Source organism: Megalops cyprinoides, chromosome 11, assembly GCF_013368585.1.
Source record: "Megalops cyprinoides isolate fMegCyp1 chromosome 11, fMegCyp1.pri, whole genome shotgun sequence".
Classification (NCBI taxonomy): domain Eukaryota; kingdom Metazoa; phylum Chordata; class Actinopteri; order Elopiformes; family Megalopidae; genus Megalops; species Megalops cyprinoides.
The window spans coordinates 33,330,406-33,402,494 of NC_050593.1; the positions used below are offsets into that span (position 1 = coordinate 33,330,406).

The window sequence follows — 72,089 nt, forward strand, 5'->3', positions numbered from 1 at the left end:
CCAAAGAAAAATGGGAAAATTATTGCCTGACTCCAGTAACAGGTGGTCAAGGGAATTCTATAAGATGGATTTATCTTCATACTCTATATCTAATTTTCCAAAATCTTTCACAAAATCTTGAACTTCTCAATTATTGTATTGACATTGATGATTTGCTGGCAGAGTCAATTTTACACAGCCAAATTCAGCAGAAATGAAAACCATGTGACTTGACATGATGGACGTCTGATGTAAATATGTGTCACCTGTTGCTTGAAAAGTAGCACATCAGACACATCACTCACTTTCTCCTAACTTAAAATGGGCGTGGCTATCCAGAGTTACAGTGCACAGAAAGACCCAAGTTCATTACTGTGGGATTCAGCCCCTAATACCCATATTCCTGCATCAGACATAATTCAGATTATTCACAAATAGCACCAGATGGGAAAAGGAGGTTTTTTTTATCACTATTTATTTGAACACAGTGGCATTTCATACTTTAAGATTGTCAGCCTGGGTCATGGAAATCAGACTGTTGAATAAATTACTACTGTTCTTCTCAGTGTAATAAGTGATGCACAGGACTGGAAATCCTACGATTAACATAAATCGTGACAAAGACTATGACTTAAATGTAATGATAACTAAAATCTAATGCAACTGCGAAAGACTAAAAGAAACATAATGACATTATCGGGCACAATCTGAATAAAAGTGCTCTCATCAAATACCAGGACAGTCTTAATATGTAGATTCCCTTGAATGCAGAAAGCTTAAATACAGACTGGGCAAGATGAAGGGCGGGAATTCTTATTCTGTGTGTTCTATCGAAACAGAAAAAAAAGTGCATGTGATTTAACAATGGTATGATTTACTAGGACAAACCGAAACATGAAGCACTGAACAGCGGTCTTGTGTGCAATGAATGGACAAGTTTAGAAAATGCCCTTGCCTTTTTTTCACGGTTTAATTGCTTTTGTCGAAGGCTTACTTTATTTTTCATGGAAAAAAAAAGAAGAGAGGGGTCATGAATAAGAACAAGAAGTGCTGATTCCAATAATGCACACAGCTTCAGATAAGAGAAGCTAATGGATGTACAGACATACAAAGTATGTATACTCTGTGTAAATGGGAGAGCCTGTAGTCTATACTTGTGGTTCCATGCTGCAGTGAGAAGACATCGAAAAATCATAAATCCCAAACAGCCCCTCTGTCAGTTTCATTAACTCTGCTTGCATTTTTTCCAGCACTCTGCAGAGATGTAGGTATAATCAAGGGTGTTATGTTAAGACCATCTGATAATGGAACACCGTGGCTATTACCCAACTCATACAGGAACATTAATAAATAGGTTTGCCGGACACACAGAGCCAACCACACATTTCAATTAATGAAGATGAAATTTTGTCCCATGTCCCACAGGATATGGACTGAATGTGTCTAGAGGGCCTGTTTTTATACACACACACACACACACACACACACACACACACACACACACACACACACACGCACACACACACACACACACACGCACCGTGGACTGTTTTCCTATTCCAGACATGTTTTTCCCCCCTTGCCTGCCATGCCATTACGCATGCAGCCGTTTGTCAGCACGGAACATTATTAGCGCTTGAGAGATAAAACTTTAAGTGTTGCACCCAATTAGCACAACAGTGACCATGCGCTGTATTCTCTGTTTAATGCCTGCTCTTGGAGTGGAGCTAGTTATGGAGGTCTGAGAGAGAGAAAGAGAGACAGAGAGAGAGAGAGAGAGAGGGAGAGGGAGAGGGAGAGGCAGAGAGAGGGGGGGGGGAGAGAGAGAGAGAGAGAGAGAGAGAGAGAGAGAGAGAGAGAGAGAGAGAGCATGCGAAATGGCTTAAGCATTCATTTTGAGTAGAGAGACAGGTCCTATTAACATTTAACAGCATTTGTGCAACTTGGTGCGGAGGTTATGATGCAAATGAGGAAGAATTAAAAGTGGCCAGGGGTTTGTCATTGATGGATTGCAGTCTGGCAGTGCTCACACTTTCCAGTGCCCATCAGAGGCGATTACTGTGTAATTAAACCTTATTTCTGGACTCTCCAGCGCATAATTACTTTGTGAATGTAACCATCATCTAAAAGCTACCAAAATGCTTTAGCATTTAGTCTAGCAGTTATTTCCCGGGCTTTGTGTCAGATATAGCCATCAGCCAGTGCAAAAGAACTGTCACTTTTAATAAGAGGCGAAAAAAAAATTAAATGAAACAGTATGCTTATTACAGAAAAATTAGGCTTTCAAGTGGTAGTCTTTTCTGTTATTTGCATAATTTATTCTTTTTTTCCTGCCGCCGCAAGCTTTAGGCAATTTCCCCTCGCATTTAAATAGATCGCACATTTAAGGCTACTTAAGGAAAATTATCACTTTGCATATTTTAATTGTTGTGAAGAAAGTGGATTGAGAGAGGTCTGCGGCTCATCCTCTTGAGCGGCGCGGGCGCGGAGCCGTCTGATTCGGCCGCCGCACGCTGCTCCGCCGCAGATAACCCCCGAGTTCACGCACATCCACTCCAATTTCATCAGAATGCAAATGGAGCTCAGAGCGCCGGAACAAGTGGATCTTTGATATTTACAAAATAGCCACTAATGACGTGAATGTAATTTGTTTGACATAACTTTAGTTTCCCCTTATCTACGTTGTTTTTTTTTTTTTTTTTGAAGCCAAATGTTCCACAGACAGAGCCAAAACAAATTGTAAAAGGAATGGACAGAAAATAAAAGAAGCCAAACATCTTCAGGTTAGTGCCCATACAGACAGATGCTTACACATTCTTACACTCCCCATGTTCACGATCTGAATCTGATTTGAAGGAAAACCATGGGAAATGGTTTAGAACATTAGAAACCCATCAGAACATATGCTTGGTTTTGTGTCATGCGATATGCACTTCTTTACAACTTTGTAAACAATTAAATCTACATCACACCGTCGTAGGAAAATAACACACCTTATTAATCCAGTTGTAACTGACTGCAATTTAATGAAAAAAAGCATAAAAGTTTATGTGTGATTACATAATGTGCCACTGTGTAGTCTCTTGCCTTTTCTCTCTCTCTTTCCAGTCTCTCTCTCTCTCACACACACACAAACACACAAACACACACACACAAACACACAAACACATACACACACAAACACACACACACAGGGGCATGCTTATGCCATGAAATCTGTGACTTCTGCCAGATATCGCAGAAGATTGGTGTGGATGACCTGGAGAAAAAGCATTCCTAAGCACACAGTCCATAGGGTAATACTTCCCAGTGAAGGTTTGCCTTTACAGTTGGGTGATTACTCATGCTCAAACCAATTTGTACTACAGTAAACACAGAGAGACAGTGTTTACGTGCTGGAAAAAAAAATCTAAATATGAATGATTCACCGCCACCCCCCACTCGAAAAAAAATGAAATCATTAATATTGGAGCTATCACCTGAAAAATCCCTCATGAGTCATATTTTTACATATATACTGAGAAGCACACTTTCCAAAATAACAACCTCTCTCTCTGCCACAGAGGCTTGTTTATGTTCATCCTTACAGCTCTGTAAAAAATAATGTCATCTTACATTACTGAAAATACAATATTGGCCTTTCATACTATAAAACCTTTGTAAGCTTGTGACATGTTTGGGAACGTTTAATCCAAGCTTGAGATAGGCATTCAGCCAGGGACAAACTGCTACCAAGCCACATTGATACACAATGAACAGAGAAACCAAACCATTCATTTTCCACCATTACCACTTGTTTTCCCCAGATATATGTATATGTTGTACATAACACAGATGCTTTTGAGTAGTTATTTAGAAGTGTGATTAGGCCGTTTTGTTAATACACGCAGACAGAAACATCGTTAATAAGCAAACCTCTGTGCAATACCAATGACAACAGCGAAATGTGGATGAATGTTTCTGGTTTGTGCTTTCTACAATGTTCTGTTAATGGAGTACAACACAACACTTGCTTAAATTCCTCATGCAGTTGTGAGGACATAGTGAATTATGGGTACCCCGAATCCAACCCTGTGGTATTTAGTAAGCAGAGAACAAAATAAATAACATTTCAGTCATGAAATGAATCAGATTTTTTTCAGTTTGAATATGTTGACATCCTCAGTCTCATCACTTGATGAACTACAGAAGAGAAATGACCAACCACTTAAAAAATTTCTTTAATTCTGCTGAAAAGAAACTAGAAACCCATCAAGGGAAACAAGAGACTGCAAAATATTTTAGTGTTGGCGTGGCAACCGTGAGTCATGCGGTCTACAAGGGGAAGAGGCCTTAAAGACAACAGCTACTCAGCAGCTAATCATTAGTTAATTGCATTCTAATAAATCCTTGAGGAGATGTGCTAAAGACAGCAAGGTAGATATAATAAACAAATTTCCTGTGCAATGACAGAAAATACATACTACGCATGTACACGTATTTACTGCACAATGCATTTAATTTTGCTATTAACAGTTATGTATGCACAAAAAAACAAAGCAAACACATTCGCTTTAGGCAACTTCTGTGTCAGGGTGAGATGTAATAATACAAAATCTAGATTTGATTTTTTTTTATTCAGAATGTTTATTTGAGGTATGCTTGTTTTCTATCCCCTCCATTCTTTAACATAACCATAGATAACAAATATTAACAGGAGAAAATTGTTCATAAAAATAATTTTCACAATCTTCTTCAATGGTTACTGATTTTTTATTTCTGTATTTTCACCCAAGCCAGTTCCCTGTGACAAGTTCTCATGGAAAGAAAAAAAAAAGTATCCCTACAAATACGTACATTGGGACAGATTCTTTTAAACATTACAGTGCACACACCCAAGATAAGATGCAACAAATTACAATTGAAACGGCAATGAGGACAAAAATGCACTGCAACTTTTTTTCAGATCTGAAAGTTAATTGTACAGCAGCTTCCTACGCACATACCATCAACCATATAATGATACCGTCAAAAAGTCCAAAGCAGTAATGTCTAATTTACATTAATAATGCTCACAAATTATGTGAATTCATTATGCCTGTGATGGGTAATTTAAGCTTCCATTACTTGATTCTAGTCATTTTTTTCAGAGAGAAATGGATTGTTACATTTTAATGAGTGCAATAATAACACATTTGGTTTCTGCTGAAGCAAAATCATGTACAACAAAAATGATTTTGTAATTGTAGATACACAGCATAAAAGATAAAGAGAAATCAGCAAAGAGGGTAAGAGGCTCATATCATATTGTGCATTGTATAGGTCTTTCAAAATACACACTTCCTTCCCTATAAAGTCATAGATTTATGCTAAAAAAAATAACATAAACTCAACATTTGTTCTGGGGTCTCAACACATTCAGCTGAAGAAACACTTTAGTGGAAAAACATGTGCCCACATTTTAAATGCTGTACATAAACAAAACCATAATGAAGTGTCTGAGCAGAGATACAAGAAATGCACAAAATGAGATTTCAAGAAAACATCTTTAATGAGTTACTAGATGTATTAGCTGTACCTCAGAATACAAGAAATTACATTTGACTGTAGGTGGCAATATACACACACACACACAAACATGTATGTGGTGCATTTTTATATGTATATATCAATAAATTTAGACTAATAAGCTTGTGCAAGTGCAGGTGTATGTGTATATTATATAATATAATATCCACACAGACACACTGAATAATGTGTGCACACACATACACGTTCACATGCGCATTACAACAATTCACAAAAAGTTAAAGCAGCTATATGTATATTTATATATTTATTTGATTTAAATTTGCATTGAGTGACCTTGGAAAAGACCTATACAGTCCACAATTTCCTAGCAGAAATTTAGCATTGTGAGTACATTTCGAAGTCAGTCAATATCCAAAGTAAGTATGCACTATCTTCCGAGGCACACTCACTAATGTCTTATCAGTTCTGTTGTTACCTTTCAGTGTATAGACAGCCTTTCTGAGGTAGACTGCTCAAGTTCAAGGACAAGGACATTTTTTTTGTATTTTTTTAATACATCTTATGAATTTTTTTCATTCTTTTTTTTTTTTTTTTTTTTTAGAAATGCATGACATTCAAGACAAAATAAATACTACATGTACAATATGTAGCAATGAGGTAGAAATGGTTATAAAGAACAATGCTTGAATATAAAACAAATAAGATATTTATATATATTTATATAGACATGAAAACAACATCCTCAGCTGTTTTTGTACAAAACCTAGCCAAAAAAGGACAAAAAACATTGGTTGGAAAATAAAATTCAAGTGATTTGGTTGTGTCTACAATATGAAAAGGAATGGATGTGCTTATAACCTTGGTGTACTTCTGACGGATTTTTTTTTTTCCTGGTTCATTTTAAAAATAAATATGTACCATTGTACAGGCTGCACTGGCTCTGCCCCCCAACACTGCAGCCAGACTGACCCCACGCTGTCTACATCACGCATATCAGAGTGATGCAGTCTCATGCTCCAATACTTTATCTCCACTGACAATGGAAGTATGAGGTGACATACTGCGTTGCATCCAAAAAAAAAAAAAAAGTATGAATGCAAAGGCTTACTATCAAAGCATAAAAATCACTCTATGAAATTTAGTCTACCTTTTGTCCCATGTAGAGCAATTCCTACCTTCAGTTGTTGATGTAGGATTTATGAAGGGGTTTGTTCATAAAAAAAAAGCCTCTTAACCCCATTCTCCAAACACTGGGGAGTCTGCAGCAGCAAACAGTTAAACAGACAGAGGGCCAGCTAAATAGCCTTTATGTAAACTGCTGTCACACTCCAGTGAACACTTCACTCCGTCTGATTTCCCTTAACGCTCAATGATTCAAACATACAGACAAATCATCCATAAATACCTGTATTTTTTATATTTATAAACGACATCATGGGCTCATCTTTTTTTTCCCCTATTTGAGACCAAAACCAATCTAGTTTGAGTCCTGCAGACACAGAAATGTTACTGAATTTGCTGATTTTGGAAATGATTGTTAACATAAATTTAAAGCGATGATTTAAAAGAATACTTTATCAGTTTTATACTTTACTATCCCAAGCAGAATTTCTAGGCAACCAGCATAAAAGACAGCCTTGATCTCCATGATAACCATGAGTATGTTTCTGCATGTTTTACTATGTCCCCCCCCCCCCTTACTAGTCAGGCAAACCTAAATGAGAAGCATCACGGAAATATAGCCTTCCATGGCAATTCTAAGAGCTGAGTATCAGTTTGTGGGTCAGTACAGGGCAACAGCTATCTGAGACACGCTGGACTTCAGATAAGAGAAGTGTCAAAATATTTAGTTCAGGGGGAGTAAAATCAAAACATTTCTTCCACACCTCAATTAGTGCTGCCACTGAAAGTCTATGAAACGAAAAAAAAAAAAAAAACATGACTAGCAGTAGTAAGTGATCATTTAATGAAAAGTAAATGCAGCCGTAATAACAACGAAGCAAAGTTCAATGACAGATATATAGGAAAAGACCCAGCCATAAGGCCCTCTCTGTGCACCTGTACACTGCTCTAACAACTTTTCAGTGGTATTGAGTGGGCCTACTCAGCCCACTCTCTTAGTGCTTAGCATCAATTTTCATCCTACTTCAAGGAAATTAAACGAGAAAACAAAAATACATTCAAACACAAGGCTTTCTTTTCTCATGCATTTAACAGACTTCGCGACCTCCCCCTTTACCTCTCAGACTGCACAAGCACGTTAGCCATCACCGACAAGACAAAAAGGACAACAACGGCACATAAAGCATGATGTGTTCAAAAAGGAGGAAGGGAACGGCATGCCCCACAATCCAACAGATGGTCCTTCTAAAGAGACCGTGTGTTTTTTGGGGGAAACGTATGTACAGTTATGGAAGGAGACTTCATGGGGCTGGTGACTAACGTTTTTTTTTTTTTTTTTTTTTTTTGATAAAAAGGAAGCTTTTTTGCTCTTTCAAAAAAAAAAAAAAGGACAGAGTTAGCCTCCCAAAGCCCTCCTGACTTCCAGCCATCCTAACCTGTTCTGCTTTCAGAGAGAACTGTAGTAAACGGAGGTAGAACAGAAAGCAGGCCAAACGTGATCCTTATATATCATTGTACATAAGGCCGACAGTAGCAGCAGAAGGGAATCTCATACCTCAAAAACGTGATTGAGTTGTTTTGGGTAAACACTTTCACCTCTTTATCCCCCAGTGGGCTTGTGAATGATCTAATGGACATGTGAATGATAACTTCGATCTTCCAGGCTCTACTGCTAGTCCTCCGGCCGTTCTCGTTGTAAAAAAAGGGGGGACACGCAGCGATTCACATTTTTGTGTGGACTGGCTTTATGGCATTAACTCTTTGTCTGTGCTCTTCACTTTAAAATGTACACTTTCCATGTACTGTGAGTGAAAGCAGTTTTGTATTGAGTTCTGATAGACAATGCTGAATTCAAGAAAGCCTGGGCCTCAATTCTCAGCCCGAATCAAATAAAAGAACAAGTCACAATAAAATTCTTCACTTTAACACTTGGTAAAACACCTCTCTTCCCCTTGACTTCCTCCTCTCAATCCAGAGTACATCTGGTACATTCATTGTCATCTCCTTGCCTTTTTGTCAGACTGTTGAGGTAAACCTAATTTTATTTTTTAGATAATATGAAGTAGATACCTAATACTCTCAGCAGTACATAGTGCTTTTGACACAACCTTTTGAGGTACTGTACAAATCACAATCACTTTCCTGAGTTTTTTTGCCAACAGAACATCAAAAGAAAAAAGTACATAAATTAGGGTCAACGTCACAATTATCCTATGCGCTTTCTTCTGTTCCCACATGACGCTACAGAACAGACACAATGGAGGAATACTGTTGCTTTTACGATGGCCAACATCAGACTCTCCGATAACAACAGTAAATCACTAATTTTAGTCTCACGTTTGAAGTTAAAGCTCTTTATATTAGCACATGCCACCAATGTAGATTGTGAGGCAAACAAATAATACAAAATGATAAAGCACCACTTTAGGCACTTGTTAGCAACTAAATCTTAAGCAGAATGATATATATATATATATATATATACACACACACACACACACACACACACATACACGCGCACACACATACACACACAAACACACAGAGGGTTTCCATCCTCTTGAAGTCACCCCACTTGCACCTTTGTAAGCGATACCACCTCCTGCAGTATCAAGTGTCAAAATAAGATTTCTCTATTTGTCGTTTGCTGATTACCATCTCTCCTTTAAAGCATGCTCCTTTCAAGTCTGTACTGATGCCTTTAGGTGCCGATATCAGTGCGGTCTGTACTTTCTCCTTTCAATCTGCACTGTAATTAAACAAGGGACTCTTAATTTATCCCTCTTCCCCAGGCTGTCCCTGCCCATACTTCCTTCTCTAAAGTCTCTTTTCATTGGCTGCCCCCGTACATTTTGTTCCATTCTGTGTAAGTGTCAAGCTCTTTCTGCGATATACTGGGCTGGACTTTACAGAGAACATTCTCAAAATCCTGGTAAGTGACCGGTCTCAGCTGGCCGGGCAGCATGGCCGACAGGTCAGCACCTGGCATGCCGTGCAGGGGGCCGACCACCGCCTCCTGGCACAGCCGAGCCACGTCCAGCCCCGAGAAGCCCTCCGTCCTCTGGACCACCAGCGCCACCTCTTTGTCACTGAGGCAGTAGTTGTGCTGTGAGAGGAACTGGCTGATTATCTGGTGCCTCGCCCCGCTGTCCGGTAGGGGGACGAGGAGCCGCTTGGGGAAGTACCTCCTGAGCGACTCGTCCATCTCCTCGGGCTTGCTGGTGGAGCAGACCACCAGCACATGATCCTCAGCCGAGGAGAGGACGGCGTCCAGCTGGGCCAGCAGCTCTCCCCTGATCCGGTTCACCGGGCTCTCCTCGCTCAGTTGGGCCGACAGCAGCATGTCCACCTCGCTGACAAACACCACCGCCGGCTGCCGGCACCGCGCCACCAGGAAGGAGGCGTGGACGATCTTCTCGCCCTCGCCCAGCCACTTGGTGACGAGGGCGGAGCCGCTGAGCCGGAGGAAGGCGGCCCCCAGCTGGCTGGCGATGCAGCGGGCCAGCAGCGTCCTGCCGGTTCCCTGAGGTCCGAAGAGGAGAACGCTCCGGGGCAGAGCGGACAGCCCGCTGAACACGTCTGGCCGCAGTATGGGCCACAGCACCTCGTCCTTGATGGCGGCCTTGGCCAGGTCCAGGCCCGCGATGTCGCTCCAGTCCACCGGGGGGCCCTGTTGGAGGATCTCTGTGGTGACCATCTCCAGCAGCCGCGGGTCACTGCTCTTCAGCTGCTCCTCGGCGGGGTGGGAGGATGAGGTAGGTCCCGGCATGGGGTGGGATAGGTGCTGCCGGTGATCGTCACCGTGCTCGCCCATGACGCCTGGAGCGAACTTCCCGAAGGACTCGCCCGGCTTGGAGCCACCCGAGGAGCCCTTGGCCGAGCCGAAGGAGGGAGGGGTGAGCGCCCTGCCGGACTGGCCGCTGAACTTCCTCTGCTGATCTGACGGCATCAGCTGCTTGGTGGGCTTAAACGGCAAAGATAACACCTCAGCACTTCTGTCAAACCCATTCCCCCGGCTCGCGTCTGAAATGTTGTTGTCCGGCATTCTGTACATGGGGCTCTGAGTCGAGCGCTGTTGGCTGTAGGTGAAATTTCCATAACTGGAGTCCATTTCTCCTTGCTCTGCCATATAGAAAGCTTTTCTCTTCAGAGAGCTGGCTGAACTGCTGCTCAGAGGTGTTGGTGCAATCGGCGTGAGGTTATGGGACTGGTAGGTATAGCTGGGGAGGGTGGAGGGGGGCAGAGGTGTGGGGGCCGCGATTCCCGACGGCAGGTAGGCAGAAGGAGGGGGTGCCCCTCCCGGGCTGTACACGGGGGCGACGGCGGTCTGCGGGGGGTACCCCGCCGGAGGGTAATTATAACCGGAAAGGTTGGGGGACCCGGCGTTGTAGCTGGGCACCAGGGAGGGGGGAGGGGGCGGGGGAGGGGGCTGCAGGAGCCCGGCGCTGTGCAAAGGCGAGGGGTGGGGAGAGGGCAGTGCCGAGGCAGGCTGCCCTCCATAGCTTGAATGCAGGTAGGAGCCGTTGTAGCCCGCGGTGTATTCCTGAGACGACAGCTCCGCATGTAGGGCGGAGGCCGTGTGACTCCGGCAGTTGCTGCTGGAGTAGCTGGGCTCTGTCAGGTTTCCTGCCACGCCTGGCGAGCTCCCGATGCTGGCCGACACGTCCGCCGGCGGCAGGCCGGTGCTCGCCCCGCTCTTACTCACCGAAATGACATCCGGGACGCAGTTCACAGGGTACACCCCCTCCAGCCAGGGCTCGCCCTCCGACTTCCTCCCGTTCAGAAGCCCCGGAGCAGCGTCCGAGTAGGAGCTAAGCAGGGCCCTCTCGCCCGGACCCTCCAAAATCCCCGAGTACTTCTCGGCGTACTTCTTCAGGAGGTTGGAGGCAGTCAGTGCGGAGATGTCGTCGTTGGCCCAGGCGTACTGGTAGGTCGGCTGCAGGTGTCCCCTGTAGGACTCCGCCTTGTGTGCTGGGGAGCGTGTGGTGGAGCTGATGTCAAAGTGCTGTTCTGCCCACTGTGCATGCTCTGGGGTCCACTGCATCTTTATGCCTGAAATGCCAACAACAAACAGCAAAAACCACATTACATGCGAATTAAGCATTTCAGAATGAGGCCAGCCAAAGGCACACTCAGATACCACAACACCTAATGCACACACAGACTACAAGTGGAGACTGTACTGTGTATGACAGGTCTCTCTTTAAAAAAAAAAAAAAAAACTGTAACCTTCAAGACTTGACTGTTTTAGCTCTACCAACCTTGTCAGATTTTCCCGCACACCATCCCCTATATGTGTGTGTATATATATATATATATATATATATAAAAATATGAGGCCCTGCTGACAGATAGCATCAAGGATACTGCTCTGATTTGGGACCCAGCACCTAGTTAGCACAGTATAATGTGTGCTGCACAGAACAATATGACACAGACATTGCAGGTCACTCTATAATCCAACTCTCATCTAAAGCGATCCAAGACAGTTTGAAATCTGCTTCGCGGAGTGCAGCAAAGCAATCTCCCAGGCAGCGCTCCGCTGCCTTCATCACACAAAGCCCAGGCGCTCGGCGTGAATTACAACGGCCTCCTCTCTGCCTCCCGTTTCCTGACGTATTTAAACAAGCCGGCGCTCTTGTGTCTGTCCTGCTCTCCCTTTAGTTTCTTTCAGGGGCTCAGAAGGCTTTGCCCCCTTTAATCCCAAACTCCATCTGCAAATACCACTGTGTACACACGCTGTCATCTCTGACTCAGCATGTGATTTTCAAAGATGTCTTCTAAAGTGCAATAGGTTGGACAGTAATGACTATCTTGTTTCTTCTTCTCGGATTGTTTCCTTTAAGCCATTGACACACACACAGGTGCCCCAGCAGGCTTTGGGGCTGTCTCTCCTCTTCTCGGGGAGCGGCATCTGTACCCCGATGGTGGCGACGCAGCTGTATCAACAGGCGAACACCTCCTCTCTGTCACGCAGACTAAAGTGTGACACATAAGGACAATGCAGCAACAGGGGTGTAAGGCGACTGCCTTTTTTTTTTTTTAAATGTCCCTCCTCTCAATCTCGGCACACCTTTCCCGATACCCAAATTTACACAACTCTGGGACTTAAATGATCAGTCCAATGAATTTGGTGTGGCTATCCACGTGGATTTATTCAGCTTCAACTCATACATAAATGAATGTTCATCCATGAACACACACACAATCGTATGCACACACACATACCACAAATGTAAACACATATGCACTCATACCATGACTCCATGCATGTACACATAGACAGACATACACTCACACACCTACACACACCCACACCTACACACACACACACACACACACACACACACACACAACCTGCAGCAGCCCTCTCTGTAGAGAGAGAGGCAGCAGCGGTGGTGGCGACTGGCTCGGCTGCAGCGCTGTGTTTGTTTGGTAACAGAGCGGTGTACCGATTCCCACATGACTTCCCTCCAGCCGCTCGCCGAGCCGCTACACCAGACACTGGGAGCTAATTAGCGGGATGATGCTGTGCTAATTGTGTTAATTTACAAGGTTTTAGTCAGAGAATCGTGTGAGGGCTGGCACGGCTGTCAGGCTCCAAAGCAGATGATTAAGAAAGGACAAAGAGGGAGAGAGGGAGAGAGAGGAAGAGAGAGAGAGAGAGAGACAGCAGGAGACAGACAGAGACGGTGTGCACTCAGACATTTAACTGCTGGGATGTTGATATTACGACCGTTTCATCTGACCACTCACATGCATTAATACTGCTGATAGTGGATATGATGCAACACCATAGCAGGAGCTTTAAACTAGGTGAGGAAGAATCTGCTGGGCATACAAATATATGCAGAACTGGGATAAGGAGGCTGATTATATATATACTATATACTATACTATATATAATGCTAATTTCATAAACGAAAAACATTCATAGAATAGACTATACATTTTGCACTTAAGATGTTGTCATATGCTAATTTCTGTATTTGGCTGTGCATTACTAACCAAATTCAAAATCACAATTATGATCAACAGGTGAATTTCAATTTCAGCATTCAGAGCACTTACTAGGTAGCCTTCAAAGAATTTCTTTGTGTTGTGCAATTTTAGTTTTGTAATGTTTGTTAAATCCCATAAATTCTTTGCACCACATCAATTCTTTCTGATGGGCGTGAGCGGGTCCTTGTAGTGAAATACAGATTAAGTAATTTCAAGGGGATGAAATCCCAGACAGCCGCAGTGTACATGTAAGGGCTTCAAATGAAGTTCCTTCCCCTCGCTCATTTAAATAGATTTTTTTTTGACACATTTAGAAGCGAAATATTTAACCCGAGCCATTTCACAGCTTTATTCATAAAGGGCTTAGCAACAGGAATGAGGTTTTCCCTTCTCATTCAATACAAAAATAATGACTTTCTGTACACCTAGGAAAGGAATCAAAATGGATTTGGTTAAAGGTGACTCAAAGAGACATGCCCGTTTGGCACTAAAACATCCTAGTCATTTGAGTTAAACCACGCCAAATGATTCTTCCTTTTGGATAATACTTTCACATCTCACGTCTGCAAATTACAATACGTTTGCAGCCGATACCTTTCTGTTACATCTCATCTGTATAAAGGGGCAATTGGGAAAACGGCAGAGGTGCTTCTAGTTGAGGGCACTTTACCTAGGTTGGTGTAGATCCCTGAGCATCAAAACCATAATGAAATGGATATACACCAATGCGAAGAAAAAATGTAACTACAGCTTGAATGACTGTGAGATCAAGGAGAGATGGAAAAGGGTTGCAGCAGGAGTTGCTTTATTCTGCCAGAGAATAAAAAGAAACAGGTTATTCTTAATTCTTCACACTGCTGTAAAAACATGGAGACAAATTTATCCAACCCTCTGACCCACTTTAAATCACATGGTACACTCAATGCAACGGTCACAGTTGTTGCAAACTTTCACAGCTGAGCTTTGGTTTGGGAGCTATGTCACATGCTGGTAAAGTAGTTATGTTGCCACCTTGGTCTGTGAGACTATATATATATATATATATATATACTAGTAGGGTAGAAATCACAAGGGGACATGGCAAAGGCTGCACCAAGTTCCAACAAAAAGAAAAAAAAAGTCATAAGGGCTCAGCACCAATGATAATGGAAAGCTAATGTATTTATACTCTTATTGTTATTCACCCAATGGTGTGGGAGGCACGCAATGTTCAAGACAACCCCAGGCCTTCAAAATATACAGTTAGCAGCAAGAGGTATGATGGGATTTCTGTGGCTGCAGGACCACAGGTGCTAGGTTAAATAAATACTGATCGACAGGTTTGGGAAGTTATTAATTTAATTAGGTGACATGCCTGGAACACTTCTCAATCCTTTACTCCCATTCTATTGGCAAAAAGCTAACCAAAAGCTGTTCAAATTCCGAACACATTAACACTATTCTTCACAAATGAAGAATGTTGTACAATGTTGACAATCATAAATTTAAAATCACTCTTTAGAAAATAGAGGATATTGTACGCAAATTAGCATAATTCAATGCCTTCATTTAAAATACAGACAGCTGTATTTCTAAATGTATTCAAATTGTGCATTTAGAAAATGCAAATATGGTATAAATAAAATAGTAAATATAATTCACTTATAGTACACATCCTTTCTTTTCTTGTTTCCATACACATTTAACCCCATTTAGCAACACGGTAAAGACAGTCCATGGCTCAGTTTTAAAAGAGACTGCGAACACACACACAATCAAGTGTAACAGTTGTTCAGAATTTTTCTTCAGCCTATTCATCCAAGCAGCCTTAAGGACAGAGGTCACAAACACTATTACCGAGAGCATTAGATGGCACCACTGGGGTCTCTCCAAAAACACAAAATCCAACGAGGGACAGGGATATAAGAGTGTATTGCTGAAGCTTCCCCATCAAAACTCTCCTCTGATCCACCACTGAGTTGCACATCATGCAGTCCTTGTCATATCCAAACCAAGGGGCAGCTTTGTTGCCTACCAAAAATCATCCCAAGATAAAAATTCTCACCTCAGTGTTAAGACCAGAATCAGACCACAACCACAGCTTTTGTTATGTGAACCCAACCCAGAGCAAACAAATCATTGTTGTTCATAGTAGCAATTTTCCAGTTTGTGTTCAAGCAATTTAGGCATGTATTTTGCAAAGTCAAGGCAGCCAAAGAATACCAATTAGGACCAGTCACTACCATTGTACAATATTGTGCACCCACTTAAAGTTGCTATTGAGTGAGAGTTGAGAGTTGCTTCATACACTATGGACCACCAACTGACAGACTATTTGATGTTCAGAAAGAGTGCAATACAAACAGTTTTTTGTTTGGGGGTGGCAGGAGGTTGGGTTATACATGTTCGTGGATACACTTATGTTCTATTGTGCCGGAAGAAACTCTGGCTAACAGCATCTGCTAAATGAATGTCATGTAATTCTTGGCTCTATGATGATTTCTTTTCTAACTAGCAACAACTTCAACAAAGAAAAAAAATAAGATTAAATAATCACTCGTTCTCTTGAACACTGCGCCTGATTGGCTAATGCTTCAAGCTGGAACACATGAGGACATGTGGGGGTGAACAGCTCTGGGGGCCAAAAATCCCTCCTGAAATGTGATTACAAACATACTGGAGACAATTAGCGAGGACTTGGGTTGCTGGCAAAAAATCTATTCCACCTTCTCTCCTCAGCTCAGCGTAGTCCATCAGCTGCTTAGAACGGCTCCCTGCTTGTGTCTCCACAAACTAACCCCTCATGTTGTGTTGGTTGTGCTCAAGGGAGCAAGGTTCACTTTCAGCAGGAAAAAAAAAAACCTTAGACATGTCAGCAGTGTGTGTGTGTGTGTGTGTGTGTGTGGGGGGGGGGGGGGGGGGTGAGAGTGAGGGAGTTGGGGGGGGGGGGGGGGGAGAAAGAAACCAGGATACGTGTGGGGGTTGGGGAGGGAGGGGAAAAAAACACATTCAGAGAAGCAGTCACTCCTTTCTGTGCCAGTCAGGCCTCAAGAAACACACACATACACACACAAGCAGGCAAAACGTCCCACATCAGCTTGCACAAACCATCCAATGGAGTACAGAAAGCCAAAAGCCTCTTGCATGTGTACGTGCACAAAGAGGGGATGAAATATGTTTGTCAGTATATTTGAACTCCCCGGGTTGCATATGCATTTAAAATCCCTGGTTTTACACCGCGTGCATGACCAAACAATATCTTATAAGCATTTATCAACAAATACAGCTGCCTTTGTCTGTGTTTCAAGTGGGGTAATTAGAGAATGTACCATGAGCAGAATACATTCTCATTGGCTCCAGGGCTTAAGCTCAAATTGCACTGATTAGCAGCTCTCAGGTCACTGAAAAGGTCTTTGTATAATACCGCAATGTGCACTGGTCAAGCTGTTTCTCCCTCCAAACCCCGGAACACCAAGAGCAATGCATCCATCACCTACACTCATCTAAAAAAAAAAAAAAATTAAAAAACATTCTCAAGCTATTTAGAGCTTATTGTCCTTTACTTTGTCATTCACACATGTATTAACATCCCTGCTCTTTTGCTCTTTCAGAGTGAATTATACAAGTATCTTTCAAAAAAAAAAAAAAGGGAAATGTTAAACACAAAAGATCACTAACGCTATTGCGAGGAATGCGGTCTCCTCAACCTCAAAGCCCTGGACCTAATCGATTGAGCGCCACGCTGCTTAAGGTGTCGAGATGCGGTTCAAGCTCTGAAATTCTGAATCCGAACTTCAGCAATTTTGAATAATGCTATATCTCCCCGTAAGTTAGTGCATTATTTTTAAAGAATGGAACACTACAGTGGTGGCCATGACGTGTGAGAAGGCACAGGGCACCCGCTCAGAAGGCACAGGGCACCCGCTCAGAAGGCACAGGGCACCCGCTCAGAAGGCACAGGGCACCCTTGGCAGACAGCAGACGGATAGACAGGGAGACATCAGACACCCCGGCTCACTTCAGCTCTGCAGTATTTACACCATGTTTGCCCTGTTATTGGATCACTGCTATTGGGAAGAACGATCTCACAAGAACAAGGCTGCAGCAGTGTTTTTGCAAATGATCTTGAATGACCTATTGAAAGGACAGACATAAGTCAGGTGCTTTATATTTAGAATAATTAGTGATGATTCAGGGCATTCTGCAATATGGAATTATAGAGAACAAAAGGATGAAGTTCAGTAAGACAGCCACACCATTTTTAGTGGAATGCCTTATATCAAAATATTCTAAATATATACTGATTTAATGCATTAAATAAAATGGATGACAAAGTATTAATTAAATGTGACTATATTTATGTATATAAGTATGTGAATATGTATTTGTTATACTTGTCATTGTGAAATAACATACAGAATGTTTTGCATGTGTGTTTAGATTTCGGTGCACTGAACGGAATTAAAAGCTTTATTCCTTCCAGGTTTCAAAAGGGGAAAAATATGACTATGTCTTTTCGCGCGCTACATTTGGAGACAGTGAACCATAACTCAAAAGAATATCAAACTACCATCTCACCAATGCCACCATAAAAAAAAAATACTTGCACTGCATTCAATTTGTAGTGCATTTAATTTCTGTTAGTGCCATCATTACCAAAGAAACTAGAGAAACAGAGAAGCCGACCTTTTCGGGAACTATTAATCTGGGTAGCCTTTGCTGTTTTTAAGCAAACATGTCTGTGGCTCTGCTCTGTCTACCCAATTTCCCAGTGCGCAAATTGGTCTGCCGCTTGCACAATTCTCTATTCATTACTGGGCTGCTGAAAGGAAGCATGGAGGTGGTGGAGCTTTTCTGTGTGTGCAATGCCTTCTAGCACATTTTCACAGCATCAAGGCAAAGACTTCTCATACTGGTTTTTATTTACGGATCCCCCCCCCATCTTAATTTATTTATATGTTTCAATATGCATTTTTATGTGTGTGGTGAAGGGGGGGGGGGTGTTGAAATGAAACCTAATCAGGCTATTACTGTTTTCACCAATTTGCAACCTCGAAAGATGCTTATTATTTAAGTGTTTCATAAGGAGCTCTAGAATAAAAACATGCATGTGGTGAGCGCAGTCAGTCTTAAGCCCCAGGAGCTGATGAACAGACTGCTACACTGCCACTGTTGAACTGCACAAACTTGAGCTTTTCTAAAACACAAACAGTAAAGAGACAAAAAGCCCATCTTCAGAACACATCATGAGAATACTTCCATTTATATTTTGCACACATATATGGAAGAACCTTTATTCTGATGGTACAGTGGCTACTGAGATATATTACAAAATATAAAAACAGTTACAATATTTACAAATATACATCATTAAAAAAATATTCATATTGTAATTAACTTGGTAAGGGGGGAAAAAGGGGGGAAAAACTAATTCAATCAGCTGTGCTAATCCATAGGCAACTGGACCAATTCATCTTATATATCACGTTAAGACCATGTAAAGTCAATTTGGCAATCCATGCTGCAGTCATTCAAATGAATCTTAAAGACCAGGGGCACCGTTTAACCCCTAATTTAGTCAGATATGGGAGTTAGTGTCACTGTCTTTTTCCTTTGGATTTGCTCTTTAGCGTGACAAGCTGAACGTGTGGCCCGACTGACTGTTATGCTGAAGATTGATGCATCATGTGTTTAACTCTGTCAGGCATTCAGAGGAATAACCCACAAATGCAGATGACATCCCTCAGGCCCTCACCTTAAGTGATGCAACAGACCTGACACAGTCACACAGCCGCAGACAAACATATTGGCACACAGTAAGCTAATTTAATTAAGTACTTGAAATACTACTAATTTGCTAATTAGCCCTTAATGAGTGTCACAGAGACCACAATCCATATCATTTCACTGTGGTGGGTAATTGACTCAACTTTCAAATATTTCCATAAAAAAAGAATATGTAGCAAAAACAGCACCCATACATGACAACAAAGGCGTAATAAAATAATGGTTAGTGTATCTAGGCAGTTTAATACACAAGCCAGACTGGAATCACTGCCAAATTATGACGACACCAAATTCCAAATGATGCCAAGTGAAATCCTATGGAATAGATAAAAACATTTTAAGAGTTAGTTTAAAACATAGTCATGCATATATGTGACCAGAAAACAATATTACTGTTGAAACTCCAAGACTACAGACTGGAAAGGCATGGTATATTGCCAGCATTCATGTGTTCACACGCCCTCCTGGGGCACCTTCAGGATTTTATCAACATAAAAATGTTTAAGATGTCATGTTGCTGACGTGTCCTAAAAAAGACCAGATAAAAAAGAACAGGAAAAAATCCTTTAACAACATTCTGACAAATTAATATTTATCCCTACTGACAGCTGTTTTTTTTTTAATTGCAGACAGCCGCTGTTTTTCTTCTGAAACTCAGAATAGTACATACAGTACTCCCTATGATGTGGGTCATTTCAATCTAGCCACTGTCCACTGGTCTACCAAGAGCACAAACTCCATATGAAATGACTAAAAAGTGTGAAGCATTAACTTTCTGTCGACAGATGTTCAAAGGCATTAGAAAAAAATATTTAATCTGGGGGATACACTGGAGAACTCAGTGGGGGGAAAAAAGACATGCGGAGTGGTTAGTAATCTTAGGAGGCCATAAACTCGTACCAATCACATGATTCTGACAAACCAGGGGAAAATAATTCAACAGGAAGATTGTAAAAAGTAGCAAGACACATGGACCCCAACTCCCCTATTAATCCCAGTGTATCCCACTGCACTGTGTTCCAACAGATGAAAAAAATCTAAATCAAATCTTATTTTATATCCCAATGTGAAAAGTGATTCTGTGGAATTTAACTGAAGGATGCATGCATAAATCATCATCAAATATAATCAAAAAGTGCATTAAGGTTATGCACAAAATTATTGCAGAAGGCCCAGGAGGAACAAAAGACTATTGATCCAAACACATACCTACATATAATACACTGAGGGTTAGCCACTGAAGGCTACACCTGTTCCAGATTGTGTTGACTGTAGGTATACACTGATCAGTGCTGTCCAGTTTAAGGAACTATGTCTGAATCCATAGTAACGCCTCTTCAGACAGCCTGTCTCTGATTAAAATTAAGTGACCCAGTCAATGAAATGTGCACGAGTCATTTTCACCTATGGATTCCTCCACAACACCCTAGGGCTGAGCGATTCCCCTTGGTCTGCAGTGGAAGAGTAGGCCACAGGCCTTTAGTCTTTTTTAAATCATTTGAAGGATTAGACACATTACTGATAAAAAAAGAATACAAACTGGAAAAAATAAAACGGTGAAAAACCTGTGATTTCTCAGTAATTCAACTTTACCGGTTGAATAGTTCTGCAGTTGCACTTTTAAATCACAGAGAGACATACGGAGAGAGAGAGAGAGAGACAGACATACAGAGAGACAGAGAGGGACAGAGACATACAGAGAGAGAGAGAGAGAGAGAGAGAAAGACAGACATGCATAGAGAGAGAGGGAAAGAGAGAGACAGAGAGAGGGACAGAGAGAAGAGAGAGAGAGTGAGAGAGAGAGAGAGAGAGCGAAAGCAGAGGAGAGAGAGAGAGAGGGGGAGAGAGGGAGAGAGAGAGACAGAGAGAGAGAGAGAGAGAGAGAGAGAGAGGGAGAGAGCGAGGGAGAGCAAGTGAGAGAGAGAGAGAGAGAGAGGGACAGAGAGGAGAGAGGGAAAGAGAGAGACAGAGAGAGGGACAGAGAGAAGAGAGAGACAGAGAGAGGGACAGAGAGAAGAGAGAGACAGAGAGAGTGACAGAGAGGTGGAGAGAGTACTTGCCACACAGTGCAAACCCAAGGGCCGGAAGTGGAAATGTATACACTGCCGTTATCATTAAAGTAGTCCGAGCATCAGTCAGACAGTCAATTTCCTGTGACAAGACCCCTCTTTGTAATCACAGTAATATTCATGATGCTATTCTCAGGGAAGACACTGTGCACACGTCGCCCGCTATGACAGAGCTGTAATCATTTCAATCTAGTAAACACCTATTATATGTTTCAAAGCAGCTGCTGCCTGGACTGATACAATGTTCATTTTCCCTTCCCACGGAACCCCCTGCCCCTCCTCTCCTGCAGAATCCCCCCGAGAAAGCAGGAAAAGAATACACAAGTGCCTCACGGTGACATTTACCTCAAACATCTGTATTACATTATTATACATGTATACAAGTGAACAATTGTTCACTTGTATACAGAGGTGTTTATTCCAGTACAATTTTCATTTCGATACAGTGTTTTAAAGAAGATTAAGTACTTTTTAAAAAAGCCATTCCAACATGGTGTCTGTTTGCATGAGTGAGTGCATTCACAGCTCTGAGAGATGTTAAATCCCTGTTTAGGGATGAGCCGCAGAATATTCGATCTCTCGAATATTCAATCATGAGTTCAGTAATCGAGTACTCAGAGCTGTAATCGAAGATATGTCAAATAAGGAAAAAAGGAGGAAAAATCCGATTTTACTCTCTCATTAATATTCATGGAGGCAGCCAAAGAACCACACAAGGCAATTCACCGACACAAATTCTCCTGCCTGAGAATGTGAGTGAATACAGGATCTCTAAGAAGTTAGTCATCATTTCACAGAAAGGGCTGGAGCTTCCAACAAGCACTTTGAGAAGAAAAAAAAAAGCCACATTCGATTATTCGAACATCCAGTCTTGGGGCCAAAGAATATGCAAATATCAAATTAACACAGATGCAAATCTAACCTTGGGTTCATTGACATGTCAGTCACATTCAGATCCATAGCAACTGACTCACTGTGTTTACTTGTTTGTTCCGTAATTAAAATAGATTTCATTGTTGAGCACTCTTTCTAGGATCACATGAATCCTATTGATTCTATTATTGTTAAATGGCTGTGCCATGAGCTTGCTTTCTTCTTTGTTGTCGATACTATTTCAGGAAAGGAAACACTACTTCTTTGTCATGAAACACTCACTCATGAATTGCAAAGTATTCTGAATCAAACTGCTATGTTTCTTTCATAAACTAAACTTGTGATGATGCGTCTCAGAGTTAAGAACAAAGTACCGTAGCAGAAAGACTGAATGCCATTCACAATCTGTAAGTGGAAAGCTGTGTTCACATGGACTTTTTGCAAAGCTTTGCTGCTTGCTGGAACTCACTGATTTTGAATAGGATCACTGTCTTCTCTCTTGAAACTTTGAAAACAGGCATGTGGTTCTGAGCCTTCCCACCACACTTTGAGTGCACTGGAAAGACCCACCAGCCAGTCGGCATACAGATGGGGATCTCTTGCATGATCTTTTGAATTTCCCTCCAAAATGTGCAATGAGTTTGATGTCCACTGAAACATGCCGACATAAGTGGCCCCTCACTTCAACAAGCGCTTTGTTTTGTAGACCGCGTGAATGCACCATAACCTAAAACGAAACCTATTAGCACAAGAAAACCTTTGACTTCATCCACAATCATTCAATCTGTATCAATACAGTAAGAAAAGTATTCTCTGAATGGCGAAGACATTGTGTCTACAACGCATATTTCACTGTGGTAATTAAAAAAACATTTCAAATTCAGTGCCTTCTGAAGTGCCCCCTGAATATGACAGATGCATTGTGTTTCAAGCACAGGCAATATATGTGAGCACAGACAGCTGGGAGAGTAATGACTACCCATTATCTTATATTGCTAGCAATAATAATTTCCAAGTGTCTCATTTCAGGAGGATTGTCTATTGGACGCTTGGAACAAAGCCTTTCATATTTAATCCAATATGACTACTTAAAGGTCATTACAAGAGATGAGGGCATTCACAGATGGTGTGTGAGAGACCTCTCTTTTTTGTGTCATTTTCAAACTTTACTGTTAAGCCTTTCAAAACCTTAACGGACAACTATCAGTAGTTACAGCAATAAATAAATAAATAAAAACACATGTAATATATAAATAACATACAATAAAGATGATGTAATAATTTGGTAATTTATTATTAATAATTCTTATTACAATTCATTAATGATAATGATAATTATAATTCTTAATTAGAACATCTGGGCATCAAAAGTTTGAGCTAATTAGAATAGAAATTATATCAGAGGTGCATAGGTGTGGATTCTCTTATAAATGAAAACTGTATATTATAAAAATACAAATGAATGATTCAAGCCATGGACCTTCAGATATCTGGAATTTTATTTTCAAAAGCATTTTTTTTCCTCAGTGATCTAAGCAGTGTGTGTTCACACATAAAACCCAGCTGACGGTGAAACACGCTCTTCAACTGTACAACACAGCGTCACTCTCAAAATTTAAACTGAATCGTTATAAAGCCCTCTCCCGTCTCGCTACCCGTGGTTGCTACCTTTCCTCCAGAGAGTCACAGCTAGGGAGTAGAAGCTATTTGCAGTGACCATTGCTTGCTCTTGAATAGTGAGAAATGTGTGTGGAAGTGAATGAGCTGTCACCTTGCCAATACAAAGCCTACTCAGTTCTCATTGTTGACTGCTGTGGAAGGGGAGGCCCAGAAATGGACTTCCAGGCAGAGAGCACTGCAGTTTGTCCATAACCAGATAATTAGGATCCTGCCGACTCTTTGTATGTTAAAAATTGCTTGAACGTCATTGACACAGTGAATGGCATTATATGCACGGTGAGCACAGTGTTAAGAGTAATGTTAGTGATAATAACCGCCACCATGTTAAACTGACAATACAGACAATTCTCTACAAATGAAATGGCGAAAGAGCCCGTAGGAGGGTCAATGAGCTACCCTCCAAACAGAAGTTGGCAGAGATTTGAAATTGGTTAGATACCTCCCCGTCACCGCTGGAACATGCCTGGACTGCCAACCGGGGCCCATTCAGATACTCCACACAAATGTATCATGTGACTCCTTTTGTTTTGGCGACAAAGGAATGTCAAGCCGCTCGCACTCCAAACTGGACATTAGAGCAATTCAAAGGGAACAAAAGGATCTTCTGTGGTGGGTGCATTTAAACCGGCATAAAACTGCAGAACAAAGTCAGACATCATCATCGTACTAACAGTACCACTACCATTGCTACTAGTAATACTCTTCGCCCACGCATCAGAAAGCTGGTTGTAAATGAACAAAGCTTTTATTTAGCGGCTTGCAGGCAGGCATGTCATCAGAAAACTTGCTGTCTGAATAGTGGTCACTTGCTTTTTGCACAGTGACCAAGCAAGCAACCATGCATCCATAAGGGCTGCTTCTCCACCAAACTGCAGTGACAGTGCATGAGCTAAAGGGACCTCGAGCTAGCACGACAATGCATAGCTGCCTGCATGAGTGCATGACTGAATTTCTATGCAGTGTCTGGTGCAAGAGTTAGAGATGTTATGTTTATTTTTTTTTCCTCTAAAGAGCTAAACTCAACCATTGTGATTACACAAATCAATTTACCATATTCTACTTGTCTCCGTTTTTTTCCCCATGAGGAAGTGAGTGATACAACACGCACAAGTGTTTAAATGTGTTTTGTGACTATTTAAAGGAGGAACACAGACGTGACTGCTACAACATAATTTCCACTGCACTACTCCGCAAGATTAAATGGTGGTCAAACCACTATAAGTGTAAACTAATGCGGCTGTAGTGATGCTACAGTCTCAAAAACTTTCTGAAGTATTAGATCAACTGAACAACTTCAGGGGTCTGGATGCTACATGGAAAAAGTCATGCAAAGAACCTACACTGGATTCTGAAGTGGGGAAAAAAAAACCCATCAAATCCAACTAAAGTAAAAGTATCAAAGTACATTAGCTGACAAAGACGCACAATATGATTGATGTATTTGTGCACTGCCAGCCTTTGGTTCAGCATCTTTTGAAGTCTGTCTTCACCTCAGAGCATTCATCTACTTCCTTTCACCGAGCAGAACATATTGGCACATGCACACAGCGCAGTCGATTTCCTGATAAATTCATCCGGGGATGTCAAGAGACGGCCACTGTTGCATTTACCGTCAGATAGATTTCAATATTCGCACTCGCTCGGAAACAAAATGTCATGTTCTTACGTTATTCCTTCCTCTGTGATCCACCAAAATGCTCTCATGCAAGAATACACACATCATAGGATCTGGTTCCTGGTGCCTTGCGATGGGTCAGATGGATTGTTTTGAGCGTTATTTTCTGAGAGGCAGGAGGCATCTCCACAAACAGAAATCAGCAACCATTTAATGTGGGAGAGCTGCACTTTCAAAGGGCCAGACTTACAGTTCATGACAGAGTTACAGGAGGTCATTTTTATCAGGGATGGGTGGACAATGTGTCCAGTCAAATCATGTAGTTCAGGGTAAATTTAGGGTACAAAAAAAAAAAAAAAAAAAAAAAATCTTGTACAACCACAATTGGCTTTACACATCTTAAATGACATGTGTTTCTATGTGATCAATGTCCTTACAGGTAAATTCAATCCAATAACATTGCCTTCAGCTCCATCTCCATGACACAATGCATTCCACTTTAACATTGAGATCAAAGCAGCTCAACAAGGTACATGTACTGAAAGGTGCCACAACATCCATTGGTTTAATGTTAGATGAATAAGGGGATTAGTTAATTACATCATTAAGAAGAATGTTTTGTATTAATTTAATTAATAGAGTTTGGCTCTCTGTTAAAACATGTAGTAGATGTACTTGTTAACAAAAATGACCTGGCCACCAGATATGAGACCCACTGTTATTACAGACAATTTTTTTCTTTGCATTTGCTAAAACAATACAAAAAGGCAGCAATTAATATTAAGGTTTTTGAAGCACTTTCATTTATAAAATAAAAAAACCACTGCTTTGATCTGTAGCTCGAAAATGAAGTGAATTCACTTGAAACCAGATTTCCCATTTCAAGAAGAATAAACCTGAACACAAATAATGCAATCATAATGTAACATAATATTATATAATATCTAAAAAGAATGATTAGAGGAGGTGAAGAATAGCCAATACCCACTGCTAATTTACCAGAGTCTCCTTTTAGGTTACAGGAGTCATTTCTAATGACACCCATATTTGACCTGACATTTGAACTATACAGTGTGCACCGGCGTTGTGACCCTTTGTTTTTTAACTGCATTCACTGCTGATTGGCTTAGGTAAATGTGTCAAACCGCACACTTTAACTTCATCATGGTGAAATAATTACACTGAGTCCATCACTCTTACTGTTGAATTACAAGCCGAAACTGAGTTGGCTGCAAGTAAAACGCTCATCTTGTCTTGGCATTTCAGCGTATCCAACTGGAGTGCATAATTTGCTCTAAAGTCGACATGCGTTAATGTATTCACACCGAGTCAGGCCAGTGGTGTGTCCCAAAAGAAATCCACACAAAATGGATGAGCATATGCTTGGTACCTGCATGATTCAATCCATGATGAACTTAAACAAAGCTAATGGATGCGGGACTCCTGTACACAGTTTACAATCACTGTACGCTGGAGATGCTTTGAGATCCTGAGAACAAGTTTCTGTTTTCGGCTTCCACGTGTGGTACAATTTCATCAGGGGTGGGGCCAAAATCATTCTCTGAGACCAGGAAGGACACAAGCAAATCTCATGCGTTGGTGCGGTTAAACTCTCTAATGTGGGCCCTGTTCTGCTTCCTTCTGTCTACAGAAAGTGAAGTTAAGCACAGAAGCGCAGCGCCGCGCAGCAACATGCACCGACCACACATCTTTCCACCCAGAAGAACTTCTCTGTAACTACACCTTAAAGCACCGTGACCAGTTACGTCAAAAAAACCTGCGCCAGAAAGGGAAGGGAAAGGCAGATTTTTATTCACTGGGGTACAGTAAAGCAGACACAGTAAAGGTAAAGACTATCGCTCGTGCTTAATGAATACGTCAGCTTCCATATTTTGTAAGCTCTGGAATTCAGGGGGAGAGCAACTGTGCGAGCATTCCGTTTCCCTGGAGATCACTTACTCACTTCAAGGGAGCAGAGCTAGAGAGTGTGACCCAGCTAGACGTGGGCTCATTGACCAATGCTTCTCCCTCACAAACACACACAGACACAATCCCCGCAAGGATGTCTGCACTGAGGATACCCAAACAAAGGGGGAAGGGAAAAAAAAAAGAATATGCAAAAGAAGCTGACTGGACGAAGATTGAAGGAGCTAACGCATGTACTACTTATCCATTTCTTAATCCCCTCCTCAGTGATTTAACGGCATGGGTAAGCAGTCATTTAATTTGTAAACCAATAGGCCCGCCCCTCTGCAGATTCACAGATTACCCTGCTCAGTGGTCCGATAAAGAACTGTGATTACTCCACACTGGCATCCATTATAGTTTTACAATGGTATAAAAAATGTATGAGTGAAGGGGAGAGTGAAAAAAAAAGCCCTTGATATTTCCATCAGTTTCCATCCTAGAGTTAATGACATGAACACACAAACATCTAAGCAAAGGGACACATGCATTGTTCTTTGTTTAGATGAACCTGACAGTGATCGTCGCTAATCTGTAAAGCACATAGAGGCCATGATGTACACAGATGCCCTGACTCACCGTGCATCTTCTTACAAGATGAGGCTATGTGCCCCGAGACAATGATATCATTTTATGTCATTATATTAGGCGTCTGTGTGTGTGCGTCTGTCTGTCCTACTGTATAATTTTTGTTTTCTCCTGTATACATTTCCATTCACTGTAAGAGGGAAAAAAACCACAACAGAAACAAATAAAGCAACTTACAAGTTATCTGAAAAATATGGTCTTAGTGCCAACACTCGGCTTGCCTTGTTACCAGTCCAGACACATTTCATCAGACTTGATGAAATCAGAAAACTGCCGCTGACCTCAGAGAAAGTTCTCAGACAGACTCTCCTACAGTGGATGTTTGGAGGATTTTTTTTGCTAAGCACTCTTCAAATGTGCACATATGTACAGACGTTTTAGAGTTTGGATCTCTTCCCTGGTGTCCGAGCTTCCCTTTTCTTTGCTATTCTTTATCCATATTGTACATTTTCAACAGTACTAGGTCTTCCACCCACTCTCCTTTGAAGGTGAGACACTAGCCGAAATTCAACCACAGAATATTCAGTTTAGTTTCAGAAACTAGAGACACTATTGTTCTTCTATGTGGAAATGCATGGCTTGTGTTTAACATGCTACAGTTGCAATGGGGAATTATGTTTAAAAAATAAATTATTGTACTGTCATAGGCAAATCAAAAATAATACCAAAGAGCAAATAAAAAATGCATTAAGACATCAAAGAAGCATGTCCAAGCAACCTGTCCTTGAGTTCATCCCCCCCCCCCCCCCCCCCAAACAATTCAGACTGGTCAGTTATTGCAACACATCCATGTGCATGCACGCGCACGTGCACATGCACCCACACACCCACCCACCCATCCACACACCCACCCACCCATCCACACACACACACACACACACACACACACACTTTTACATACTTAAATCAACATTGTAAGGTTTGTAATTGGACATCACAACCGGCCTAGTAAATAAAAGCTGTGTGACATTTTAATTGATTTCATGCAATTAAAGTGCTTTATAACAGGTTAGATAGACATGGCACATACTCTTTCAGTGTAATTGTTGGATATTAAGCCAATGACCCCTCGCTACAAGATCTGCCGTGAACTCTATACAGCCAGGATGCTGTATTTATCAAAAGCAAGGCTCAGATGAATGCTGCTTTTTACCAAACTAACCCTGCCCGTTGTTTTAATTGCCCAATATTAAACAGTAATTGAGAGTCTTTGCTTGGAAGACTAATTAAAAAGGAAATTAAGTGGAGAGTCATTAAATAAAGGGACTCTGTCCGCATCTGAAAATAAAATATCTCCTGTGGAAGCCCGAGAAAGCAGCAGTGCACTATTGACTGTGGTTCACGAATAAGGTCACCTCTCAGATAATGGCAGGACAATGGCAAATATAGGCAACTGAGGCACTCGGTGGTCAATAAAAAAAGACATCCCTGAGCTACACCGAAATAAAGTTGGCAAACTAAAATGGCAAAACTATAAAGGGAACTTAAACAAGGAGGATGTTGTGTGGGAAAATTGGTTCACTCACAAATCCACATTCCCCTGCTTGAGGGGGGAACTGCCGCTTGAGGCAAGGTGGATGATACAAAAATACCGCATACCACATGAATCCCTCTTTTTACCTTAGGCCACATATACACAGATATTAATCACTGTCCATTTGAAAAAAGATATCTGCATATTTGAAAATATGCACTCTGTGTATAAACATCTGTTGAAGCGAGATCGGTGGAGAGCGATCAGCTCTTACAGGTTTGATATGGTTCCTTGCAAAGACATTTGCAGGTGATGTCAGTGACTGTCAATTATATAGCCATAGAAAATATACAGAAAATGCTTTAAATGCTTGAAATGTTTTAAAAATGCGTTAACCTTACACTAGAACCACAATTTTGAGCTCATTTATTCCATGTTTAGGAGATGCCTGCAAATTATTCATAAGAAACTAAGGTCACAGTTTATTCGTGTGAAAAGCACACAGTCAGGATAAGAAAGCATGTAATAAAGTGGATATTAAATTCATTTACTTCCTCTCTGATCTGCCTGGGCATTCACGTGTCATTTTCAATAGCCCTGTGGAGTGAGAGACAGCTAGAGCTAGGGCTGAGTTTTGTTCCCTTCCTGCAATACATCCTGCCTTTCACACATAACGAAGCACAAACAGCCGCGACCAATACAGATTTATAATGGCCCACGCTGGACCACTGGTCACTGCCGGGCCTAATGAGCAAGAAATGGAAACTATTTGCGATAAACTGCTGATTGAGGTACCGGTGTCTGGGGCCGCAATGCGGGGCCCAGAAGATGCGGAAGGGAAACCGGCGTGGGCCGCTCTGACAAGGACGCCTGCCAAGTGGCCAGCGGAAATGAGACGAGGAGGTCAGTGGGAATGAAAGTGCTCCAGCAGAACCCTTCACACCGGCCGCCAGATGACTGGAAAGCACCTTTAATTCAGAAACACGGGTCTTTACGCTGTCTCCTGGTGAAACCTGAACTATGGACTCCGTTATTTTATTATTATTTTTTTTTTGCCAAATGAATCCAAAAGACATGTATGGCGAGAGCCGATCCTGTCCTTCACCGAGCTAATAGGAAGCACACACGGAGGCAAAGACCAGCTGGACTGATCGGCTGCAGTCAAAATGGGAATAATGGTCTACTCATTTTTTTTTTTTTTTTATGGCGAGAGAGATGTTGATGTCTCATTATTTCAGGTTTTCTTAAAGCAAACATGTCTGCACCCAACCTGGAACCATATGCTTGTTTCTGAGAACTGAACAGACAAGTTGTAGCGAAGAATACTAAAAGAAAAGAACAGAAAAGGGTATTACTATAGTTCCAGTCAAAGGTTTTGACACAGCTGATTAAGATAATGGGAAACATGCATTCAAAGACATTTTGATCTAAAGACTTTTGTTTAAATGCTTGAAATTAATTTCTTAAACAAATATAACTCATTGCCTATGTACAAATTTCTTTCCAAAAATTTTTTTAATTTTAAGAAATATTTTTTTGCCTATTTTGAAGAATCTAATATATAAGATTGTTTTGATTTGTTTATAACACTTTTTTGGTCAATGTGTGATTCCATTTGTGTTATTTCATAGTTTTGATGTCTTTACTATTAATCTAAGATGTTGAAAATAGTAAAAACAAAGAAAGAAGTGTGTCCAAATTTTTGACTGGTGTGGTACATCAGATTAAAAGCATGTTAAAAGCCAGCTAGCCTTCAGTAAACGCATACACAATCATTTATGCAGTTAAATAACGATTGGATCGGAATGTGCTGTATTAGCATGTTCTGCCTTTGCCCAATTAAAAGCTAATTAATTAGATACAATTCCATTAAGAAACAAATCCCACTCATCAATATACACAACCTAAGGTCATCCATTGCTCAAGTGTGAATTGGCTTTGAAGATCCAGGAAGCCATAAAGCACAACAGTACTATTTCAGATATAGACATAAACCACAAGAGCAAGCAATGTTCTCAGGTGCAGAAGGGGAGATCGGCAGAGATTCTATCTGTGGGCCGGCACAAGTATCAGAGATGAGATCTTAAAGCTTCACCTCTGGGAAAAACCTGGAGCAGGATATGAAAAGAATGATTTACTCTAAGATCTCACTCCTCTGATCTCGGAAGCCGGCATTGGTCAAATAAATACATTTTTTTTTTTTTACAATTTTAGTCATCACCTGCCCCACTATTGGTTCAGAAATCAACCACAAAATAACTACCTATGTACATTTATGAATGCTGACAGTAATTGATCCGGCTGTGGAATTACCCACCACTGACTGTTACCAGACAATACAGTGATATTTAATTATACTATTAAAGTATAGTATTAAAAAGTGTGACAAAAGAATCATATTTTAGATAAATGCAGACGAACTGCTAAAAACCAATGGTGCAGCCCTCTTTGAATCTGCAGTGACATTCATACACCCAGCAACAAAGCATCCTTGACTTTTTATAAATATTATTATCAATAATAATAACACTAGGCTGAAACATTTCTGAGGAACATTTAACTTTAATTTCAGCAATTAAAACATGAACATGCAGATGCTGATTTCAGTACAGGTCAGTGAAGTTTGAAAAAATAAAAATCAGGTATACCTTGCAGAATGACAGCGGAGAATGAAAACTATGGCTTGATTTTTCACCCGGTCTTTGACACATGACATGCATACAGAAAATCACTTTCATTTATAGAAGGAAAATTCACAAATAATTGTACATATTGGATAATTTTGATACTAGATCATTTCTTCTGCTAAAGAAAAAAAGTTGCTCTTTTATGTTAACAGCATTGCACAGTGCAAATAGTAAACAGTGCATTTAATTCAGATTTATGAATACAGAAACATTTATCATAGCATGTTTTTGGTTATTTACTGAAGGGTAAGAATATGTATGGAGGGCATTGTATAACTTATATCATAGTTTTATGCTAATTGTGCTGCTCAGAATGCAGGATTATCAGGGTCCTGCATTTCTGACATCCACCTCTCAAATGATCCAAATGACAGTTACCAATTACAATGATGAATGGAAGACAGAAAATAAAGAAATTGGGCATTCACAGAGGTTACACAAATTTAATTTAGGAGAGGGGAAGTCATGTCACCACCAGGAGATGTATTGATAAATTTGATATACATAAACAGTATCACCATGTCACCGGTCACATACAGCAAACATGCAATAATAACCTTAAATTAACATTTGCCATTGCTGGCCAGCATGATCTGTAAAGCACCACCCTGATACCCAAGTAACCTGATTCCGGTGGTAGCACTGAGGTAAAGCCGCTGGGGTTGCCACACTGACCTAGATGAACTGTGACCTAAAAACCAGGTTATTTTTATTTGTTATTTACAGCGTCTCAATGTATGCCAGTTTTACATGCAGTTTTTTTTTTTTAATTGGATCCAGTTTTTTTTACTCCTATTCTTCAAGCTCTTCCTATTCATCACCCAGGACTTATAGCCCGTGTCAGAGCTCTTCTAAGCCGAGTGCGGAATTTGACAAGCCTATGAGGAGCCCAGCTCTCTTCCCTCCCCATATTGGTTAGACAGAGAAAGCGGAGACAAAGCAGACTTGCTCAGCCAGTCATTTCCATGGCATACAAGTGTCCAGTTATCTGTCACAGGCTCACACACTACTGCGCTCGCGCTTGCACACACACACACACACACACACACACACACACACACACACACACACACACACACATACACACACATACACACACATACACACACATACACACACACACACACACACGATGACACCGCTCTTCTCCCTGCCAGGCCACTGTCAGTGGGTGGCCAGTGGCTGAGGTGCAGTGCGCGTGTCCCTCAGGTACCCCCTGGGAAGCACATTAGGACTCGCAGTGACAGACTGACAGCCACAAGGCAGCCACCGAAAGCGCCAGCCCCCCGCCCGTCACTCGCAGTCCTCCAGCAGACACCCGCCCCACACACCCCCCCCCCCCCCCCCCTCCCAGGCGGGCAGACTCTGTATAAAATACTTACTCACTCTCCATACGTCTTAGATCCTGTCAGACACAACATTATCTTACACCCCCCTAAAGCCCATCCCCCCCACCTCCACACTAAGTTCATCACTCTGCCTGAAGACAGGTAGTAGTGTTTTTTGGGAGGGGTCTCTGCAAACTTCAAACCATTCTTCAACCATTCTTAGCATCCTATCATTTCTCATGAATCTGGCAACATCTCAAGACATTGATCTAAAAATCACCTGAAAATTCCTGGATATTTTTTTTTAGAAGTAAAGATAAGGGATCTGCGTGAACTAGGCAGAGTGGTACATTGCTATTTTAGAAATGTGCAATGGCAACATTAATCTCTGGGGTGACCTGACGATAATGAACACAAACGAACCGCCAACCCTCATAATGCCCTAAAACCGACAGGATAATGTCGAACTCTTTAGAAGGATGGCCTTTTTTTCCCTCTTTGAAATTAATCTAATTCCACATGGACACCTGGTAGATCCCTCAAATAGGCCAGCACAGCGCAAACATGTGCGCGAGCTTGCCTATGTCTACTCAGCATATGTCCTTAACAAAATCAAAACGATGGAGACACGCATTTTTGTGGATCAAAAGAGATTGATGATGAAAACAAGGTTGCTTTTGGAGGTTCATAAGATTCAATCTACAGCTACAAACAAGCTGTGGAGTATCATCTTTTATGACACCAAGACCCGTGGTGCACAAACCACAAACCATACTTTCTACCTGTGCTTCTGTTGAGTCCTTTTCAAGCATGTCTGTTTTGTCAGATTAAAGAGGCAGTGGGAATGCATAATTTGAATTCTCTGTACCATAAAACAACTCGAAAACAGCCACTGCATTTTTACATTACACAAGCACCCAATACAGAAAAACCTAATACAGCCATAGCAGAGGTGATCTGAAGCTGGAGCACCCAAAAAATAATCACTTCTGAGGACTGTTCTGGTTAAGTAGCTCCTCCAGGGTCGTTATTAACCAGATTGGTTCTACTTTTGTGGTAAAAATGAGGTCAGCTTCAACTGTTTCTGTAGGGATGAGGGGGAAATGTTGCAGAAGCCCAATGTGTAAAATGAATCCTCTGCTGCCCAGGGGATGTAAATTAGAATCCAGTTCTGCTGAACTACGAAATACAAAACACATGAGATATTCATCGAGTAGCATTACAAGGTAATTGCCTTTCATAAATGACGAGTGTTAAGGTTTTTTTTTTTCTTCAACCCGCTCATTTGCTCATGAATACTTCATCCAGGACTGCACAAAACACCCAGAAAACTGTATCTTTCTTTTACTTCCCAAATACCTATGAAGTGCTTTCTGTAAAAAAAAAAAAAGACCCCACACTACCCACTTTTAAGATCCAAGCTATACTCTTAAAACGCACAATCGCACAATTTGCTCAACTCGCAAAATAGAAACCCTCACAATCCCCCCTTTGTTGGAAGGCATTTTCCATTGTTGGGGTAACGATATGGCGGCTCGTTATTTCTTCTGTCACATGAATGCCCCATTCAGTCATTTGAACGAGTTCTGCTGCCTACATTCTTTTCTCATACTGATAACAGCATCCAGCTTGACTTTCTTGGCTGTTTACCCAAAGGTAAGCAAAGGAAGGGGAAAACTCTTTAGTGTACGAGACAAACAGACAATCTATGAGTGAATGACACCATCCAAAAATACTACCTGAAGATGTATGCCCCCCAAGGATATTGTCCCTGTCTTTTCACTACAAAACCAATGTGTCAACAGTTTCATTTACAGTAAATTCCATAAATTACTTTGCAGAATAATTCAGAAAAAGCCTCTCAGGGACTCTCTAATTTGTTGCATATGTTTGGAGTAACAGGCTGCCACTAGCAGAGATTCAGGCATATAAAATACTCAAGAAAAGGGGCACTTTCAAACCTTGTAAAGCTGTTCTCCTGCAAGCATTGCCCCACCAACCCACCACTGTCGCTGTGTCTCTGTTGACACATCGGTCTTAGAGACTTATAGAGAGTATAGACCCTGTCTGTCACAACAGACAAAATCATTCATATTGATATTCATAATGAATATTAGTCTGCAATAGAAATTCCTATGCATAAATATTGAACATAAAAATAGGTGATATACAAAGAATATGCATTTCTTTTATTGATTTTTTTGACCAAAATGTTACATTTTGGATTTAGTTGTAGTTTGTAAGCTGTATTTTTTCTGTAATGAAGGCATTAATAATTCATCATTTTGCTCAATTCATCATGCAGGATACTGTACATGGATCAATGAAAATGACCTTCAACTGATGTACTTCTTTAAGCAATCTGTCTGGTGTGCAAATCATTTCATATTTACCATAAAATTCCCAAAAGAAATCCTTGAATTCTGAGTACATATTAAAATAAAACTTGTTGATACACTAAACACTGAACACTGAACACGAAAGTTATTCCTGTTAAACAGAAATGATAAAGCATTACTTAAATAATGGTTAAAGTACTTATACAATAATATCAATAGTCTTGATTGTTATAAATCATGGTACAGTTAAAAAAATGAAGAATTCAAGAAACAATATACCCGGACACAAGATGTATTTGACAACCACTTTCCAACCAAAAGAGACCAAGAGAAATAAATCACAGAGTGTTCAGCCTGTGCAATGAATTGCATTGTAAAAGAAAGTGGAACATAACCAAACAAGAAAGCTGTAATCTGAGTCAAAGGCACACCCTCAAGCTTAAAAGCCAATGATGAATTCAAGCAACGTCACTTGTAAAAACAGCAACGGAACAGGAGGATATTGGCCAATCTGGCAAAACTGGTCAGTTGTGAGGAACTGGTGTGAAGGTGTAATTATGGCCTAAATCCCGAGACAACATGGGCCAAATTAAACCAATGCTTCTTGGTTAAAAATGTGTTAACTGATCTTGTCCATGGACAAAGAGGAAATGTAAACACTTGCACCCACTGCAAAGTCCTACAAGGGGTGAAAAAAAGAGTGATGGGTTGGCTGTGTTATCAGGAAAAAAATACACTGGAGGTCACATTTTATTACACTGCAAAATATGCAAAGCTGCTTTGATCACTGTTGTTGCAGTAATTTAATAAAGATGTTTGTCTTTTATTGTAAAGTAATACAGGATGAATGTCAAAAACAGAACAAAACAAAAACAGCCTTCATAATCTCAATTTACTCTTGTCCATAACATTATGGTTGTAAAGTTGGCCGAATTTCATCTACACCCACTTTGAGGTGATGCTTGTTTTTAGAGTTCCTGCCTTCTGATTGGGAGAGCAGGTCAAACCCGGTCACACCAGACTGTAGGGCGTGCCACTCAGTCAAATAACTCTGCCTGCCGCCGACTGTCATCTTGAGCCATGGGTACTCCATCAGATATGACACAAATTGACCCAGCAATTATGCCACGCTAGCCTGTTCTTCTTAGTGAGAACCTGCGCAGGCTTACAATGAGATTCCAAGTTTATGTAATTAAGATATGATGAAAGAGAATGTCACTTGCTGTAGCGTTATGCTACAGTTTTATTAAACGGAAAGGCCTTCATTTTCACAACTAAAATGACAGCAGCTGCAGTAAGGACAACTTGTTCCTTTATCAAGATACCATCACAAAGGTCTCTGCCCATCAGTTTCCTGTTATATTACTGAAACACAGGCAAATGAGAACATCACATCTGCATACTTAAAAAAACATGATAGATAGCTAAATAGCTAGCTAGATAGTATAGACAGACAGACAGACAGATAGATAGCATAGACAGACTTGTAGTATTGTGATGTGTTATGCATACTGTGATCTAGCGATTGTGTGATGTATGGTAGTGTGTGGACTTGACTTCCCTTAGTTTTCTAGGCTGTCTAGTTTCAGGTTAGCGCAAGTTAACCTGTGGTAGTGCTTGAATGGTGTTGTGCTCACACTCACTGGTCTGGGAGTGTTGCCCATCCAGCCTGAATGCATACACTTCTGTTCTCTTGGGCTGGAAGTCCCTCTAAATAAGGGTGTCTACTAAACGAATTTAATGTATTGTAATGTGGTTAGACAGACAGACAGACAGAGATCTAGCCATGTTACTGGATTGAAACCACTGATTTCAGTTCCTCCATAACTAGTCTAGGGACCTCAGAGAATCCTAGTTTTTAAGAGTCTCCTTCTTGCCTTCCCTCCCCCCTAGGTGCTCTTGTTAATTGACATCATTCACATGGAGCTCTCCTCTGCTCACAGCGTCGGGATGAGGACCGCGGACCCACGGTGTCTGGCTGCAGAGACAGAGCGTGCGTTGCCGTAATGATTTCACACCTGTATCGACTCCCTAAGTACGTAGGCGTGCCTCGCGTGCCATCATCACTGGGTACAGGATGAAATGTAAACAATGACAAAAAGAAGGAGAAGATCCCGGTCTCCCGGCACTGCTGCTGGCAGGACGCAAGCATCGTGTCACACTTTGTCATTAGCAGAGACCCCCTTCCCGGATAATAACTCGGTGCGGTGGTGGACACGGACTGACCATTACCTCACATCTCTGCAGATCGACGCCGCCTGAGCCAGCCGGAGGGAAATAGCCCCTCAATCAAATCACGCGGTTGCTTATTCCTGACATCCTCAAGCTCTGTGGCAGTTTACCGACAATATCGCCCGCTTTTCTGCTCGAGACCTCTGAGAGGGAAGGCAAAGTCTGGTGTTCTCTCTGGTACTCTGGGCTCTTTGCGGGCTCTCTGCCAGCTTACCAAACACACTGCTCCGTCCAGCATGAATGACATATTGGGAATTCATCACACAGCCTGGACGCTGAGCATCTCATGCGATCTTATTCCCAATTATGATCCGACTTCTACTATGTGATCTCCACGAGAACATCAAAATAACATCAATTTGAGACAATTAGTTAGTGAATGCCATGATTTAATTCATCATTTCAGAAGGACATCTGAGACAAAAAAAAGACAGTCAAAAGTTTTCACAGCTCTCATATTCGTGCAAATGAATGCAAGCTGTTTCGCATATCAATGCACAATTTTACTGAGACCAATTTTAATATTTTAATTAGAATTGTAAGGTCTCATTTGCCAATACAATATACTTGTTAAGCAGATCTCACATCTATTGTTATTGAGTGATTGGGGCTTTGATTTGATGATATATCAACACTGCATAATTTCAGAGTCCAATTTTCAAAGCCCCAGGAGGGATGATAATCTTTTAATTACTGAAGTAGGCCTGATGGTTAGGTATCAACTTTAAATTATTTATGATGTTGGAGCAAGCTACGGATGCAAACTGTATCATGAGCCAGCTATGCTATGCCAGGAGATTACACCTCTGTGAAAAGTTGCTAACTGTTCAGTAACAACAAGGATCATTCACAGGCTTTGGCAAATTCCTTAACTTTTCTTTTTTCAACAGTAAAGAAACAGTATTATGCAAACCACTGTGAACACCATGTAGCTGGACAGACTAGCCTGTTGTTAAGTTTGCCACTGCCAAATTTACTTGAGTACCAGAATGGAAATAGGACTCACTGTCAATACTACCAGCTACTGTGGAAATGTTTAGCCTTAAACGTTAGAGAGTACAAGAAAGGAAAAAAAAAAAAAACATAGAAATAAACGATCTAAGTGAGCAATCTTAACCTCTTACTCAAAGTCCATGTATTTTCTTGCAGGGGCCTTGCTTTGTATACGCAATTACAATGTGCTGTCTGTGATGGGGTCACACTGATTTCTGTGCTCATGCTCTATGGTCCAAAAGTTGACCGTGTCTTCTGTCGCAAGAAGCTTTAATTAGCACTGCTGTGATTATCAACAGATGGATGAATCTCATAATGGATGCTAGCGACAAAGTGACACTTGCATAACCTCCCGATCTCTCATTGCGAGAAAGGGTGAAATTTCACATCAAATTCACAATCACAGAAACTACCCAAAAATTCCAATGGTACTGCTGCTTCCCAGGCAGAGAAAAGAATCTGTTCTGCTGGTATTAACATGGAGTTTCATTACTAAACAAAGTTTGGTTTTGACTGAGAAATTACACAGTTTCTTTTCTTCTCATAATATATTGCGGCTACTACAGGAGCCTCTCTAACAGAATGCTAGAAACTATTGAAAAAGAAAATTTCTGAAGCCCTTTTAAATATATCACAGTTTTTGTTTTAAAAGTTGTAAGCCGGTGCTGATAGTTCATCCCTGTTAATACAAAGATCTACATCTGTAACTCTCTAATGAAACAGCCTTGATTTCGTGTACTTGACACAACAGATTTTTGATTAGTTGCCAATGCCATTTATATTCCATTCACATATCCCTTCATTATTACCTACAAAGAAAAACATACCCATTACTAAATTCCATGGGACAAATCAATAACATATTAAAAGCAGGTAGCTTTGCATGGGAGGCCTTGCCAAATAATTATTTTGATCCCTTTCAAATATTTAAAAGAAATTAAATCTTTTCATTAAAAAGAGCTGTCTGAAAAATAAAGCACTCTTCCTGACTGACACGTTGTAATGTATGCACAGCATGTATCCTTGGTCTCCTTGAACTAAGCAGGAAAAATCTATCATAATAGCCATTAGGAATCAAAAGTTTAGAACGTCTAATTAAAATGGAAACAATGTAATGAAGACATCAGTATTTTCAGCAAACGTCTCCCTACCTGCCACTTGGGGTATGATAATTACTGAAACAAATCCATGAATGCTCATGAATCTCCTACAAGCCCAGATTAAAAGCCTTCCTGCTAAACCTAATTTTGTACACCGGGAGATTGTCTTTTCTAACAGATCCCCAATAGGCATCAGGCTGTCTCTTCTCTTTCACAGCTCAGAGACAGTCAAAGTGAAGGCAAGAGATGGAACAAAACCTACAGTTCACTAAATGAAATTGTAAGCAAAAGGTTAAGCAGACAAAAAAGCTATATTCAATTCAAGTAATTTAAATTACTTCTACGACATGCATGGCCTGAATTTAACAACCAACTCTTTTATATGCAGTCCAAAAATATACCAGGTTATGCACAACTGAACATGTCACTCAGGCCACACTATTTAGAAGTCAGACATGCTTTCGATAAGTGTTTTAAATTAGATTTTAAAAGAATGCATAACAAAGTAGCAATTTAGGGACTGTCTAGCTGCTAACTGACAGGAATAAAATGTAACCTATGTAAGCTGCTGGATAAGAGCATCTCCTACGCAATTAAACGCAATGCAGCAACTACGTGAAAGTAAGCATATATTTCATGCACTTGTCAGTGTTAAAACAACAGTAGAGCACCGTTCTTGCCTTCTCAAAACTCTGACACAGAACCAGTGTTATATTAACATATCACTCAAAATGGGGAAAAAATGTTTTTCCATATGTTAAATTTTAGTTGGCATGCATATAAAAAGCAAGAAACTGCTTTTGCAGTGGAGTCCTTCCCCAACCCCCAACCCCCAATGCATGAGGGATGAATGGACATGAAGCCTAACCCCCCTCCAACACATCAGTTCTCCCTCCCCCGACATCCACAAGTTAGATGCCACAGTATTATGCAACTACTTCAAAACCAATTAAATTAATTGACTAACCAATTAATCGATTCAGTTTTCAGTATTCAAAAATGCCATTTCTTAAAATTCTACTACTCAACCTGTCCAAAGAAATTCATATTAGTAGCTGGTGAACTGTTTGAAACTGCCCAATACAAGATATAATGTATAAAGTCCTCAACCCTCTCATACTTACAATAAATAAAAGACAAGGTGTACTACATTCTGTGTAATACAGAACTATCACAGCACGAGAGTATTATCCCTTCAAAGTAACTGCTGTTGCTTCCATGACATATACTGAGTATTGCAAACTATCACTTGCCTGACTGCACCTTGTAACCTCTCCAAGCGTCGGGGTACTTTTCCTTAGCAACACTTTTGGTAGGTGACAGCTTCCCTTGATCACCATTCAAACATCTAAAAAAGTCATTAGGCTGAGTGTTGCATAATCTGATGCACAAAATGAAGGAAAGAAAAAAGAACAAGCTATGCATTAGCATATTTTATAAAAAAAAAAATGTCCCCCTACATGGAAAAAATAGGTTAATATCCAACCCTTTTACTAATTACAGGTTAGTTACTAAAGAGGATGTGCACTGTATTATAGCTAGCTATTACTACAAACTAGGATTTGACAGGTTTGATACTTTGTGGAAGACTGTGATAATAGACAGATAGTGAACAACACGTGCATCACGAATCTATCATAGATAGCCAGCTATTTTCCAAAATATAGAATGCACACAACACATATCTACCTCTTATAACAAAACACCACATAGAAGCAAAAACATTTATAAATCAACATTTTGTTCCCCTCCTCTCTTAATCCATAGTCTAACCTTCTCATCACTAGTCACTTGTTATCGGACTTAAATACAAAGTTGAGCTGCTTGTTAGTTTTGATGAAATGACATTTCAATAAATAAAAATGGAGCAATACATATAACCTAGTATACATTCCAAGTATCCTAATAAGTTCATTCAACTGCATAATCAATGCCTTACAAAATTAAGATTCAAAAATTCAAAGTTTGCCATAACAGTACACAAAATGGGTACATGTAATTGCTTAGCTTTCCCCCTTTAGGCATAAATGAATCAATGTCCTGATGCATACTTTTTAATACATTAATGTATTTGAACATTGGATGGATTTGAAATTCCAAATTCCAAAATACCTAACCTGAACTCGATGAAATCTGAATCCGGTGAATCTTTAAGTACAAGACACAAACCTATCTATAAAAAGAACTGTAATATTATTAGAATTTTTTAGCTGAACTGTATTAAGGAAAATTACTCTTTAACTCTCAGCCCACAAACTTAACCTCAACTTGGTATTTTCCAGTAATAAAAGGGTACGATTTCAGTCTTAATTCAGTGTGGCACGATGGCCAACTGGTGAATCAGACTCAAGAGGCTCATAGTTCCATACTGTTGACCTAAGTTCAAATTCAAGCCTTTCTTTGAGCTGAAAGAGATCAAATGTGCCAATCTAAAATAAAAATGTTATCCAGAACTGTATAGCATTTTTCACTATAAAAATGTAGGTGGTCTATTTGATGTTTGTATCAGGTAAAACGTATTTCTTTCAAGGTCAAAGTCAAACTGGACATGAAAGAGCAGATAACACAATTACCTTTCAGTGCAAAGCCGTTTTTAAATTAAATTAAATCTAGGTCTAATGAAAAACAGCTAAGCAAATAAAAGCAACAATATAATAACGTCATCATCAACAACAACAAAAACAACTACATAAAGAAAAAGGCCTTGATTTGTTACTTCTTCCTCCATTTTACATTTCAGTGTTTTGTTGATTTCCTTCAGGCCTTTCTGAGCCTTTCCTTAACACTAGACAATGAGCCTAGTCATATTTTGTACTTCCATTATGGAACTGTTACACATGCCACCTAGACTCCGTACTTCCATCATTATTTAAAATTGTCTTCATACATTATTCTTGTTCAAGATTTGTTTTACTGTTATGCATTAGCTTGACCACCGGGGAACTGTATGATCCGGACAGAGAGCCTGAACGCAGTGGACTAGAGTCAGATTTCTGCATGTAATCTTCACTGTAACAATCAACAAGCCACTGATCTCAGTCCAGTGTTTATAATCCTGCTTCTTTACCATGAGATTTAAGAGAGAAATGCTGAGCTTGGCACAGTGAAAAATCACACATGGCAGACGGCATACATTAGCTACCTTACAAACTGGTTGGGGTACATTCTAAGACTTCAGAAGGATTTGATTCAGACCTTAGATAAGCACATGTAAACCCCACTTAAGTTCTTCAAAGAAGAATTCCACTGCCCTGTTACTAGTAGGAAAATTCTGACATGAGAACATTAGTGGTCCTTGTGGGAGACGCCCATTTGGGGTGGAGTTTGTCTTAATTGGGAGTCTCATTTATTGTGTCTCATTTATTAGCAAGGTGTGTGCATGCTCACTTAATGTGTAAGTCAGTTTTGGCTCCACAACCCTTACACACAGCAAGAGGTAGAATATAAATTTAACAACAGTAGTGGTTTTGGGTATTCTCAACATTGTTTGTAATTAGACTGGCCACTCGTAGTTAAAATAAAACGGAAAGCAACTTCTATTTGACAAATACTGAATGTTAGATCTAAACTCATATGCTTTGGTAGCCCTGCAAAATGATCGGAAAATGTCGCATACTACTTAACTTATGCAGGCACAGGCAATCAGCTAGCTAAGTTTGAGCAACAAATGAAAATCAATAACATTCTAAAAAAAATCACGTAATGAGATGAGATGCAGATCTTGACCTTTACCAAAATTATCATCGTGTTGTTGAATTTCCTTCATTTATACTGTTTTTCTCACTGCAACAACCTACGCACCCAAGCAGGAATGTTGAGGCAAATGCAGTCCTCACAACAACCTGTTACTCTTTTGTTTACAGGTCACAGAATGTACTTAAGTGAAGTGGGCGCTCATTGGAGGATAGAAGCTACTCCACTGACATCATTGGTGCAACTCACCAATACCTGATGAATTCAACGGTGCCTGAGAGACAAGGAAACACACTCCTATTCCTGGCAGAACAAAGCTATTTTGTCTTGCTGCTATCCCAGTTATGGTTGGCTGATAACATTGGTTGGCTGGTTTCTAACTCAGACTGTATTCAAAGTGGCTGCCTTGTAACTGAGTCACTTGGGACCGACTTGCCTCATTTCTCATGGAAAGCTTTAATCACCACGTTTTGCAAACCTACAAATCTCAGTTTTGAAACTGACAAAAAGATGGTCCCTGTTTCACTTATCACAGAATCATCAGCAGACAATGAACTTGCATACTGGTTCTCCACAAAACTGTGGAGCTGTTTGTGAACTGAACAGGGCAAAAAAATGGAATGAGGTTTGAACTGCTGACAGATATAATATTCTGTTGTTGATGTAAAGTATGAATTTGGGGTTTAGCTTGAAATTAATATAGAACTCCACCCTCTATGCTTTTTGTTGGGACGGCATACAAACTGGTAAGGGTCTGTCACTAACTAATGAGACAAGCAATTTTAAATCTAGTAAACAAGTTAGACAAGAAATGCATCCTTCAAACAATGATCAAAACTGCTGTCCACACATCACATTTTGTTTCTTACTCACCATAAAAAGTAAAAGTCGCTCAACTTGAAGACTGTCAGTCGAATCATTTCAGCGTGTGAACAGCACTTCCTCACCTGATAAAACTGTTAACACATCTGTGTACAGAATTTTCAATCTACATACCTTTTCAATAAAGTATCTTTATATATTTTTGTTGTTACTGCTTCTTAAGATTTATACATTTCACACACTTTGAGGACCACAGACTGCCATCAGTTTGCGACAGCACATTTTTGAAATACCTGTGACAGTCAGCAAATAGTCAAACGTATCTGTTACGGACATCACCCGAAAACCATTCAACATTAGTTATCAAAGAGGTATTAAACAAAACATATTCAGAGTCTGATTTGTCAGCATTTTTATTGCAGTTCTTATAACAATAAAACAGAATCAGGCTGTCAATATTTTTCTGTCAAATTTCTAAGTCACAATCTGAAAGATGGCTTCTGACCCCCCAGCCTCCTTTAACTACCACCTTTCTTCTCTGAAGACCCGGGGAAAACAAACTGCATTGTTGTGATCATGAGGTTCTGATAATTAATTAAGTCCACTATCTGAAGCCCTAGAATGCATAAATAACTTCCATTAATAATTAATAAAATAATTTCCAATTTTCTGCTTGCACTTTTGTGATATCTGCACCCCGTATTTGCTGCAAAGATTTTAGTGAGAATTAAAAAAAAAAAAAGAATATCATGTTACAGTGCAAAGAATAAAATTAACACCCCAAATCCAAACATTTTAGTGACGGACGGCAGGCCCCATCCATGCCTTGAGCCGTCCTCAACAGTGCTAAACCCAACAACAACCCGAAATAATAGCCTTAGATCACCCTCTTCACTCACTGCAATAGTGGCTTTGGTTCAATCAAACTGTGACCGAGCACTGACGTCTGAGAAGCTGCCTCAGCAGAGGGTGGAAAAGCACTCACATCCACGCAAACCTGTACATATTCTGCGGCACGTCAATCTGCCGTTCCTGCCTGCACCTGTTTTACCGCTACAGCTATAGCGGCCCTGTATTCATCAGGATCGAAGCGGAGCATGAAGACCCCCAAGCTGCAGCATTACATCAGAAAGCAGGTCGGTGAGGCAGACACGTGAAGGGTACGTGCGGCACCCTCGCACAAGCCACAGAGAGTGGACACATATGCATTTAAAAAAAAAATGCCTATGCCTTATGCTGTCAATCAACACACAAAAAAAAAACTGTCTAAGAAGACAGTCTATGTGTCTAAATGAGATGGTGGTGGTGTGGTGGTATGGGGGGGGGGAGGAGGGGGGGAGAGGGATGTCAAGGATTCATGGTCCTTCATCTTTGCAGTAGAGCAAACACGTCCCTCAGTCTAGCAACAGACAGCTGCTTCCACTTTCTAATGCGCCCTAACTTAGATCACTGAAAGAATTGTCAGCACACAGAGAAACACACAAAGATAACACCGCCAGCTGCCACAAGGGAAGGCAGAGACTAAAGAGAGAAAGCAAGAGAGAGAGAGACAGAGAGAGAGGTGGAAAAAAAAGACAGCTCTTAGAAGAAATGGGACTGGGTCTATTTGCATGAGTCTGCCTCCCTTGGGGTCTCCCTTTGTTTTCAAATGGGAATCACAAAAGACAACACTTAACATATTTGCTTAAAAATGACAACCTCGCGCTGATTTCATTTGAGCCGAGATTTATCGGAAGCGGAGATAAGAGGACAAATAATGTTTATAACACTGAGTGACAAAACAGCTTTTGTGTCTCAAACGGCTCCAAAGAACTTCAATGGAGTGTTCATTCATAGGGAGCTTAAGTTGCTCAGAGTATACATAAATATAATTTATATTGATTCAATCTGAGGGAGTGGTGCTTGCCCAGCTGGTATTCTCAGGAACCACAAACGAGTCACAGCACAAAGAAATAAACTGATGAATAATACAGGTGAATTGATTTCAAATTGCCTGCCAAACTGCACATCATAACCAAAAAAACCATAATATAGACTTTTCAACAACTGTCATTACTCTTCCCATAACCCTTTTGGCAGGAGTTATTGTAGCATTAGGTTAGATCAAGACACATTATATACATAACGGGTAATATTGCATATGCTTGCCAATTAGGTGTAAGGAGTTCCACTGAAGGTGAAGATAAAACATAAACAGTGATAAAAATCTCGCAAAAATAATTACAGTCCCATTGGACTGCAACCTGTCAAAGCGCTCTACATTCACTTCTTCCCCCTAAAACTGGGGGAAGGGAAGACATTGCATATGGCATATCAGCCACTGTTGCCCTTTCTGCTGGCAAACAGTGGGGCATAAGGATGCCGTGGCTTATATTTTTACAAGCTTGAGTAAATGCAAGACTTGCATTGCCATATTTGAAATGCAGTACTTTCTATCATCTTTGCTCATTACCCTGCATAAAATTTCATAATCTGACCAGAGTCTGGACATAACAATGTAACAGACAATGCACAATTCAGTGCAAATATACGCTGGTTGAGTCTTATTATTCAGTAAGTATATTTTGAAGTTAATAGTACTTATCATAAAAGATGCAAACTACCAACTCGTAAACACCGGTAAGGCTCACACACGTGTTACACAGATGTAGTGAATGAAATGTGTGAAATAACACTGTTCTGAAATCACACTTGTGGCATGAATATCAACTCACATACTTGCTGCGAGATGTCCAAGGGGAAAAAAATACATGAAGAGAGTATCCACCTGATCATACAATATTTAGAGTACAGTTAAACAAACATAGGGTAAGATGACAGGAGGAAATTCACAGATTAGAATATTCCAATGACATCCATCCAGAAATTCCAGAATCCACACAACTCCCTAAACAAAGGAATCTCAGAACACACACTACTGAAATGAATCAGTACTCTGACTGTTGAAACATCAGATCGGTTATGTTTTTTTTATATAAACTATGTATTACTGCAGTGCACTATGTATTATTGCAACACGCTGCCCTGTACGGCAGGAGGAATGTGCTTATCGGTGATAAAATCTCAGCTTTAAGTTAAACGCTTCCAAGATTAATCTCTACCGAAGGCACTGCATCACAAGCAAATGCAACTTTTTGTACTTTTGTTCTGTAAAAAGACATTTCCCTGGCTATTTTACATCAAAATGGTATGAATAAGAACCAATTACTTAGCAGACAAAATACTACAGGCAGCAAAATCAAATAATAGAAATTTACACATAATTATACGACAAATCAATTACGTCAAAATGCACAACATGTATACACACATAACATAATACATCCCCCTTCTGGGCTCAAAAAATCATACAAAAAAATACAACTCTTATTCCAGTTCACTCTGCAAATCACAAGATTTCCCCTGAAAAATAACTCAAGAGTTCCGTTCTCGATACTGCAGAGCTAAACTGAAGGAATCAAAGATGAAAAGAACCAAAGAAAAACCCTCCTAATTATCCCACTCACGTTCACGTCTTCATTTTTTGCGTCGGGAGGGGGGGGTCACGGCTCACTCTGTGACTCTGCGGTGCCTATATGAATAAACCCGCTCCCCTTGCATGCCAGCCTGCGAAACGCCCAGCGAAAGAGGGTGGCAAGACGAGGCTGTGTCAGTGTCTGTCACCTAGCGTACTGCTGAACTGAACTCCGAGGCTCTCCGTGTCAAAACTCCCGCCTCGGCCGCGGATCACCAGGACGGCGTAATCAGGAATAAATAGAGGCGTCATGTAGTTTTACATGAGTATTGGGAGAGCCATAGGTTAAATCTGGACTAACAGCAATTTCACCCCTATAACACACGCACACACTGCACTTTGTAACCTTTAACCTACGATCCTGGATGACTTACTGTGTACAAACTTGACACGCTTTCAGTGACAAATTACAAAGACATGTATAATCCACCACGTCACATATCCATCATATTATATTATTGTAACTGCTGATTAAAAAAAAAAAAAAAAAAACATCTGGGGGAAAAAAGTGACAAGAAACTAATGCAATGTGTTATGTAGGCCACTTAAAGACTGTCACAGCTCACCAGTCCAATAATGCATATGCTATCACTCAAATCCATTTCACTTGATAAACAGCACAGGAATACAACAGTAATTTTTCTAAATCAGTATATCCATGTTTCAGTGTTTTACAAACAGTATAAACTGCATGACAGTGAATTAGCAGCCACTTTGTACACTGTAGTGTGCACTATGGGACAATGCTTCTTAAACATGAAGACATTATTTTATACTGATCCTACAGGAAGGTGATATTTTAAAATGACAAATGATAGACACGAATTGAATTGTGGAATTCAAACAGCACTACTGTCATGACAGCAAACTGTAACACACTGGTCAGTGCATTACTTCCTGCAGTAATTAATACCAAATTTAGACATGTGTGAGGAAGTGCTGGGAGTATTTCAGCTGTATCCTCCATGCATATCGAACATGCAACATGTGTCACAGATGACACATGGTGGAGGTGTATAAATGAACTTTCCATAGAAAAGGCATGCTTCCATCATTAAATGAAAATGAAAATAATACAAAAACAAAGCTGATGTACACAAGCAGAACCAGAGTCATGGACAGAAACAGGCAACCGTGGACGCCGTTTTCCATAATGTAAATCTTTCTCAAGCCCAGTGCTAACATATCTGAAGAGGGATGAAAACACACTCGAGCCCACAAGTTGTTGAGGCTAATTTCCATGTTAAATAACAAAATGCAAATGGAAGCTGTGCACAAGTGCATTTAACAAAAATCAGTATTGTTGTGGTTATTCAATTCAAAACAATTCTACTTTGGAAATACATGTTTAATGCGAGCAGCTTTGCACACAACGAGTATGGTAAACTCATCTGGCGTTAAGAGCGTTGATCTCATCTTAAGGAAAACATGCATTTCACAGGCACAATCTGCTTGAATCGTGATTTTTTAATATAATACAGGGAAACAAATAGCTCCTGTTTTGTTGTTAGGCATTGACAGTGTTGTCCAACATTGCAATGTTCCTGCAAGTAATTAGTTTCATTATTACACAAAAGTGAGCTATTCTGCTTTCGTAACAGAGCAAACAAAACAGGCCGATCTGATCGGCGTGTTCTCTGCGATTTGGGAAATTCTTTGTGGACCGGGAACTTGAGTGAGAAATACGCAAACAGCATGGCGGCATTAATTAGTTGCGGAAATCAGAACAATACGAGTGAATTAAGCACGGCGTTGCAAGTACAGGAATGATGATTACTTTCGCAAAAAAGGCAAATACTGAAGTTGGCGTCGCTGCAACAATCGATCATCTACATAAAATAAACTGGCAATCACACATATGACTGACTGACACTTTTCCATTGACCGACGAATGAGATGACGGACTAATCAATGCAGCCTACAAGATGCTGACCGATACTCAAAAAACGGTGCTTTTAACTTTGTTTTGTGGGAAAACTTCTTTAATTAACAAAACGTACAAATGCAAAGGGAATATGCATTTATGTGACATATCTGCGAAAAATTCTAGTCGATTTACCACTTCGTAATCACCTTAAATCGATAGCAACAAATATAAAAAAACCGTATTAAACGCACAAACTCTCGCGGCAATACTGTTCCTTTCTCATCGAACCGCGCTCGTCCATCTAATCCCATGATCTCCGTTTTCTACAATCACAGTCTTAATGAGATCAGTCAGAGGAAAACATTTCTCCTTCAGATAACTAGATCTTAGAACTGCTTTCCGCCCCCCGATTCAAAATGTATAAATGTGATATCCTGTTCATCAGAAGCAAGCGGACCAATCTGCCCTGAATATATATTAGCGCTTTAACATGGGAACGGGAAAATCTCCCCATCTGGTAATCGCATCGCCCCATACAGCGGAGAGAGAAGGGCTCTGCTCCCATCCCGAAAACATTTCGGCTCTCAAATTATGTGCATCTAGAACAAACAACAACACAAAGGGTCCTTTTTTGATTTCAACGGCTTGAGAGGGGAGAAATCCATCAAATCAGGTATTTATAATTTATTTTGCAAGAGGCAGAAACGATACAGTAAAAAAAAAAATTGCTGCGGCATGATTGTGTCTTAAAGCCTGCCAACTATTTTGATGCGAGCCGAAAAACAGGAACGCGGCAACAAAAATCCAACAATTATGTGCCGCCTTGAACAAAACGTCAAAATGAGGAAATGTGTAAAATGGCAAAATGAAAGGCCTATATATTATAATACTAAAAAATCGGAAATACGTTATAATTATTATTATTATTATTTTGCATACTAAGATTATATATCCTATGTTTACATTCTGAAATGCAACACAAACAATCCAGATTTTAAAGTTAGAAGTAAATCAAGAAACATACGTCAAACATTCAATATTTACAAGACATACAAAAACCCCAAATACCCTAGCCAAACAGCATTCCAACTTATTATTATTTTATATGTATATCTGATAACGTGCGAGTGAAGTAGATCACAAAATTGACGTACCATTAACAGTGGTGCAACTGATCATTTCTTGCAGCGATAACAGGAAAAAAGGGGGAAAAAGCTGAATCGGAATTTTCACAAGGAGGAATTCCAAAGGTTGCTTTTCATTAGAGTCATTTTCTCTTCTCAACTCTCAGATTTCACTGCCTTGAAGCGTGGGCCCTTTTCGTCAGGTATTCATTTAGCCTACATGCATATAATTACGGGGAAAGCGACACCAACAAAAGCTCACTTGGATAACAAGTGAAGACAGAAGGAACACATGAAAAAAAACACATGACCACGAATACAAGTCCAAGTGTTACGCGCTCCCGTTGATACCACCAATAGGGTGGAGAAACATGATGATCGGAAGATTGTAGGTGACATTAAAACTCGCATTTTTCGATAGGAAGCTTTTCAAGGAAACGATACACCCACCACGCAGACCCCCTCTACTTTAAAAATAGATGATATGCCTGCAGTTGCCCCCACAACACCAATGACACTGTATCTATTTCTCGGCTTTATGCCCGCAGTGATCACCATAACTTTTCCCCCCCCAAACAATGATACATACATGAACTTCTCATCGCTGAAAAGTTACTTTGAAACAATTTAAACCCCACCCCATTCTCCCCACTTTCTCAATAAACACCAAACACTGGCATTCTGAAGGAAATACGCATGTGGTCTTTTCCTAACCATATCCGACAAAAAAAATCACAATAACGTGTAATATTAAACTCGAACTGATTTAATATACTGCACATTTTAGACTCGCACACGTGCACTGGGATTTTCTGCGCTGAATGCTGTGTGCAAATAAACGAGGGTATGTTAAATCATAAAGCTGTCGCTCTAACGTGGCACAGCTTCGGTATTTTTTTCGTTATTGCTTATATCTCGACGGGCATAGTCACGTACAGTCTTACCTGTATGTGTGGCAGGACAGCCTTAAGATTAGAGTAGCATCGATCCGATGTATGTGCTGATGAATGAGTGTTCGGGTTATGCGAGGATGCTTACGATTTGAAACCATTCCAAGTTAGTGAAGGGAAGACTGACCACAGCTTCTGCCATGTTGGAATTTCAAACCCAAAACAGCTGCTCTGGAGAAGCCAGCATGCCTCGTATTGCGCATGCGCGCTGGCCATGGAGCCAAATTCAAATTATTTTTTTCTCAAGTTGTTGTCATTTCGCGTTGGCGTTTATGTGAAACTATCCTCGTTGTATTGCTATTGGTAGTCTCTAAAAAAAGAAACATTCGTGTGTTGTGTTACAAAGGAAAACAGATCAATTGAAGTGAATTTCACGTTACAACTTTTGGACATTATTTGGTACCGAGAACTATTTGCTGTAATAGAATATATGCACATTTTTAAAAATCAGTCTCTGTGTGAGTATTCTCACATCAAAATAGGCAGTTAGCCAGCTGTATACTGCATATCATAGTAAAAGATAGCAAGGTATGCATACTTGGTAAAAACAACTTGCCCCTGCCGTATCAGTAGACTTTGACCATTAGCATGCGATTTCAGTTACAGTCCACCTAGAAATTCCACATATTTCCAGTCGGAATCCCCGGTGGACGTCGTCGCCCCCCACCCCCATTAAGGGAGGAGCGTTGAATTGAAATCCAGCTGTAGGAAATACAGTGTGAAATTGACCATTTTTTTTTCCTGCTTACGAATGAATTGTCTACATTTAGTGGCTCCACAGTTTGTGACTCCGCTGCTTTCATAGATAAAATAATTACTTTGTAAACATTCCAAGTATTTAGTTAAATGACAAAGACAATACCCAAATCCAAAAATGTTCATCCATTGCTGACCAAGCCTTCACTTGTAGTGGTTTCCATGGATACACATTTACATTGACTAAAATTGTGTATTATTTGTGTACACAATAAGTGTGTACGCGCGCGCGCGTGTGTGTGCGTACATTCTGGCCATGTTTGTATGCCACACACCCACACACACACTGCTTTATGACAGAACAGTGTATATCCCAGCGATAATTATAGAACAAGCGCAGAATTAATAATTCCAGTCCTAATTAGTGTGGAAATGTCCCAGATAGTACGCTATTAGAGGATCAGTGGGGAGACATGATTTGAACAAGACATCAAAGATGATATGACTGTCAAATAAACTCCATTGTCATTTATATTACATAATTAAAGCATGTAAATGAAAGCTACAAATTTTTGGAAAAAGGATCATAATTAATGTATTCAAACATATTTCGTCTGGAAATATATACATTTAAGAACAATAACCAGGTTTTCTTATACCAATTTTTATTCTTTTGTTATTCAGTAGTATTATTCTTTTGTTTGTTTTCAGTCTGCAGGGAGAACGGACGGATTCTCATTGTGACACGCGATCTGGAAGTTGGCACTCGCGGTCTCCGAAAGCCTCCACAAATTCATGAGGTAGGACCTTGGGATGATGCATTGATTTGGCCCAGAGCACTCCCTGCAGACCGCAGCGCTGATTCCCGCAGATGTGCTGCTCTCCAAAGAATTCCAAACCCAAAGGCATCCCACGCTTAACCACGTGGCCAGTCAAACAAATAATGGCTCCCGCATTCCAAAGGTAGGCCTAATAATTACCGCATCGATTCAATCACCGCTAATATCTGCGAAATCATGGCAGGGATTTTTTTCCCCCTCTCTCGTCTTTTTTGACTGTTTGCTTTGTCATGCGATAAAATGGGTTGGGGGATTCACTTTTTTTTTTGGAGAAACCGCGCTCACTGTGGATGTAATCACAGAGGCTATTAATCTCGCATTGGGTTGCCAAGCCAGTGAATCAACCGCGGACCGTCATCGTTGGGATCATTCTGCCCATAAGCGACAGCACTGTGACACCTTGCAGAGTCTCCGTCTCTGGCCCAGTGCTGGCTCCTGACAGACTTTCAGTGGACCGGAGGTCATTAAGAATATATCCACTGTGCCTGTCCAGGTTATAGCCGTGTCCATGGTCTCCTCGTGCAGATGTGGACGCTGTTGCTTTGTGCCGTTTGTCCTTGTGTCAGCATGCAGGACATTGTGAATTACTCTGCCCAGCTGCAGCTCGGCTCTCCTGCTACAGCACGTCAACACATCATCCAGGCACACACGAATCTCACGATTGTTTTCCCCTCTCTCGTAACCTTTATAAAACCTTGTCTCCTCTGTGAATAATTAGGCGGCAGAGGCTAAAATGAACACGGTCTATAAATCACATTTTCAAATGTTTTTTTTTTTTTTTTACAGTAGCTCTTTGTGTTACTTTAGTTATTGATCAGTTAATTTGTTAATTTAGCTGAGAGACAACAGTAAAAAAGACTGCAAAAAGACATGATGGTATCCTCCTAAATATTTCACCAAAGTGTTAAGAGATACATAATACATCCGATCAGACATGTGTCTGTTGATGTCCACAAGCTGAAGGCCCAGACACCATGTCAAACAAAATGTTGTTTTTATTTCTTCCTTAAGGCAACCACTTCACTATTTAGAAAAATCAGAAAATTACAATCTGGCCATAAGAACATGAATTGTCATGTTTCAGATAAATTATTGTGGCTGTATAATTTTACAAAATGTGACAGGTCACTCTCCAGCCATTAATATTTGATGGTTTGATCTGCTTTGATGGAATGGGGCACAAAATTGAGGATGTTCATTGAGGCTCTTTGCAGAACGCCTGAGGGTAATCATTTTTTTTCTAATTGTTTCACGAAAACATTGTTTCTCAAAACAACAAACACTAGTAAGGGGAAAACAAATCATATTTCATTCTATAACAATGTGAATTGCATATACAAAATGTTCCGGGTAAACTCAAATTATGTCACAAATCCATTAATGAATGAATCAATCAGTCAAATTTTATTTGTTAGAGTGCATTATACAAAGGATATTGTCACATAGTGCTGAACACAGAGCATATTGTTTCCAGCCTGAATCAAAAACCCAGAAAACCCAGCACAGGATCTTTAGCGTGGTCAGACAATACTGGCACTTTGAGAAGTCCTTGCAACACAATCGATGATATTAATCTTAAAATTAAATACAGTTTGGATTGAACACTATATTTGCAAACATGCAGAATACAATGCATACATGACTGCACAGATTAGTAGACAGATGACTGCTGTTATGTGAAAGACCTGCCTAGCTGTACTTCAGCCAGCATAGCTTTGATTTAACTGCTACATTAATCTAAATAGATTTTAACTCATTAACCATTTCAGAGGTAATGATCTGGGTCTACATGTAACGAGCTTTATCTCTTAATTGAAAAGCAATGTGTTGCTAGGATATTTGCTGCAGTCTCTCCCCCTTGGTGAAATTGTTTGTCTCCTCAGGGCTGAGGTTGTAGGTTTACTGTGTCACATGACTAGCTGTATTCTAACCTTTTGCCTGCAGACTCTGATGTCACCTCCGATCACTTCAAGAATACGTGCTGGGGATTTAGTTATCACCACAAAACCACAAGCTTTAAAGAATACAGCATAATCGCTGCAGAATTTGTAGTATGAAGTGGTCACTCTAATAGGCTGTTAGAAAACGTAAGCAGAGCAAGGCTTCCTTTTTGCATAAAATGTCAACGCTGAACTGACTTAATTCCATTTGTGTCTCAGGTACTGCTGTTGCACGACCATTTGAATTTTCCAGTTGTGCGCCAAGTGCATTTGTTTCAGAGGAGATAGGAACAGATATCCATCTCTAGCCATTTAGATCAAATGCTTAAATCCGGGTCTGACAAAGATGCATTGGCACAGACAGAGATGTGTTAGATTTGTTTTCAAATTTACAGTTACAAAGCATTGCACTCTCTTCTTCTAAATAATGGCTATTATTATTATTATTATTATTATTATTATTATTATTAGTAGTAGTAGTAGTAGTAGTAGTTGTTGTTGTTGTAGTAGCAGCAGTAGTATAACGGTAATTATTTAGCAAACACCCTTTTCATTCTCACATCAGGATATAATGCCTTCTCACTATGCACATCATTATCTATTTATACATCTGTATATTTATTAAGCCATTCATGGTAAAGTAGCTTGCTTAAGGGTGCAACATCATTGCCCCAAATAGAGGTCAATCCTGCAGCTTTCATGTGGCAAGCTTAGCTCCTTCTCCATAATACTAGTATACAGTTTATACAGTTTAAAATGGTAGTAATGGTAAGGGGCGAGAATAGTAGAGATCATATTATTATATTATCTATCTATCTATCTATCTATCTATCTATTTATCTGTGTGTGTGTGTGTTCGTGTGTGTTCTGTGTGAAATGAAGTGTGTATGTGAAATGAAGCAAATCACTTATACTCTGTGTGAGGAAAAATTGCCCAGGAGTAAAATAAAATTTCTTGTATGAATTCTCTTACAAGAAATACGTTACCTTTTCAGAGCAAGTGATTTTCTAATATGTGCTGATCTCTGTATAAACCTTTACAGCTGCCTTCTGATACAGCTACACAAATAAACTCAAGCAAAGTGCCAATGTCCATGAATGGAAACAAAAGTAGCATTCCGTGCAAGGAGCCCCCACCGGGAGGGGGAGGGGTGCAGAAGGTGAGAGGCATAATAGAAAAATAAATAAATAAACACATTTTAGCCTCCACAATGAAACTCAATAAGCTGAAGAGTGTTGGGCTTTCAAAAAAAAGAGAGAAAAAAAAAGATGAAAAATGAAAGGTTTGGGGTTTCTCGCGTTGTTTTGTGATGGGTAGCCGGGTCCCTTTATGGACTGAGGCTAACATCCTAATGGGGACAAGCTTGAAGTGAATGTAGCCCTCAGAGGATAAGCTACTAAATCTTGCAATAAAAGCGATGTGATTTACAGTAAATTCCACAGGGCTGACAGTGCCACAGCTGAGGGTATAAACACTCCTCTCAGTGGCTCTCCTTCACTGAGCTCCTAACTGCTGTGAACTACAATTGCACGCCGAGGCGTGCTGCTTACCAACCATGACTTTGATAAATAACCAGGAAGTCCCACTGTTGGCTTAAAACTAGAAGTTATTCAGTTGCAATTCTGCATTTGTCCCACTTTAATGGGTCTGGAAGTGGCTTTAGCAGTAATCTGTCAGTGATTGATTAGGTCTCGCCAAATCCCCACTCTGCTCTCTTTTTCAGGCCTGCGTGCTCGGCCACAGCTGTGACTTTACAACAGAATGGCTGTATTAGGAGTGCATGGGGTATTTACCTGAGACACAAACGCAGGTATTCCACATGGGAGAGGGAGTGTGCTGGAGTGGAGACACAGAGCGAGTGGCTTGGTCTTGTCGTTGCATAAAAAAAAGGCACAGAGGGGAAAACAAACACGGACAAGTAGATGTTCACATTTATCAAGTCATGTCTGTGTTTGTTTCAGACAATCCTAAACTTCATCATTATAATGTGGTCTACTGGCTTTCTAGTAGGTAGTTTTTAGTGCTGCAACATGTCAAGCACTTTTATTAAATATTACTAACATATTCTTGCTTATTAATGAATACATTATTTACGTAACTATTAAAAAATTCTTGTTGCACATATTAGTCATATAGTGGACATTGCATAAGTCCTTATTGACTGATGACTTGCAAAGTTGCAAGCCTGCCATGGTAGTATTCAATATATTATGGACAGTCAGCATCTAAGTTTGCATAATTGTTACATGAACAAAGCAAATTTTTACTCAGTTTTTTAAACCATTCAAATCATTTTCATATTGAATATTTCACACAGACACTGTTTACTAATCTAATATTATTAAACAATGGAACACTTCTTGTATAAATTATGCATTTATAATTATAATAGACCATAAAGATAAATATATTAGCATAATATGTTTCAACTAGACATCCAGTCTAACTGCTAAGGACCTTGTCCTTCATTTTGAGCAAAATGTTTAAATACCTTTAGTACATTTTTATGATTCATACACAATATGTGTATTTATTTCATTGTGCAGCAGACTTGTGATACTATGTAAGCAATTGTACATTTATGAATAATTGTATGCCTGTTTTTAAATCATTGTATGGTTATTTCTAGATGCTGGTTTGTTTTAGCCTCTAAAATCAAAGCAGCAGTATTCTGAATGTGGCACAGGAGGTTGAAAATGCCATTTAGACATAGAATCAAATATTGATCATGGCTTATCAGAGAATCCATTTTAATTAGATACTAAACAAGAACGCAGAAAGGGCCGCTATTCTGCCTTTGTGTTAATATTTTAACGATGGCACATTCAGAAAAAAAAAACAGCTCCAAACAGATGTGACACAGTCAGGTACTTCTTTAATCAAGCATTTTAAAACAAAGCTTAGTAATAATGCAATTTATTTTACATTCAAAGAATATTTTGGTTATTTTTAAAGCAAGAGGTCTGGGCATAAAGACAGCTTTATGAATTTTAATGGAGACACTTAAATTGTGATTATTCCACTCTGCTCAAATACAGGTAAGAAATGGAATTCAATCAGTGCTGGTGCATAATGACCGTCATTAGGCGAGAAATAATAATGACATCCTATCTGCATTAAACCTGCAGACAATTTACACAATGATCTCAGGCCTATTATTGATCTCCATGGAGATAAGCAATTGTCACTTTTTTTTCCAGCGTTATACATGAATGTTAAATACAGCACTTTTTATAGCAAACTATTTTGGTGAATGCTGGGATTCATCAGATTAACTACTTAGGCATGCACACTTGTTGTCCTTAATTGAAAATAGGACACCGGGAGCGCTATTGACCTCTTCAGTTTTCTCTCTGTGGCCTTTCATATTTGGGCCTAATCCATATGAGAGCAAGTTTGCCGGCTATTCCCTTAAAAGATTACACACATTTTTAAGTGAATTCCACTCTTTGTGAAGGTTTAAGTGGAAACATTTTGAGGAGTGGGAAGTGGAGGGGGTACAGTATGTACTTGAAAGTCAAGTAGGTTGTCTGTGTACTGCCATCATTTAAAAAATCTCCAACAGACTGAAAAACACATCTACATATCACCAGTACTTTTACTTATTTATTTTTGGTATATTACATAAAGACAGCAGACTGGTTTTGCCTGTAATTAGTTTAATTATGGGGATATGGGTTTGGAAGACAATATTAGAATCTCAGATTATTGTCAGTGTCTCTTAAACAATGATTAAGTCTCATTTATGACACAGGATAATCAGTTTTAGAAATGCATAAAGCACACTGGGATACATACACACCCAGAAACAGAATGTTTACATCCAAAATTACATGCATGTACATGTTTTTTTTTTTCTTTTAACCACTGCCTCCTGTTAAAATGCAGAAATGATGAACAGCAACTGTATTCACATAGTTGATAGAAAACATGAAATGCCTCTGAAAATCTGTAGGTGAACGTCTAACACCTGCTAACTCCGCATGTACTTTGGAGGACTGCAAGTTTCTCAAAACATGGATGATGCTCTAGGTAACCTCGGGATTCTGGCATGTGACATCTAGTTCGTGGGTCACCAGAAATGCAGCCTCTTATATCCTCTGCTTGGATATTGTACACAACCACAGAGTGACACAGTCATTCCAGGGCTGGTGAGGAACCTGCCACAAGGTTGAGGGGAGTATTACTTGGCTAGACAAAATCCCTGTGGTTTACTTTCTGCTTTCAATAGCTCTCAGTTGGATGGGCTCAGTCCAATGTATAAACTCAGTGAAGTATGCAGTCCAGCAGGACTCAGAAAATACTGCAGTATTATAAAACAAAGTGCTTTCAAATAGCAGGTGCTTTAGTGCCTTTCTACCTCAAGAAAAGCAATAATATAATAATATGGCTATATATATACGGGATAGACAAAATGAAATTCAACAAAATGAAAAAAATGTATTCTGAAGTAATTAATTCACAATTAGAAAGCAGTCTACACAAGTAATGTCAATACTCATATTGTTTCTAAAGCGACATATGCAATCTAACAGTTTGACAGAGGTCAAATACGGTGTCTGAACTGCAGGTGTGTCAGTCACAGAAAACACCAAATTATTTTATGTATCAAGGGGAATAGTGTTGAAAATTACGACGGCATACGCAAAAAAACTGCACCTAGAAAGAGAAATAGTAGTCGCAAGTAGAAGCTCACCAACAGGCATAGTAATAGACAGGCATAGACAGACACTAAAACAGGATAGTTACTAAAAAAAAAACACAAAACAGTGGGCTCAAAAATTATTGCAGAACCGACTCTACACCTCCACGGTCCAGTCTCAGCAACAACTGTACATTGTGAGCTCCACAAAGCTGATATTTATGGAAGGGCAGCCACTCGGAAACCGCTTGTAACTGAGGCCAGTCTACAGCAACACATAACCTGATGTAGTCAGCACAAAACCTGAGCTTCTTAGCAATGGAAGAAAGTAACATTGTCTGGTGAGTCATCTCTTTTACTCTTTTTTCCTACGTCTGGATGGGTGTGTGTTTGGAGGAAGCCAAAAGAAACGCGATTAAACACCGTGTTAAACACGGTGGTGGATGTGTTAAGGTATGCGCACCCAGCTCATGGATGTCATCGGGACCGACTGTTACTCATATTACTCCTGTTTTGGGTGACCAGGGACACCCCATGCAGTCAAACACCTGCCATGGCCTCCACAATCACCAGATCTAGATATCACTGAATCTTCATGGGAATTTCCAGGATGTAGAGTGTGGAATATATTTCCAATTCTTTCATCGTGCATACTGTATATGTTATTCATATTACAGTGCAAGATCACATTACCACAAAATAGGGTTACCTGATTTGAATGATTGAATTTGCAGAAAACGAAGATTCCTTTGTATTCCTCATGAAATATCGCTAGCTAACTGGCATCACTGACTTTTATCAATACCGATAACAATAAAGCTATAACATGATAAGTAATGATACAACATACAAGGACAGGTCCTTCAGGGGTTTGTAATAAGGATTCAGTCATCATTGACCCCTATATTATTTAGTACAGTGCTCCCACAATAAGGAAGTAGAGGAATGCTGATGTGGTGGAGAAAGTACCTGTGGTCCTATCCACTTGTGGATCTAACATGCCTTGCTAGTGTCAAGCAGCACCCAGAAAAGATGACCTATTACAGTCTTCCTGAAAAAAGCTGTAAGAAACTGGCAAGAGTCATATGCTAATTGCTTCATTTTTTCACACTTAAGTCTATTTGTCTATTTATCTGTTGTCTTGCTGTATAGCATTCAGTGAAAATATAAATGGGTTATTTGACTTACCAAGTTCACTTTTGCTGCCCTGACAACATTGTGGCAATGACATTGAAGAGACATGGCCTATTGCAGGCATAAAAGATGTATAAGTAAGTTAGCTACCATAACAAGCCTACTTATTAACCGTAACAAACTTCATGCAAAAAAATGTGGTGTATTGCTCATGGTGGCCTGTTTTTGATAAACAAAGCCTGTCTACTCATGTAAAATGATTAACAGGCTTGTTCCCCCATCACCTGTTTCATTCAGAATGACACACCGCTGCTATAGTGCCTGCACAACTGTCTATACCCATGATATTCACCAAAGTTCTTGTATTTTATCTCTTTTATCTAGTTAATGATTTGTATTATTACATATCCCTCTAGTGATTTAACTCATTTGTAAATGCTAAATGTAGCCTAGAGTTGCAACTATCATTCCTGTGATCATTCTGGGGGCAAGGTAAGAGTCTCCATCCCTAACGTAGCTCAGTAGCAAACCTATATGGAATTTAAGCGAAAACAAAAAATATCCAGGATGATAACATTTCATGCAAATGATAAATGGAAAAGCAAAGGAATTGTTTCCATATCCATGTGCTAAAAATGCTGTTTTATTCTCCACCTTTCTGGAGCCAACAGTAAGGTTTTCAGTTTTCGGGTGACTTCAAGCGAAACTATTTAGATGAAGGATGAAGAGGGCATATCCAGGGTGCTTTCGCATATACACACAGTAACCAAATGCTCCTCTTTTGCACACAGTAAATGAATACTGGGGCTAAGGTGAAACCCGAGTGAATCAGAGGCGAGCCATCCAGGAGCAAGACCGGCAAACAAATCCTGTCTAGTAGCACAGCAGGAAGCAGCACACTGTACAGTAGTTGGCAAGGGTCACGTTTTCGGACTTCCAATAAACGGATCAAAAGAGATAAGTATGTAGAATGCAGTTTTGCAATTCCAATTGAAAGGCTGCTGTTATTATATTTTCTACATTCATTTAGCAATTTCTTACTATGGTCTTTTCATTATTTTCAATCATAATGAGAATGTGTCTGGTATAATTCATTTGGCCTGGTGGTGATAACACCTTCTAGGCTCTTCTTATACAGTCTTTCCACTTTAAAGGTGGGAGGGAGGCGGCAGCAGTGGAATTCAAAGCACAGAAGTGGACCTTTCGAGGACTCCCTAGATTATTGGTTGCTATCAATAAATTGACCATACTTTTCTCTGGTTCTGAAGCCTTCATACGGAATAAATTCCACTCTCCCCTTGAATTTGCAGTGGGTTGAGGCAGCATTGTTTGAAAGATAGCGGTTGCTCAGTTTTCTCCTTCTTTATTATTTTTCTAAAATGGACAAAGTATTTCTTTTCCTTGCCCCACATGCCCTAGACTTGTAGTTCTGAAGAAAAACATAATAATGGAAACCACAAAAATAACAAAGACCTTTGTGAAACTGGCATAGTTGTACATATGGACTGGAGATGTTGGCTTAAAAGCAATTTCAACATGAATATCTCCAGCTGAAGATAATGAAAAAGAGCTTGGAGTTAAGTAGTGCAATGCTGAGGTGTGATCATCCATTTGGAATTTCTGTTTGAATATGTGCACCTTGGCTATGTACAACCAATGACTACTTGTATGAGACAGCCGCCCACACACAGTGAACTGTGAGACCACTGGCTGATCACTGTTAACCTTAATTTGACATTAGACATTTGACAGTAGGAAGCACAAACTGATTTGTTTTGTCAAATGCTTGCAAGGCAACGCTGAAACAATACAAGAGTCAATAAGGCACTATTCAATTAGACTTAAAGTGGAAACATTTCTTAAGAATAATGGTTAATATGCCACATTTCTGTTCTGAACAATGATAGGTACTTTAGACATACCTCACTGTTACACATCTGTATTAAATGTTGTTAAATGTATGCAGATTACAACTATTCTGTGACATCCGTTATCATCACAGCACATCTTATTTGGTCAAATGTGCAGTGACGTTAATGGATATCGAAAGTATTTGTAATCTACATATTCCCAGCATCTAATGCACATAATTTCTTTTCTGCACAATGTGAGGTACTTCAGATATATCTTACTGTTACACATCTGTATTAAATGTTGGGAATATGCAGATTACAATTTTTTTTTTGATATCCATTATCATCACTGCACATTTTGACCTAATAAGATTCTTACAACAGAGAGATGCCAACAACAGATGTTACTCTGTTGTCTGCAATTAAAATTGCTGTGATTAAATTAAGTATGTGAACCTTGTAGCAAGTGGCTCAGGACTGATCCACTTTATCATTAGCTCATATCAAGCAGCATGCCATGGAAGGATGACTAATCATTCAAACAAGAGAGAGAGAGAGAGAGAGAGACGTTGAAATAAAGACTCACCCTTCATATGGCAAGGTTTGTCAGATCTCAGATCTAAATTAATAGCCAAGCGAGACTGCTGCTTGGAGAGATTATTGAACGTGAATCCCAGATGAATGATCCGTGATTTGCATAGCTTCTACACCAGACTAGCTCCATCTGTTAAGGTTAGAGAATATTGGCAGAGTCAAACCACTTGTGGATGAAACTGTAACAAACACAAATGGTCCCATTATAGATTTAAACCGTTTTCAAAGCTTCAAAACCAAACGGCGCTGCCAGACTTTTTAGCATTCCTAACGAGCACTGTCATTCTAAATAATATAACACTGAAATTATTATCATAATTATTACTGTATAATTTAAATATGTTAAAAAAATAATTCAGTTATGTCTGTGAACATTAATCTGAAATATAAATAAGGAAATCACACTCAGAAATTCTGCTGTTGAAGCTATTGTAATTCCTCAGATGCACCCAAAAAGACTGCACTTGTGTCTTTCCACAAAGACACAGAGACGACTGATTAGGTAAACTAATTGAAAAGCAAATCTCAGACTGCAGGAGGGGGTGAAGGACAATAGTAGTAAGTGCAGTCTGGCTGCGTGCCAGCGAAATGCAGGAGTTCACTGTCGTCTCTCTCTGCAGATGCCCGTTTCGGAGCTGATCTCACCTCTCTGTACCCATATGTGTGTTACCACCAGGTGAGACCGGCCTCTTTGATTGATCTGTCATTTGAGGCACTGCTTGCTGGAGGTGGGAGAGGATGGAGGGCATAGATTTATGAAGAGGGCTTGAGCGAAGAATTGTCAATGCGAAAGTGGAGGAGTGACCCCGCCTCGAAATATAAAATGTAATATTGCGGCTTATTAGGTTTTATTCTGTTATAGAAAAATGAACTAAACAAAAATGAACTAAAATGAACTGAACCATGTCTATAGACACAAAGTCTTTTGGTGCAATCTGTAGAAAAAAATCATGAGACACAACCACATACTCATAACTTATGGCCAACAGCAGATGTTACTGTGTTGTCTTCAATTAAAATTTCTGGCACTGTGTGTTTGCCCATGTGTATGGGCAGCAGTGTAGCATAGTGGTAGGGTCCAGGGCTCATAACCAAAAAGTTGCTGGTTTGATTCCACGCTGGTGCACTGCCACTGTACCCTTGGGCCAGGCCCATAACCCAGAATTGCCCCAGTACATACAGCTGTATATCCACCAGTATAATGGATTACGTAAAAAAATGTAACTGGTGTAAGTCACTCTGGATAGGAGCGTCAGCTAAATGACAATAGTGTAACGTAATGCATCTGGTTCTTGTGGCATGTGACTCAGAATTCCTCAACACAATGAGTTATTTACATCATGCAGTATGTCATGGAAGCATTTACTACAATTCATTTATATAACACAACCAAGTGCATTTCTCCTTCTGTTTACTTTATTCTGTCAGATATGAAGTATATATACATTACGCCCACAGACGGCTCTTGGATATTACTCCCACAATAACACGATTAGATTTTCTGCTCAATAAAAAAGGTATCTTTGTTGAAGTAACACAATTGCTTGGCGGTCAGAAAGATCAGCTTGTGGCATAAACACTCCATATGTATACCCAACAAGAGACTGCAATCTGTGAGGTTTAAAGCTGTCTTTGTCAATTACCTTGCCTTTTACTTTCAAATTCGGCATAACGTACTAACTTACGCACATGCAAATTGATGTAATTCTTTTTGGCAGAAGAGTTCTCCTTTGCACAGACTTCCTCTTATCAGTCATTAATTCATCATCATTTACTCTACTCTACTATATCTGTCATCTGTTTGTCATCTATACCCAGCGGCATGGCATAGCGGTGAGGTTGCGGGTTCAACTCCCCGATGGGACACTGTTGTTGTACCCTTGAGAAAGGTATTTAACCTGAATTGTGTCAGAGATGAAAAGTAAGTCACAGGGGACAAGGGCATCTGCTAATCGACTGTCTAGTGTAAGAATCTGATTTGCATTTTGTACTTAAGTGAAGTAGTAAATAAATAAAGAATAATCTTTTTTTTTTATTTGCCATCAACAAAACTGATTGCTCTCATATTTACATTGAAAGAAAGGAAGGCTGAAAAAATGAAGAGGAAATGGAGAATGATATTGCAACAGGAGTAGTAGTAAGTGGTACTATGGTTTATTACAGTAATCATATAACAAACAGTATATAGACAGTCGTTGAGAACATTAAGGTTTAAAGAACAAAAAACTTTCTCAAGAACAATATACTTGCTATTTTCTGCATTAAGTAATATTTATAAAAAGCAACAGACTAGAGCAAATACAATGTAATGTTCAACAGCTAACATCCTGTGGCTGATTAATTCATGAATGTTGTTTATCTGATTCATTATCCAGACACAGTTCCAGGAATAGATGATGCCACTATTTGTAGCCCTTTTAAATGTCTTATGTCAGCTGGGCTACAGAATGGATCTATTTCAACAATGTATTTTGACTCACAATCTCCCTTTCTTACTTAATATATTTTTATTACTATCTTAAGTAAGAAAAATGACACATACAAACTAAATACAAACTTGTTCAGACAAATATGAGAAATTGTATTTTCTTCATATTATTGAGGCAAGAACATTCTCCAGGAAACAGGACTGACTCCAGTGTGCCACAAGCTGCCAATAAGGGCTTATGGCTCTCTGTCCAAGTTTTAAACAGAAGAAAACAGAGTTTGTGTTGCAGAACAAAGCAACATATTTTTAGACTGTGAAATCTGGACTGCTTTATTCCCTGTGGTATTGAACTGGCCCCTGTCAGTCTGTCTGGACAACCTAGTCTCCCAATTAAAAAGTTGCAATAATATTTCTCCTGTGCCCAAAAAAATGTAGCTATCACAATATTTTTTATTTGAGTAACTTTGGTGCAATCCTGATGTCCTTAATGAATGGATCCTCACTTTTTCCCTTAAATTCCCTAGAGACAATCTGTTACTGTTATGTTTTGGAAGCACCAGTTGAGTGCCGTGGTAGGCTTGTCTCACCGCAACAACTGAGGCAAGACAAATGCAATCCTGCGACAAGCCCGCACCCAGGGAATGGCTGTTTTTCACACCCAAAGTCACACGGTGTGCTTCTCGTCGGAAGACAGGTGACGTAATCTCAGCCAATCACGGGCTACCTGAGAGCAGGGAGGTAAGCAGGCCCTGCCAACATTCTCACCCCATCACCTGTGGGGAAAAAAAAGCCAATTTGTTCCATTACTGTAGGTTCTCGTCGTCGTCAGCTAATGACAGGTCTGGCTATCCAATCCAGGCTGTACAGCAAAGCTTTCGCTCAAGGTGAGCACCTTAACCACTGAGCTACCTGGGAGGGTTATCGTCATAGTTGTGGAAAACCATAAAATGTGAATTAGGTTTGGTAATCCATTGTTGGTATGTTTTGCAGTATTGTATGATTAATTAAAAAATAAATTGTTTCCTACTATTGAAGCATAGTTTCGTACAAGCAAATAAGCACACAACACTCATAATCTCATCTTCACTGTGCTTATTAAGGCCATCAGAAAGGCATGAAACAGAGGATGAGGATACCAGGTAGATGATTTTACAGGATTTTTTCCTCACAAACAATGAGCTCATTCTCAGATTTAAGCTGACATGGTAATGCTTCACTTCTATGAAAAAGGATTACCGGCAGGCCCTTTTGTCGGGTCTGACCGGCTCGGGGTGGCACGCTTTATTTCAGACCTCTCCGAAGTAGGGATCTCACAAAGGTCACCAAAGCTAACTGTGTGATGTCATTCAGACCAGCACCGGGGTCATCATTTAGTGATCTTAGTGCTTTGGATTTTTTTTTTTCATGCACACTAAAATACATATTTTATTTCTGCCGTGTCCCATTTATACTGAAGTGGATGTCATCGTTAAACCGCCGATGCCAAGGTCGTTCAATTAATGGCGGTACCTCTCGTCAGCTTCAGCTTTTCCATTGTGGCTGAACGCTACCCCTCCTAACCACCGCGAAGCACTGTTTCTGCAAAATTGGAGTCTAGGCCATAACTAAAAGAGTTTTTTTTTTATTATTTTAACATTTCCTGTCAGCTTCGGTTTATCCATAAACAGAAATGCATAAGGGGAAAAAAAAAACAACTCCTCAGCTTTTTTGACAATACCACTCGCTGGATAGATTCAATCTGCGACAGGACAGGGTATAAGAGCGCAGGCAGGAGTATGAACGATACAGGTAGTTTACCGGCGGATTCCGCGGAGCAGGTTGATGGACACAGACAGACCCGAACATACTGAGTTCTGACAGTTTATTCTTTAATCTAGCTGTCATTACAAGTTTGACGCGAGCAACTTTTCAGCTCTGTCTCAGTCCGCTGGGTTTTCGCGCTGTCTCGTCTTTTTTTAGATTGGCTGCAACCAGTGGCTGGAGTTCATATATCAGCCATCTCAGGTGCTGATGCATGGAGGGGTTATCAGTAAAGAGCATTTACTCTGCCGGTTTACGGCAACAGCTGCCCTCCTCATGTGACGTCCACTAGAGTCAGGAAAAACAATACTTTAATATGGCAACCATGTTATTGTTAACTTGCATTGTGATTTCTGTGATTATAGATGAAATATGTGCGTCTCTGACCTTTTGACAGGTTGGTTCAGACAGATTTTAACCACAGGTTACCAGTGGGCCTTTTTGCCTGACTGTCTCCATGTTCCGATTAGTACCGTCAATTGTCCTTCCTTTCTGATAATTTCTAGGAATCATTTGATATATCTAGACCAATGTATAAACTGCCTTACTAAAGTATTGATTCTATTGCCTGACCACACACTTAACAACTTTCTGTAAATCTCATACATCATAGTTGAATGCTTTTTGTTATCTAAAACATGCAATTTGCAATGGATGAAGCATTGATATGGTTGATTAATGTCAATGAGATCTTTCAAATGGTGATCTAATGTCCAAACAAACATAGAATAATAAATCATATACACATATTTCAAACCTAAATATATGTCTTAATCACAACACATTCTCTTATTGTACTTCCCATAGGTTATGCTTTTCATGGATAAAGGACTTTAATAAAAAATACAGCATCTGCACTGATTTAATAAATAAAACTACGTTAATGGCTTGTATAGGTAATGTACAGTTGACACGGTAGATCACAGTGGATTCTGCGAAACAGGTCAATGACACAACATGGAGTGCAGATCGCATGTCAAAACATCATCAAACAGTGTTAGCTCCTCCTCCAATGTATTTCTGCACTGTAGACATGAGGCATCCCTTCCCACTGTTGTTAAGGTTGTGAGACTGACCGTGGTAAAGACTGTGTTGGTTTTATTGCCGATCGTGCAAAGTAAGCATGCACCGTCATGCTATCAACGCTCCACTCTTACACGATCCAAAAAAAGCAGACAAACATGCTTTTCAAACTCCTGATTTGTGCCAAACCTGTTTTTTTTGTGCACTGTGAGAATAGGTTTTAAGAATGCCTTCTGGGCTTCCTGATTGTCGTTAATTACTGGTTTCACACTTAACTCAATGAGCACATCCATTGATTACTCAGTGCAAGCTGCACCTTTGGACTCCTTCACATGTACGCCTCAGACAGGACATGGAATTTACTTATCTGTATACTGTGTCAATTCCCAAAAAGAGCAAAATTGCTCACACGCACTGCTTGTGTGGGTGGAGCCAATCTCCTTGGCTATTCACAGGACTCGAGAGATGGCATTATAATGAGGTTTTGTCCAGCGCATCATTTACTTTCACAGTGAACCATTTGCCACAACTTTTTTGTTTATTCTGCAGAGGCATAATGTGCCTCTTGGTTTTAAAGTTATCATGCGTGAGCTAAAATATAAAAATCAATACTGCATTTAGTCACGTACTTCCAAGGACCTAGAGCACATTGCAATGCCTATACAATATGTAAGTAACCAACACATGCAAAATATAGCTTTATCGATTTCAATGAAGCATTTTATATAACCCAACAAAACAACAATGAATGTATGTATTGGAGCACACATGCTTGTAAATATAACTAACTGTAAATATAACTCTCTGCATGCATCTATGTGTGTGTGCGCGCTTATGTGTGTGTGTTTGTGTGTTTGCGTTTTGTGTGTGTGTGTGTGTGTATGTGTGTGTGTGTGTGTGTGTGTGTGTGTGTGTGTATGTATGTGTGTGTGCGCGCATGGGTGTGCACGTGTGTGTGTGCGCATCCATATGTGTGTGTGTGTTTGTGTAGGCGTGTGTGAACGTGTGTGTTTTCCTGATAGTATTTGTATGCAGTTTCGCAGTAAGGTTACACCAGATGATCTGGCCTCTGACTGTGAGTGTGTGAAAGCAGCCAGCCGTGGGGTGGATGCCATAACTATCCGTGGAGCGCTGTCAAGGAGATGTCCTGGTTTAAATTTCACGTGGTTGGCTTGTGTGACAGACAGGACTTTCAAAGGACAAACCGGAGGATATATTATCATGCAGAAACTGCAGGTAGTTGCTGAATTGAAGAATAAATGTAGTATTTGGACGATGATCAGTAACAGCATATTCATTGCACGGGATGATAACACAGTACTGGGATACTGTAGTGCTAAGCGTGAGTATTTTTCCTGCCCCTGCTCCTACTTTGCAGGCCACTATGAGGTACTGGACTTACACAGCAGAAACATGGCATTAATATTTTTTTTTCTAAAAAAAAAAATTATAATTATCATTCAAATTAATAAGAGAAAACTGATATAGAATAAATTCATTAATCACATGTAATCAGTACATGTCACTTTTTAGATCCTAAAAAATACTCACACTAATCTCAGCAGATCAATAGCCATGAGTCTGAATGACTGTCAGCATGTTCAGTCTTGGCATCTTGCAGTACCATCTTTAATGTGTGTAGCAACACCTGATATTTTCATGGATGGCTCTGCATGAATCTGTATTATATGGCAACAGTACTTATAACAGTAAACCAAAGATACCTGCTAACTGTCAATGTTTTTTACAAGGATAGTCTGCTGACTGTCGTCAACGTGCACGAGCCTGGACTTGACAGTTTTCGTAAGACTCCCCCCTGCCCCTCCCCAAACTGACCACTCTCGATATCGTTTCGCCGCAAAGGACGAGCCGAGCGAGAAGCACGACACGGGCGCTGCAGGTGCACAGCTGCCACGGCAACGCGCAGCGATGCATCTTTATTTGCAGCTGGTAAATGGCGAGCGAGTCGCAGCACCGGCACGTTGATATGCTTCTCAGTCAATCTCTGCATGAGGCTCCTCTCAGTGAGGGAAAGGTCAGGGCCCGACCCAGAGCCACATCCCAGAGGGCCTCACGCCGTGCGGGCTGGCCAGAACGCCAAACAATTAAAAATGTAGCTTTACCGGAAAACCGCCCGGGCTTCCCTGTTTGCTGGAGGAGGCTGCAGCACCCCCCGCCCCCCCACCCGGCAGGGTGTTGTTGGTCAGTCCAGAACAATAAACCGTGGGCCCGAGCAATCAATACGGCCATGACAGCTGCATCTTCCATTATTCGTGGCATCTCCGGAATGCCTGTGCATGTGTAAACAGGGGACATGCATTTTTCACCACCTGTTCGGCTACGTAGCACTGCAGAAAGGGGGGGGGGGTTGGGGTTGGGGTTGGGGGGAGAGAACTGCAGGGCTCCCTGCAGACATCCGAGCTGCTCCGCAGTGGTACCGTAAACCACCTGTTCAATCCCTGCTTCGTTACCGCGCATTCATTCATTACAATGGGCAATCATCTGCATCGATTTGCTTGTTTGCTTGTTTGCAACGTGCCAAACACACCCGCTGTCTAAGAGCGTCCCCGAAAAAAAGTATGATACCTTCGCAAGAGGCAAGAGGAATATAATACGATGATTTGCAATCAATGTTGAACATGGAGAGATAATACATGCAAATAATAAATAATGACAGAATATTGCCTTCAGATGGCATTAATGCATTATGTCTGAAGTGGAGTCTGATAATTGCTGTTCACACTGCAACTAACAGCCAAAGAAATGCAATTTAAGAGAAGAGATGAACTTCCCCATTCATCCAAGAACTGAATTCATATTCAGCGGCTGTTGCCCATTCTGTTGAA

General features: G+C 40.2%; 1 protein-coding gene across 2 annotated transcripts; it reads right to left on the reverse strand.

Moving 5' to 3' along the window:
* Nucleotides 1-9,264: 9,264 nt before the first annotated feature.
* On the reverse strand, nucleotides 9,265-52,440 carry LOC118786150 (fidgetin-like). Of its 2 annotated transcripts, none has more exons than XM_036541219.1 (2): nucleotides 52,288-52,440; nucleotides 9,265-11,664 (listed from the first exon to the last, which is right to left on the reverse strand). In XM_036541219.1, the coding sequence occupies exon 2, from the start codon at nucleotides 11,654-11,656 to the stop codon at nucleotides 9,443-9,445; it is 2,214 nt and encodes a 737-aa protein (XP_036397112.1). In that variant the 5' UTR covers nucleotides 11,657-11,664; nucleotides 52,288-52,440; the 3' UTR covers nucleotides 9,265-9,442. The 2 variants fall into 2 exon arrangements, with proteins under 2 accessions (XP_036397112.1, XP_036397111.1); XM_036541218.1 differs by lacking the exon at nucleotides 52,288-52,440 and adding an exon at nucleotides 51,374-51,420.
* Nucleotides 52,441-72,089: the final 19,649 nt, after the last annotated feature.

Coding starts and splice junctions, on each gene's coding strand:
- LOC118786150 (XM_036541218.1), bottom strand. CDS start 51,398: ATGATCAGTTGCACCACTGTTAATG. Junction 11,665..51,373: donor CAGTTGCACCACTGTTAATG/GTACGTCAATTT, acceptor TTGGCATTTCAG/GCATAAAGATGCAGTGGACC.